Source organism: Helianthus annuus, chromosome 5 (assembly GCF_002127325.2).
Source record: "Helianthus annuus cultivar XRQ/B chromosome 5, HanXRQr2.0-SUNRISE, whole genome shotgun sequence".
Classification (NCBI taxonomy): Eukaryota; Viridiplantae; Streptophyta; class Magnoliopsida; order Asterales; family Asteraceae; genus Helianthus; species Helianthus annuus.
Window position 1 is genome coordinate 7,992,321 of NC_035437.2, and position 72,089 is coordinate 8,064,409.

Consider the following 72,089-nt stretch of genomic DNA (forward strand, 5'->3'; position numbering starts at 1 on the left):
GTTTAATAAAGAGATCTATAACCTACTAATTATATATATAGGGAAAGGGTAAAATTTGATTTGTGAGAACCATCAGAACTAAGCTTTCCAAAAGGTATTTTGACAAAAAAAAAATTTCTCAAAAATCTTAAAAAAAATCACTTGTTCCAACAAAAAAATTGTCGCAAGCGAAAATTTACATTATGCGCAAATAAATTTTAACGCCGTAGCAAAATTTACATTAGGCATAAACAAAATTTACATCAGACGTAACTACTGACTCGACAAATTTTTTTTTGCTTTACAGATGTGTATTTAATATTTTCATATACGTTTGTGCAAAAAAAATTGTGACCCAATTCACACGGGAAGTAAGAATTCTTATGATTCTCACAACTCGTAGTAGTTCTTAATTAAACCGAAGCCGCACAGGCCCCTTTAAGGGCCATCGAATTCTTAGGAATGAGTCTATATAAAAAAGAAATTGGGATACCCCTGAATATTTCTTCTAGTTCCGCCACTGCATGCAGATGATTTTATTATGGAAAATGATGTATATAAGTATATTTATTAATTCACCGAAGGAAGGTTACATGCACGTGGACATTGGATGGCTGGTTGCTGCCTTTTTATAGTATTTTCCTAAGTACAACAAAAAATAACAAGTAGGATCACAAATGGAATTTTTCTAGCATTATCTAAATATTATTAATTGTTTAGGTATTAACAGTGCTTTAAATGATTCAAAACTCTTACTGGTTCAACATTTAATATAATAGTTCATACTGTTTGTTTTGCGAGCAGATATCTGAATGTTTAAACATTATACTGAGTTTGAATGCTTAAGCATTATAATGAGTCTGAATGATTAAGGCCTATAATCTGAATTAATCAGACATTTAATTTTAAACGGTTAAGGATTATACTAGTTTTTAATGGTTCAAACCTCTTAATGGTTCAACACTTAACCATTAAGAAGTTACCAAATAGTACCTAAATAAATGATAGATAAATGGGTGTTGCTAAATGCACCTCTTTTTTATTAAACGTACCTCCTCCCTAAACTTTTACATTAATACTATTCAACCCTTTTTTGTTTTTATAATATCTTTTACGGGCTTTTTGTTATCTTATTTTTGTTATTACTATTAGTTGTATTCTGAAATATTTTTTAACTTAAAACGAAAAGTGGTTTCTTATTAAAAAACAAATATATTTTAAATTGAAGTAAGTCAATATAATTTAATTTGTTTTGCTTGATGTGTCCGTTTTAGTTTCAATTCCAAGACACTAACTGAACTCTTAGTTTAAAAAAATTATTATACTACCTACTTATTTATTTATTCATTAACACGCATGGTTTAATAAATAGATATAAGCTAGTGATGTAAATATTTTCTTTTGAAGAAAGGAAAAATATTTTCAATTTTTAATAAATAGAACTGTTAATCATTTTATAAAGGAAAATTGGTATTTAATAAACCAACCTTTGGCCAGTTGGTAAATAATAATCTAACCTACAGAATTGGTATATAATAATCCTACCTATCAATATGTTGGTACTCAATGAACCTCCGTTAGTTTTTTTTAACTGAAGTTAGTTTTTAAGTTTTATTTATTACACAAACAGTCCCTGTAGTTGTAATTTACTACTTTTAACTATGAGTTAATAGCCAAAATGGTCCCTGAGGTTAATAGCCACCGCCACCACCACCGCCGCCACCACCGCCGCCACCACCACCGCCACCACCACCGCCACCACCACCGCCGCCACCACCACCGCCACCACCACCGCCACCACCACCACCACCACCGCCACCACCACCACCGCCACAGCACCGCCACCACCACCACCGCCGCCACCGCCACCACCACCACCACCATCGCCACCACCACCACCACCATCGCCACAGCACCGCCACCATAGTTAGATACAGAAACAAGAACTTTGACTTTTAGAGTTGCAGGTCAAAAGTCAAACCAACTACATTCGAATACAAATGTTGATACAAGTTCCTTAACAAAACTTAATTCTCCATCATCTTTCTAGATGTAGCATTCTTTATAAAGTTTGAATTAATCTCCAATTGACCGAACATGTATCAAATGTAGATTGGTATTTCAGTTTGTCTGACTTCAAAGTCAAACAACACTGTATCAATGCAAATATTAAATTTCATTTATAAAAGTAACATAATCATAAGCACCTTTTCATAGTGTTTGCACTGCTGGTTAAAGCTGAGGTTAGAGGCAGTAGCCTTTGTGCTTGATTTTGCTGCTTTTCCTACCACAACCCAATTCTTGATGAAGCTACTGTAAAACAAGTAGATTTATGAGAATAAGTATCTAATACGCGTTGATAGGAAACTAGGACACCAATAACACTGGAGAACTTGGAAAAAAAAACCGTATATATTTGTAAGCCAAACCTTGAATTTTCTTCATCCTCCATGCTCAGGGATGGTGGTGGTGGTGGTGGTGGCGGTAGTGGTGGTGGTGGTGGTGCTGTGGCTATTAACCTCAGGGACCATTTTGGCTATTAACTCATAGTTAAAACTAGTAAATTACAACTACAGGGACTGTTTGTGTAATAAATAAAACTTAAAAACTAACTTCAGTTAAAAAAAACTAACGGAGGTTCATTGAGAACCAACATATTGATAGGTAGGATTATTATATACCAATTCTGTAGGTTGGATTATTATTTACCAACTGGGCAAATGTTGGTTTATTAAATACCAATTTTCCTTTTATAAAAAAATTTTAAATATAATAATAGTATTATTAAAATAAAAGAGGTAAGGCAACTAAACTATGAAATAAAAGAATAAAAGTGAGGCTTTGGTGTTATATACATAAAAATTAATGGTTTTTTTTTTCAAAAAATATGTTTATCTTTTTTTTTCAAAAAAAAACGTTAATTTTCAATTCGTAAAGGCTGTTTATGAATGAAAATATAATAAAATACTAGTCAGAAAGTGTCTTTAAAACGAAAATTCGTTTTATTTAGAGAAAAAGGTTATAATTTTAATATTTAAAAATAATTGTTATGCAAAAAGAAAGATTAATAAAAAAACCTTATTACTTTTTTAGTACAAAAGATGTTTTTTTAACCTTTTGGGAAAAAACATTTTAAATATAATGGTTTGTATAGGGGTGAAACATGACAAGTTTTTAAAATGATATTTAAAAATTATAAAGGTTATAATTTTAATATTTAAAAATAATTGTTATGCAAAAAGAAAGATTAATAAAAAAAACCTTATTACTTTTTTAGTACAAAAGATGTTTTTTTAACCTTTTGGGAAAAAAACATTTTAAATATAATGGTTTGTATAGGGGTGAAACATGACAAGTTTTTAAAATGATATTTTTAGAAAGGAGGTATGAAAAGTAAAAATGGGGGTGTATTTAGCCAACCCCTAGATAAATACTATGCTTCGAAAGTCAATCATGATCCACAAACCGTCGTTGCCTTTCCTATTTTATAACTCCACTACTTATTCTCCAACTACCCACAAGTTGTCTCGTATCCACGGGCGTAGCTTTGAAGGGGCCGGGAGGGGCGCCCGACCCCCCGAACTTTTCGCTCAGTAATGTTATGTATGTACGTTTCATATAGAATTTTTTAGATATATACGTTTTCGACCCTCCGGTTTTATAATTTTTAAGGTATAATTTTAGGGCCGGTGACTTCCGACCCCCCGGTCGAAAATCTCAAGCTTCGCCACTCGTATCATTAATTTTTTATTTACCTCAACAACTCACAAGTTGTTTTATACAAAGCCCATACTTTGAAATGCAACCCGATGATTAAACATTAGTTTTCTAGCATAGTAATCAAAGAAAAAAATATATTCGTGTTTTGTCGTTTCAACCGACGCTATCGGAGACCACAACCTTCTTGCCATGGAATATGGTTGCTAATTATAGTCTTCAAATTTCTGAAATATAAGAAATATGTTAAGAAAATATAAGAAAATGGGATAGGGTTATTGTAAAAAGGGTGTGTTTTGTGAGAATTATAAAAACGAATCTACACCATTTGATCTTTGATTTATAATCTAATGGTTGAGATTATAATGGTAAAATTGTAAATAGTGTTTACCATTAAAATAATTAATTTTATAGATTAAAGATATAAAGGTAAATTTAACATTTTTAAATTTAAAAACCCACATGCAATGCACATGTAAGTTCTTCCATTTTTTTTAAACGTCAATAACTTTTTATACGTAACTCTTTTTTTTTTTAAATTACACCATAATAACGAGTGTTTTTAACTTTAATATGAGTATCATATTGTTATACTTATATAGAGAAAAAAATTGTTTCAATCGGATGTTTTAGAAAAATTGTTTCAATCGGATGTTTTAGTCCATGGTGTTTTGTCTATTTTCATACAATGGAGTTTTAATTGTATTGTGATTCAATGCGTTGTGTTTTACAGTAAAACACCATGAACGTATATAAGAAACCATAACATTGCAAATAATGAATTATTATTCAAGTCATGGTGTTTTAACATCTAGAGTCTGTAACATTGTATTGTGATTACAGTCATGGTGTTTTAACATCTGGAATAGCAATAGAATCATTCTATATGTTAAAACACCACGACTGTATTATGATTCAATTTATGGTGTTTTTGGAATTTGTATGGTGTTTTATATATACCTGCAAAAATAACAAAAATCATTCCAGATGTTAGAACACCATGTTTGTATTACGATTTAAGTTGTGGTGTTTTATACAAACTGACGATCCAAAAAAATAAAAACTGATGATTCAAAAAAATACGAACCATAATTTCTTTTGATCTCTATGAATCAGACGATAATGATTTATAAAATCTCTAAGTTGGTATATAAAACTGAATTCTTAAATATTTGTAAAAAATGAAATTATATTACTAACATAAAATAACTCACTGGAGGTTACAAAGATTATTTTATCAATTAATTACACTTTGAAGTAAATTACATTATTGCCCTTTTTAATTAATTAAATTGAAGGACACATGTCAACACAATATTATTTCCTACACTTCTTACACTATTAACCCTTTTTACAGGATCCTTCATCTAAGAAAATGTATGTATATATCTTTTTTTCAGTTGTGTGACACAAAAGTATAAACTTAAACCCTAAAACAATTATTTTCCGACTTAGTTAACCGAAATTGGATACCAGTTTATCACTTTCAAGTTGTTAGTGTGCACAACTAGACATCAATAATCACCGGTGGACGATATTAGCCCGTAATTACCAATTGTAATGTTGATCGATATGATCATGACTAATATCATTAGATACGATGGTTATATATAAACACCCATTAGTAATGTTGATTGACTTATTTTCTGCCAAATGAATCGTCTTTCAAGACGATGACAGTTGTAGTCTATGACTCCCTATCCAAAGGTGATGAACCACGTTCAAGCCTTGAAGCCCTAATCTAAAAAGATTGCGGCTAATAAATTAAGGACCTTGGTGGTAAACCATCGAGTTAGGTTTTAAAGTCATTCATGACAAGGCCGTTGTGCCATAGCTAAATGACCTTTACGACAAGGCCTTCGTGCCGTATAATCATTTATGTCCTTCATGATTGGGCTTTATGCCATATCTTTCTACGTCCATCGACACAGGCTTCTATGCCATATGTATATATATATATATATATATATATAACCAAAGTCATGTAAGGCTAGCCTTTGAGCTATTTATAATCGTCCTTGTGACAAAGACAGTTGTGACATTATGGTCCCCTGTCAAGTAGGTATTGGACTAACTCCAAACCTCAAATACCATTGATGGTCCTTTTGTGACCTAAGCTAAATGTAATGGATATACATTCAGATAGCATTCATTAAGAATGTTCAGAACAGAATAGCCCATACGGTTCATGAACGCCGTGACTAACCTAAGGCAGGTCATCAGAATGATGGCTAAAAATGATAAACCTTGGTGATTGGTACCAAGTTTCGGGTATGGAAAACTCGGATGAGGTAGACGACAGTCGCAATACTATTAATGTGACGAAAGTTGATAAAACTACAAACGTAAACCTCAATACTAATGGAGTTAATCTCCAGGCTGTGGTTGACGCAGCAGCTGGAAGGACCATAGAAAGTTCATAAAACAATCCGAGGGCCGAATGCTCCTCGCTCTGAATTTCATTCAAAGCCATGTTCAATTGCTCATGAGAAGAGTTCGGTTCACACTTCGTATATGAAGGATGAACCAAAGGAGGAAGATAACTCCCATAAATCTAAGAAAGAGAGCAAGTACAGGCTTAATAAAAAGCAACGAAAGTTCAGAAAGAGCCTGTATGAAAGAATTACTACAAAAGACACTAGGAACAGTGTCGATTTGAACAAAGACCAAAGCAGTGTGACATCTGCTAAGGAAACTGATCATCATTTCCCATGAATGTAGGGACATAAAGACTGCAGTCTATTCCGGCTGTGGTGAGCAAGGCCGCATCAGAACTAAATTCCATAAAGCTGCCAAAGAAGGTACAGCTAAGCCTGGAAAGGCTAAAGGAAGAAACGCCCGAACTCACCTGATGAATGACAGAGGCAGTTCATGATGTCATCAAGTACATCCCTTATCATTTACCAATGATAATTTCCGCTAAGTGTCCTGATTTAATTCAGGAAATAATAAATCCTCATAAACCATAAGCTTAGCAAACTTTTATATAATCCGCAAGGTATAATTTACCAAGGAAACCATAGTAACCAATTCTTCTAGTATCGGCAAGGAATCCTTCCGAAAAATCTAAAAGTACTCTTCCTTCGAATAGAGTACAACAACATATGTTATTTTAATTATTTTCTTCTTTCATTGTTTTTCTATTGCCTGCGAATGCCAAACTATGTTTGATAAAAGTGCCATATGAGGATTGAAGTATTCTGGTGTGTCCCATAGATTACTTCCATGCCTGATCAGTATGGAGGTTTAATACATGGAACCCATGAGATATCCCAATGGTCATATTGTACTAAAGTCGACTAGTAGTATGCAAAGAAGATATCCAGAATGGAATTGTCCAAGTAAGTGTTCCCGATTAAGGAATTCATGGATTTATATGTGTCACTTAATTGGCACAAACAATAATGAATGAACTGGAGCCTGAGATATGGAAAATCTCTGTAGTCCCCCTGTATCTTGCTTATCTTCTCATAAGTTTTCCCTGCTTACCTCCTGGAAGGCAGGTAGAATTAATATTAACATCCCGCTGTGGGCTGGAGTATTGTGAAAACTCCATATTGCTTATAGAACAATCGAAACCTTGATTAAGTAGGTTTTAAGATATAGGCTCATATAGCCTGACTCAATATTCTGAAGGTTTTACGTTATTAAATAAGAAAGACGGTTCATATTGCTTATATATTAATTGCCGCAACCCTAATTAAGCAACGATTAAGAATTGCCATCAGATACCCAGGATCTAAAGGCAAATTATTGGTGGATAGGCTTGAAAAAGTCTATAGCCACCTATGTAGCTAAATGCTTGACATATGCGCAAGTCAAAGCCGAGCATCAAAAGCCGTCAGGCTTGCTACAACAGCCTGAACTTCCTACGTGGAAGTGGGAAATGGTAACCATGGAGTTTATTACCAAGTTACCTAAGACAAGGAAAGGAAATGATACGATATGGGTTATAGTTGATAGACTGACTAAGTCAGCACATTCCCTTGTATCTCAGAGGTTGCGTAGCCAACGACACGTGCCTTTGGGGGCTTGCTAGAAACCAGTCCTTGTCAGCTAGCCCAGTTGTACGTTGATAAGATTGTAGCCTTGCATGGCATACCTGTGTCTATTATCTCTGACCGAAATACTAGATACACGTCTCATTTCTAGAAAAAATTCCAGCAATCTTTGGGCACACATTTGAATTTCAGTACGGCTCATCATCCTCAGACTGACGGTCAGAGTGAGCGTACTATTCAAACGTTGGAAGACATGCTACGTGCATGTGCGATCGATTTGGGTGGTAGTTGGGATAAGAACCTACCATTAATCGAATTCTCCTACAACAATAGCTACCACACCAGCATTAAGGCTGCGCCCTTCGAGGCATTATACGGTAGAAAGTGTAGGTCGCCCGTTTGATGGGCGGAAGTTGGAGATGTCAAATTATCAGGACCAGAAATAGTCTTTGAAACGACGGACAAGATTGTCCAGATTCGAGGCCGTCTCAAGACTGCCCGAGATAGGCAGAAAAGTTACGCAGATTCAAGGCATAAGGCTTTTCACTTCGAAGTAGGTGATAAAGTGTTGCTTAAAGCATCACCCTCGAAAGGAGTGAATGCATTTTGGTAAGAAAGGCAAGCTAAGCCCGAGATACATAGGACCTCTCGAGGTTATCGAACGTGTCGGGTCAGTTGCCTATAAGTCAAACTTACCGGAAAAGCTCAGTGGAATTCACAATATGTTCCACATCTGCAATCTGAAAAATTGCTTCGCTGATGAATCACTGGTAATATCGCATACAGATGTGCATACAGATGAGAGCTTGAAATTCATGGAAAAACCTTTGTCGATGGAAGATCGACAGGTAAAGAAGATTCAAAGGAAGCATGTACCTATTGTAAAGGTCAAATGGGATGCCCGTAAAGGTCCCGATTACACGTAGGAAGTCAAATCCGCGATGAAAGAAAAGTACCCTTACTTATTTCAGTAAATCTTGGGTCGAAATTTATTTTAAGGGGGTGAGGATGTAACACCCCGGAAATTCACGTCTTATAATGTGTTGACACGTGTCATATGTTTAAAACGTGTGAAAGAATATTATAGAAGGACTAAAGTTGACAAACATGGAAAGTATGTGAAAATACGTACTCTAAGTGTCAACTGTGAATAAATATAATGTACATTAACCCTACATAATGCTTATGCCATCAAACGAATAAATCATTGATCATACGAAGCTAAAAGTGAGAGATTACAAACTACATGGGTTAAATGTGTCAACATGTTTAAAGTTATACCTCTGAGTGACCTTTCAACAAACCCGAAGCTTTGTAAAAGTAAATTATGCTCACTACAATGCACGATTCAAATTTCATAAAGTTTCGTTATCGTATGAGAAAGTTATGATCAAATTCGTATGCGAGGGGTTAAAAGCGTCAACGTCGAAAGTTATGACTTTTCGGGCAACAATAAAGTTAACCGAGGTCTTAACAAAGTGGGTATATATCTTGAAGCCCTTATGTGTTAAATTTGAGGGTTCATATTGCAAGAAATAAGTTGGTTGACCTTTCGGAAAGACCAGGAGCCAAGCTTACAATTAATGCAAATATGGAATCAGATCAGAAGAACCCACGCGGCCCGCTTTAGGCCTTACGCGGGCCGCCTGGCCCGCCCAGATGCAGAAAAATGTGACAGTTGCCTTTTCAGCCTTCTAAACGTCAATTGATACCCTCAAACACTTCCAAGAGGCCCCTAAACAACCCCTAAACACTAGGGACACATGTTGGAAGGTTGTGGTCAGTTGGTAGACTTGTGTGTCAAAGGTTTGTGGTGAAATTTTCACTATAAAAGGACCATGAACTTGCAACAAGTCTTCACACCTTCATCTGCATTTGTGGAGCACTTCTGGAGCTCAAGCTTCCTCCCAAGTGATCCCTGGTCGTTCATAGGACCCTTGTAAGTTTGCCTAACCCTTCCTAATTGAGCTTTAGCTTAGTTTTAGCTTAAAAGTCAAACCGTCGTAATTAACGGTCGACTTTACGATTAATCACAAATGGTCCAGTGATTAGTCGAATCGAAAGTAGTTATGAGTTGGTATTCATGTGAGTAATAAACCCGTAAGAGGGTTCCCCCTGATCACCACTCTAACTAGGTCGAATGTCGGGTCAAAGTTGTTCGTAAAAAGTCAACAGAAGCTAGATTTTCTATTTAACGCATAAGTGACAATGTAGAAGGCGTATAACCTATTTTGCCACTCATAAAACATGATGATAAGTATATAAACTAGTCTAAGCTTGTTTGATCCGACCACTTTCTGTTTAGACCCGGTTCGGAGCCGAAAGTCGCAAAAGTTTGACTTTTGCATTGACTTCAGTTCTGACCCGTTAAAGTTTGATTTAGATATGCCTTAAGACTCTCTTAGGACCAGGTTACATGATGGTATTAACCTCTGTGACCGGTTCGTTGTTTGTCCGAGTCTTTTACACATTTCCGTTAAATGCTTAAAAGTTGACCGTAACGCCCTTTTTAATTTAAAACGAGAATTTCGGACATGTGAACGAATCATGACCTTGGTTACTAATTTCTAGGCATGTCCCTAAAATTTCATATCAATCCGAGGTCCAGAATAGGAGTTATGCTAAATAGCGCAAATTGCGAAACTTTATTAATTAAATAGCGCAATTAGCATAACGCCTATCTAAACCCGGATTTCGATGCCAAAAGTTTTACTCACTGATGTAATATAATATTTTGGGATTTTTAAAGATTTTTAATTATTTTTAACCTGCTCATAACCTGCGGTTATGGCAACGGTTCGGTAAATACCGAATATACCCTTTTCGGCCATAACTCGAGTTCTACAAGGTCTTTTGACCCGATTCCAGTTGCTACTGATTTTAAATAATAAATAAAGTATTTTATACTTTATAAACTGTTCGGGAAACTCAGATTTCCTGTAGAACTCTAAAACCCCTTTTATAATCTTTAAAAAGACCAAAATACCCCTACGGGGCATATTATGAACTTAAACTCGTTACGGGCATTATGGAAGGTATCCTACTGATACCACAACCTCTTTAAGGCATATTGACTTAGGAAAACAGTGTAGGACTCCTGCGGATTACCCGTTGCGCCTTTTGCGCGCACGGTTCGGCTTATGTAACTAGTTTACATAAATTAGCCGATACGGGTCAAACCATATTGTTTTGACCCCAAAATCCAGAGTATGATTATTATACCCATATAAAACAAGTCTTCAAACTTGTTGGTTCAAAATCACACTCCATTCACGGTTTTCGCCTTTCACGCGATTAAACCGTAACTATCCTTTGAAACCGATCGGTCTAAGCTACGGCAACTATAAAGACCCGTTAGGATTCTAATAGGTTATTTTAAACCTTCATTCCAGAATAGGAGACCAGTAAAAGCTATCTGTGATTTATTCAATTAAGGATTATACTTGCAAAGGTAAATACTTTTAACTTATTTTCCGTTATACGGGCTTGGGTTACGGTATCTAAAATACCGCTTGGTCGGGCAATTGACCCCAACTCATTTGTAGTTGGGTATTATCAATGTGACCCGTTTAAAAACTTGTTTTGTTGGCTTAACGCCTTTGGGGGCTTAATGATCATGTCCCGGATATCCTTGGCAGCATTTATGAATGGCCACGACCTTGACATCCCGGTGTAGGCGTACACCCGACATTATGTCTATAACTATAAAAGTGTAGCCGTTGGTTACCCGCCACGGTTTTACACTATGTGGTGTGTCTATTAAACTTTAACCCGATACGACTCGGGCGACCGAACGCATAGTAAACATGTAATTCTTTACAAGATTATATATTTAAATAATTCTCCCAAGTTATAAAAGAATTTGTGCCTTGTGCATTCAAATCAATTTTACTTAAACATTTTACAAAAGTGTCAGTTGAATGTATTTACCAGTGTAAACTGACGTATTTTCCCAAAAAGACTAAATGCAGGTACTATGTGTAATTGGCTGGGATTTCTCCTTAGCATCATTAGAAGTCTCGCAAGCTTAAGATGCCTGAAGTCTGTTGAACAATACTTTTGTTATTATTATTTGATCCCCTGTGGATTTTATTTCAACGATGGTGATACTTTGATATTACACTTAAAGTTGAAATATATTTATCTTTATTGCTTCCGCTGTGCATTCATTTATATTGTGTGGTTTGACTATATTGTAGCCAACTACGTCACGGTAATCCCCCACCGGGCCCACCGGTGAGACACGTGGAAATCGGGGTGTGACACTGATATATCCCAATAGAACGATGCAGGTGCCTCATAATCCTAATGATTGAATCAAGCTTAGAATGATCACCTAAGTGAGTAAGTTTAGATCGTATGAAGTTATTTTTCAGATAAACTTAGGGTTGAGCAAAAGGTAAAACCCGACCCTACCTGACCCGAGAACCGATCAAACATAAAATACAGAAACGATTCACTACCCTAAATATAGGGTCGGTTCTGGGTTTTTATGTAATTGGGTTGTCGGGTACTAAGTATAAGAACCGACCCGACATATTTCACTTTTGAGCATGTTTTGTTATAAACTTAGGAACGGGAAGGCTATTGTACATTCACAAACCATCTGATGATGAAGGAACACAACATTCTCCTTGATTTCGGCCTTATTTACATTTCAATCCATTAACGGTGGTGAGTTATTTCTTTGTTACTTTTCATTCAAATGTTATTGATAGTCATGCCTAACTTGAACTAATTTGACCATGCAAGTATAATATGTTTGTTGTATATTTATTAGTTTTCTAATAGTGGATATGAATTTGCAAGTATTTCATGGTTAATGGGGTGTTTATGCTTCAATCTAACATTTATTATCCATGATTAATCTCTTTGCACACCAAGTGGTCGATAAAGTGTCCGACTGAAAATTTTGACGAAACATATTATCAAAGGTTGTTGTTTTTGATGAATTGCACTACCAAACGTAGATAAAACCTTCTAACCAAAAATTCATAACTTAAACATCCAAGAATTCAAAAGGTATTGAGTAATTCACATTAACTGCCAAGAAATTGACTGCAAATTCAATGCAAATGGTTTCTTTCTTTATATGAATGTATCTGTGGGAGCATCATGTAGCTGTTGTATGTTATCTATTTTAGGGATTCAAGCCCCAATCGCTACTGGGCTATGGCCTAGTCTTTTTTAAGTAGCACTTTAGTTCGGTCCATAGGTCCAAATTGGGTTTCACCATGAAAAGAACCGAGAACCGACCCGACCGATTTTAGATGAAAAATTGGAACCGATCTAAATACCTAGGTACTTGGGTTCGGGTTGGGTTGGGTATATTTTCGGTTCGGTTCTCGGTTATTTTTTGTCCGAACCTAAACTTGCTCACCCCTAGATAAACTTACAGTTTATTGTTTTTGTAATGTTCTGTATATCTTAGTATTGCATGATTTTAGAGCCATAGATTCACTAGGATGTCACATCGATATGAAGGGCCTCATCCTTGGGCTCATTTGAAAGAAGTTGACGAGGTTGAGCCCCGACGTTTGTACTAATGCTTTAATGTATGTACATAACTAAATGATTTAAATTAAATTATTACATATTTAGTTTCTAAAGGGGTAGCGGCGCAACTTGTTGCCCATTTACCATCAAACTCGATGTAAATTCATAAATATAGATATTAATAAGATTAACAGATCTAAGCATTTTATAAAGGTTTCTAAAATTACTGACGGACTGTTCTACGAGTAGAAACATGAAAGAGTTTAGATTTCGTGAATAATCGTGTGGTAGATCTTCTCATTGATACAGATTGGTCTAATTGCGAGTGGAGGAAAACGAAGGAGTTTGGTTTTTGGATGTAAAATTGAAGGAGTTCAATATTAGGAATTCATGAAGTAAAATTACTAAAAGAGATCACTTTTGGGACTTTGGTGTCAATGGATCTACCCACTTGTTCGTTGAACCAAGGTGTTATAACTTGGTTAGTTGTTAACTTGGGAAGTACAATTTGCTACAATCAATTATGGTATGTGTTTCAGAGACACACTGTGGTTGGTTTTTGTTTCTATTTGGTTTGCAACAGGACTCCTGGTGGGTGATCTAAAGTTTCGGCATGGTTTGGTTCGTACACACGTTTTCACCGCATTAAAACTTAACATACGTGTATGAAATGTCACACCCCAACCGATGGCGGAAACATCGGAGTGAGACGAAAATGAGATTGCAAGAGACTTCATAACACTAATGTGACAAGTATTTAATGATAAATTTCATTTCATTGCTAAAAGAATCAAAATTCATTGTTTGAAATAGAAATACAACAAGTTAGAACAATTGAATTACAAAACAACAAGTATTAAAGTTTAAAATGCGTTTCTAGGCATCCTACTAAGTTCCATGCATCGTCACCATCATAATCCTGCAACATGTTTAAAAGTATAGTTCAATACAAAAATTATTGGCGAGTATACAAGTTTGAGTACTAGCATATAAGTATAAAAATGAACAATCCACGTGGCAAATCTAGTTATCAAGATTAACGTATAAACTGGCATGCAATTTACAAGTCAACCTCTTATTACCGCAAGTATAAAGAATAAATAAACTTAACATGACCTCACATTCACGGGCGGTGTGTTACTCCTATAGCGATATACATGTTAAGTGGAGGCTCGTACGAAGTTAATGACAAGTTCATCACATAAGAATCACCCAGAAAACATGAATCAAGCATAACATATTGGTAAGCATGTATTGGATTGTTTGTATAATTGCATAAAACTATGTATGTTGAGTGTGTTTTGTATATGTAAACATGATGCACCCAAAAAGTGTAAAAACGGTAAAAAAGGCGCCGAGTATACTCACAATATTGCAAAGCCTTCCGATTATCCGTGAGTGACGAGTTGTTGATGAATAAGGAATAAATGGTATGGTTATATGACGTTTATGAAGTGGCTAGATTCGGGATTTAGAATATAATGTACAAAAAGTATGTATTCATAAAAGTATTATATAATTCTAAGCACTCGTTTATGACACTATGTTATGTGTGGTCTCATGGGTCCCAAATTGCCCATTAGAATCAATTAAAGTGGTCTAAAATCGTAGATAAGTTAGCCTAAGTCCATGATGAATAACCATTAACCGATTATTATCGCAAACTTGGCCAAATATGTATATATATATATATGTATGTATGTTTATATAGTTATAATAATATCCTAAAACTAAGTCCATCATAGATATCATGTATTATCATGTAAGTCAAGCATGGAGGATTTAACCTCATTATATGATTCACCACTACACGAAATCATCATAAGGATGATTCGGAGGGTCATGAATAACAAGAAACAATAGAAACTAACTAGTACTTATCAAGTAGCCTAGTAATCTATAACCCGGGTGAACCACCACGACATGGAAATAGTTAACTAAGTGTCGGAGGCTAGACGAGGTTATGTCACTTTGATACTAGAAAGCTACTTGGATTATCAATCAAAACATCAAGTGAGGTGTGGAATCAAGTTAGGAATGCCAAAGCATCCAATGTTCACACTTGCATCTAACATAAGTCTCACCGTATGAACGATGGCAAACTTATATGATTTAAACACTTGTGGGTTGTATTGAACCCTAACAAATCAGAAAGTTTATAGGTTATTTGTACCTATAAACTTGTAAGAATCAACAAGTTCCACAACCATTGATGGGTTTAGGAGGTTGCTAGGTATAAGATTCAAGCATAAAGTTAAGTTTTGTAAAAGTTATTCAAGTTTCTTCCAAAACAGAGAGTTTGGACCTCAAAATGGTGTTGTTCCACCTTGGTTTACCATGGTAAACCTATGGAAACATTCCTAGAGGTGTTCCAAGCCTTGTGGAAGAGCAAGGATCAAGCAAAGTTGAAGAAAATAAAGTTACAACAAGTTTGTATAAATCAGAAAACAAATCTGACTTTGGAGCCTTATATAAGTTATGTATCTCGTGATTACACCTTTGCGAATCTTGGATAACATCCTTGAAGGTTATCCAAGTAGATTGAAGCAAGAAACATGAAGAAAAGTAAAGAAAAGGTGCTCAAAACTTCACTTTTTTGTGCAGGGATTAAATCTGCCAAACTTAAGAATTTTGATGAATTGAAAGGATTTGGGAGTATTTTAAGAGAGTTTAAAGTGTTGGGAGAGTGTGGGGGACATGTATTTTTAGTGGGGGATTAGGTTGTGTGTTTAAAGTGTAATAAAGAAGGTTAGTTGGGTGTTAGAGGTGAAAAAAGAGCCAATAAACGAGCAGATTCAAAGTTGTCACTGATCGACTGCCCAGGAGTGTCGTGGAAGCAAACCGGGGTGTTTGGCGAGTGTCGCCTGGCTGACCCTCCAGGCCAAGTTTCAGTTTTGACAATATAGGCTCCTGTAGTTTGGTTTAGGATGTATATATGGTGTTTTGCGAATATGTAATACTTTTTTGGTACTAAATATGTATATTATATAGTTTAAGTATTGTAAACATAAAATCAAGTATTTGTGTGATTAAAGTGTATAAAAACACATATTTATGATTGTTTGTTCAAAAGATAAATACGTTTTTACAAGAAACACGAATGTGTATAATTAAAATACGTTTAAGTGTTTAACAAGTATAGAAGTATGGATTGAGTATTGAAATGTATAACGAAGTATTTGTATAATAAAATGTATAAAATACGTAATAACGATGTTCGTGTGTAAATTAAGCATGCGTTTACGAGAAGGAGGACGAGTATCAAGGACGTATATGATTTGAATGTAAGATGAGTACGAGTAAACGAAGCATAATTTAAATAAAATGATTGAGTTTATCATGATCAAAGTTGCGAATTACGAAACCGGAAGTGTAATACGAATATGTTACGAATATAAGTTTCTAAAAATAGGAGTGTAAAAAATCTTTCTAATTAAGGTAAGTTTCAAAACGAGAGGATTTACATGAAACCCAATAAAAAGTATCTACAGTCACAACTGGAGGTTTAAAAAAATCATATCGCAGGCCTCAAGGCGCAAATCGAGAATAAAAGAAAACCTGTTGCAGATCTAGAGGCGCACCTGGCTATGTTAGCTATGAACCTGGTTAAGCAGTATTACTCTGATCACCAAAGGATGTGTATGTTGTTGACACCCTTTGTTTTTGTTTTGTAGTGGTGTTTAGATATAAGGTGTAATGAGTTAAAGATTATGTAGGACAACCGTTCAAGAAATAAAATAAAAATGACAATTTTATTAATCTATATTCGGATTACAATACATAAATAAGAACTGAACCAAAATACAATTCAAATGTAAATGAAGACTATGAACATATTACAATGAAATAACGAAAATGCATAAAGTAAAGGCGACTGAGGCACGTGAAGTTCACGCTTCCCTTAAAACAGATTTCGGGCCACCCAGGTGAACCCGTCTGTTTCACGGGGTACAACAGCCAGAGCAGATTGTACTGCCGGGATAGCTAAGCACCTGAAAAACTACCTGAAACAAGAGCGCGAAACGAAGAGAATTAGGGAATTTATTAGTATTTTTGGGTGATGTCTGAACCATACGAGAGTTCTAGTTTTCTCTGTGTATTCTGAACAAAGAACAAAGCTTTGTGTATAATGATTCCAAAATGAAATGTCAGAACTGAATACAGAATTCAATAAAAATTAAGTCTCAAATTCAATGAGAACTTAATTCAACTTGACCAGTAGGAATCTAAACAGTCACCAGACCACTTGCTCAAGTAACACGAACCAAGGCGCATCTAAAAAATAGTAAAAGGGGCTCCAAGGGGCGATGCGAGTGTGTGAAGTGCCAAGTGTGCCATCAAAGCGCCACATTACGCCAATCGCCCTCGTCCCTGTCCCGTGCCCGTGCCCAGGCCCCGGCCCGGGCGCGTGTTGGGTGCTTCGCACCCTCTTGGATACCACTGGGTTTGAGGTGTCACATAAGAATACATTCGTGTAGAGATTTCTAATTATAAATCCATAAAAGATTTATCTCTCCACCTATGTGGGACAAGCTCAATTTCCCACATATTTATGGTTCCAACACACAAACTTAATGCTCAATATCTCTCATTCATCTTAGCTTAATTATTAAATAATCATTATATTAACTCATAATATAATATTATTTATAAAATTTCAACAATCCCCCACATGAATGGAGATCGTCCCATACACTCAAGTGTCACGATAAGATTTCAGCGGTTAAGTAATGCAGGATAGGTAAGTTTCCCTTTGAACCCTCCTTTTTGATAAATACTTAGTCTCCTAGCGGTTAGTAGACGCGACGTCCTTGAACCAACCCCTTTTACGTAGACATTATTACACATCACACATTACTCTTCCTGGTCTGGCTACCCCCTCGTAGTTGTGCCCGTTTTAGTCATGGAACACCATCCTGATTCTACGAGAGCTCTAGGAATTGTGCCCCCAATTCCATTCGAAGCGACCCCACTTCTCACCAACATAGGTGATAATTTACAAATCATTAAAAGCCATATGCTTAACCTCTCTTGATATCACTAATTTTAAGTAGGAATGGACTAGGAAGTTTGTAACTCCCTTTGTACGTTAAGGTACTCCCCCACAGTGACCTCAATTCGTATAGTTAGGTGGTCCTATTGAACCTAGATCATAGGATCTCCATTCTTCTAGGATAGGTTTTCCGTTGTACAAACTTACTCCAAGGGCTTTAGTCCCATTCCATCGACGACTTATGTACTATCTCTCTGCTTAAGCGTTTTCTAAGCGGATCCGCAATGTTATCCTTTGACCTCACATAGTCAATCGTGATAACTCTAGTTGATAGTAGTTGTCGTATCGTGTTATGTCGACATCGTATGTGCCTTGATCTGCCATTATACATTGCATTTTGAGCTCTACCAATAGCTGATTGGCAATCACAATATATACAAATAGCAATCACAGGCTTAGGCCATCTTGGAACATATTCTAAGAATTGACTCAACCATTCTGCCTCTTCCCAGCTTTATCTAACACGATAAACTCAGATTCCATCATGGATCTAGCTATAAGATTTTGTTTGGACGACTTCCAAGATTTAGTTGCTCCTCAAAGGGTAAACACATAACCACTTGTAGATCTAGAATCTTCCATATTAGATATCTAGTTGGCATCACTGAATCCCTCCACAACAGCTGGATTTTGGCCATAATGCAGTCCATAATTTCTCGTGTATCTCAAATACCTTAATAATCTTGTTATACCCTTCCAGTGCTCTGAACTAGGATTACTAGTATATCTACTTAGCCTACTCACATCATATGCTAAGTCTGGTCGAGTATATGACATGAGATACATAAGACTGCCAACGATCCTTGAGTATCCTCTATTATTTGACAAATGTTGAGAGGTATCAATTGAAGTTTGAGCTACACTCGTGTCATCAGAATTGAACTTCTTAAGGATCTTATCCACATAATGAGATTGACTAGCACCAAACCAATTTGGGTTCTAATGATCTTTACTCCAAGAATCACATCAGCTAGACCCATATCTTTCATGTCAAATCTCGCTTTCAACATTTCTTTAGTAGATCTGATCATCTTAACATCACTCCCAATGATAAGCATATCATCTACTTAAAGGCATAAGATCCATAACCTTTAGAAGTGTCTTTGACATAGACACATTTGTCGCATTCATTTATTTTGAAACCACTGTAAGCATAAACTGGTTAAACTTTTGATGCCATTGTTTTGGAGTTTGCTTCAAGCCATATATAGTAAAGGTGGCTCCAAGCGGCTCGTGGCGATGCGAGCGTGAGAAGTGCAAAGTGTGCCATTAAAGCGCCACATTGTGCCCTATAGGGTTCTTTCAGAACTCGAAATATTACAGAACTTTCAGAACTGTTAGTAAATAATTATTTTATTTATATATTTTATTATTTAACATTATTGAAGGATATGTTATATGGATTTTTATGATTACATATATGAAAAACCTAATTATTTATGTGTAATAACTAATTTATATATGTCTAAAGGAACTAGTTTACATATGTGTAAATGAACCAATTTACGTATAGGTAATTATAAAATTACATATAAAAAATGATAGAACTACTCTTAACACACATGGAGTCATAATAAATGATAAAAAATACCCTTTAAATAATGTTAAATATAAAAAATATATTAGTAGAATGGTTGTTTATTAGGAGTTCTGTAAGTTCTGTAATTATTTCTGAAATGATCCTTACCCTATATATATATATAGGGGAAGGTTCAAATGAAAACCACTAGTTATTGTGAAAACTCGAAAACTAATTAAAAAAAGCCAAAAAAACATACAAAAATTTTTTTTTTAATTTTTTTTTGCAATCAAAATTTTGCAGGTTTTTTAATATAAAAAAAATTCAAAAAAAAAAAAAAAAATTTTGTGTAGTGCACATGTGTAATACTGCACATATGTATGTGTACTACACATGTGTATTATTACACATGTGCACTACACAATTTTTTTTTTTTGAAAAAAAGTTTTTTTTTATATATAAAAACTAGCGATTTTTATAAAAAAAAATTGAAAAAAAAAAAATTTGTGTGTTTTTTAGGCTTTTTTTAGTTAGTTTTCAAGTTTTCACAATAAAAGTGGTTTTCATTTGAACCATCCCCTATATATATATAGTGTAAGTATCTATGAAAAACCCATTTAATCAAGAAAACTTGGCAAACCTTAATTGTGTGGCCAAGATTGATCCACATCATCTTTTTAAAACACATGTTAAAAGGGCATATTGGTCATTTGATCAAGATATCATTTCACTCTCTTCACCATCACATCAACTCATTTATTACCCATCATTTCTTCCCTTTTTAAACAAAAAAATACATACAGAATCTATCTCTTTCTTTCTTCTTCATACCCCATTCCTTTCTCTTCAAAACCCTAACTCCATTGCTTTCACCCCATTCCTTCCAACCTTTGAAATATGAAGATCGAAGCCACCATCAATGCTCTGCCACCATCAAAGCTCTCAAAGATCGAAGATCAAAGCCACCATCCCTTCCAACCTTGAAATCTGAAGATCGAAGCCACCATTGAAGATCGAAGCCACCATCAAAGCTCTCAAAGAAAAGGAAGCTCGGTGTCATTTTAATCACATCTTTGTTTCTGTTTTTTAGAGAGAGAAAGCTAATGTTTTGGAAGGAGAGATAACAATTTTCATGTTGTTCACCTAGACACCAAGAACACACGCACAAGTGTGTGAGAGAGAAACAGGTTTAAAGATCTTACTTTTGTTAATTTATGTAATTTGTTTAGATTTATACTTTGTATAACGTTTGGTAGATTTAAAATCAGAGCTAGTTTGTTTATTTTATTTTTTAAATCAAGATCTATAAGAAATTTTTGTATGTTGTATTTCTCTCTTCAAAGTGTATTGATTTTTTTATGAAGATTAAAGTTAAATTTCTAAATTGTTTGTCCAGCGATTTTGAGTTAATGATTGCTTTTAGTTGGATTTGTGTGTGTGTGTGGGGGGGGGGATGTGGGTGAGCTGGGTTTTTTTTAGGGTTTATGAATTGGATTTGGTTTGATTTGTGTTCTAGTTTTGTTTAAATTCAGCATCACCATTGATGGTAGATAATTAGTTTGAAAATCCATAATTTTTACGATGTATGTTTCAAATTTCTTTGTTTTTTAGTTGTTTTTTTGAATAAATTCACTCCGATATTACATTTTCATTACCTTTAGAAAGTTCATAATTTAATCGGATATCGGTTTTGTTTTACAAATAGAAATTCGTGTTTTTTACTGGCATAATTTGTTACATATGTTACATTTCTATCAGCTACATTTATGCGAAGAGTATATTGATATTTTTTACGAAGATTAATGTTGACTTTCTAAATTGTTTGTACAGAGTATATTGTTATTTTTACGAAGATTAATGCTAAAATTTCTAAACTGTTTGTCATATATGTTGTAACACGTGTTACACTGCGGGTTACATATGTTGTATATAGGGTGTTACATGTGTTACACCCAGTATATGAGACCAGCTTATTGTTTTTTTTAGATTGGCTGTTAAATGTTAAAACGTACAAACTTCATAATTTATTCGGAATATCTCGTTTATTTTACAAATAAAAAGTCGTGTTTTTTTTGTGGGATAATTAGCTACATATGTAGTAACAACATTATGCAAGTTACTTATAGATACCCCAACCCTTTTTTGGACACAAAGGGGGGGTGCACATATGTAACACATGTTTGTAACATGTGTTACACTAGAGAGGTAACACATGTATAGCCACGTTACACATGTTACATAGAAGATTAATAAGTTTTAACTATAGAATATTTAATATTGATGTACTTGTTTTGTTCATAGGTGGAAAGATGTTTTGTGTTCAAGATGAAGATGGTTATCAAGAAGCGAAACCCGCGGAAGGATTACAACGCATCATCAGGTTTTCGTGGTGACGATGGTGTTGTTGTGAAGGCAATTTTTAGAAGACCATTTTAGAAGCATTACAACTATTGATATAAAATTTATTTTTATTTTCATTGTTAGTATGCCAATATTTGGATGAATACGGATGTTGTTGTGAAGGCAATTTTTTTTTTGGATGCAACAACTATATGTAACATGTGTAACCTTGACGTTGTAACACATGTAACACCTATATGTAATATGTGTAAGATTGCTATACATGTGTTACATATATACCCATATTGTAACATATGTTATAAACATGTGTTACATATGTCAGCCCCTTTGGTGTCAATTTAAACTTAGCAAATTACATATGTAACAACATTACATCATCCAAAATGTCATATCAATGAACAAACAAGTAATATATGTAACTATAAGTATATGAGACTAGTGTAACAAATTAAAGGGACAAACGATACACTTCATGTTACATAAGTACCTAGACTTGTTATTAACAATGTTATTAGTAGATAAAAAAACTGCATTAACGTATATTTTTTACATTGAACCCAGCTACTTGGTTATAAGCCTTACACATGGGAAGAAGTTCTTCCAGTGTGACGTATGATTTAACAATAATAGGATGATATTGCTCGTTGACATTCGGTGTCCACAATTTAGTGCCATTAGAATACTAGTAAATATGGTAACGTGGAGTATGTTCTATATCATCTGTGGACATAGGGACGGATGTTAGTATAAGTTTACGTGTGTTATGAACGTTGTAATACGTTTAGCACCCTAGGGTAACAAAAAAAGATCACACATGACACTTGTCGTGATGTTACACATCTTAATTGTGTGTGCACATGTAACATCTTCTCTACAATGTATGTAACATCCTTAAAAGTTGTGTTCCTACTCTGCTTTATATTTTGTAAGTACTTATAGGTAAACATGTTTTAAAGATACAACCTGTAAAATGTGTTACACCAAAATGTTACACAAGTGTTTCCAGTTTTACACATGTTACATCTTCTGTAACTCTGCTTTATACATTGCAAGTGTTTCCTGTTTCTAGTTTAAACATGTTTTAAAGATACAACCTGTAACATGTAAGTACTTATAGGTAAACATGTTTTAAAGATACAGTCGTATCACCTTACAAGTTATATGTTTTACTGACAAACGCCATTTCACACATGTTACACACTATAGAGTGAAACAACAGTATTGAACGTTGCTACACATTTCCCATTCTATCGTAACATGTGTAACCTTTTTGGGGGTATCAATGTTGTAGGTTTATACAGACTTAAATATATACAAATGATCCAAAAATGATCATACATGTGTTACCCTCTAGTGTAACATAAGTTACAAACATGTCTTACATATGTGCAGCCCCGATTTTTGGTAACAAAAGGGGTTGAACATATGTAACACATGTTTGTAACATGTGTTACACTGGAGGGTAACTTCTGTACAACGTCAAAGGTACCCACCACCTGCCCTTCATCGACTTCTTGTTCCCATTCTTCATCGGTTTCTCCATCTACCTTCTTTCGTTATCGTTCTGTTTCTTTATCGTTCTGCTTTCGCTTATTAGCCAGCCTACCCGTCACAGACCTGGTCATTCTCCTCACTCCTGCAAATACAACCGCCATAGTAAATACATAATAGCACAAGTAATATTTCCGTAGTTATTTGTAAAATAAACGAGATATTCCGAATAAATTATGAAGTTTATATATTTTAACATTTAACAGCCAATCTTAAAAAAACATTTTAACATTTAAACTTACTATTACATTAAGTAAAAACCTTTTGTAACACGTAACAAACCTAACACGTGTTGCATTGGATGTATCTTCAAGCTGAAGATGAGATAATAAAAAGGAAAATGCACAACACTAAAAAAGTTGTAACACGTGTTACAACGGTTGTTTTAAGAACTTTCAAATAAACAAGTGTTGCAAAGTGGATGTTTTTAAATAACTGTTTAAATCAACGTAATAGAGATGTGTAAGTAGGTAATTTCCTTTTGTAACACGTGTTACATTGGATGTATCTTTACATTGAAGATGGGATTATAACACGTGTTACAACGGTTGTTTTAAGAACTTTCAAATAAACAAGTGTTACACCGTGGATGTTTTAAAAAAACTGTTTTTCATCCATTTGTAATAGAGACGTGCAAGTAGGTAAAAACCTGTTGTAACACGTGTTACATATGTGCAGCCCCGATTTTTGGTAACAAAGAGGTTGAACATATGTAACACATGTTTGTAACATGTGTTACACTGGAGGGTAACTTCTGTACAACATCAAAGGTACCCTCCAGTGTAACACACGTTACAAACATGTGTTACATATGTGTAGCTCCTTTTTATGTCCAAGAAAGGGCTGGTTTTAACATAAGTAACACGTGTAACCTTATTACAACATATGTAGCTAATTATGCCAGCAAGACATTTCAACTAACAACCCTTTAAAAATAACATTTCAACCCATTTAAAAAGATATAGATTTGTAAACACATAATGTTTTGTTAGGTTTCTTCCCAGTCCCAGTCCTGCCCAAGAAATGAAAAACACAAATATTAGTAGTCAGCAAAAGAGTACTTGCTAAGATGAGGATACAACAATTACCATTCACCATTTCAATATCCACTCATATCAAAACAAAATGTGTAACACAATGTATGCACCATATATTGTCCGAAAGTGTAACATATGTTACAACATACAGGACAAACAGTTTAGAATCTAGCTGGCAGAAATGTAACATACGTAACTAGTTATGCCTGCAAAAATTTGAAACATTTAACACTAATTATAAAAAAAGAACAACTTAACCAACAACATTTTGAAACCTTTACTGTAACAATTATGGATTTTCAAACTAATTATCTACCAATAATTGGGATGCCCAATTTAAACAAAAAACAGAAAACAAAATAAAGCAAATCCAATTTATAAAACCTAACACAAACCCAACCCATAAATTATTGGTCAACAAACTGAAAATATCAAAAAACTAAAAATCATTTTAACATAAAAACAAAAACCTGCAAAATACATGAACATTAACCCATTACTAGAACACTTTGAGCACACAAAAAGTTATTGACAACCTTTTTAACAAAAAAATCAAGTGTGTTCTTGCAATTAGTAGAACACTAACCGGATCTAGACCCGTCTGATGAACACGATGAAGATCTTCAAAAATGATTCTCTCACACACACTTGTGTGTGTGTGTTCTTGGCGTTCTAACAACTTTCTCTCTCTAAAACCCATGAACCAAATGATTTCTGACCTGCTTCTCTCTCACACACTTGTGTGTGTTCTTGGTCTTGGTGTTCTAATAACTTTCTCTCTCTAGAAACACATGCAACCGAATGATTCAGGCCTGCTTCTTTCTCACACACTTGTGTGTGTGTTCTTGGTGTTCTTCATGAACACGAAGGGGTTTTAACAATAACGATTCTCTCACACACACTTGTGTGTGTTCTTGGTGATTGAAACATGAAGAAAGAGAGAGGATGAGAGAAGGGATGATGATGATGGTGAATGCACAGAAGTTTTTTTGAATTCTCAAAGAAAAGAAGAAAGAGAAACAATGATGATGGTGATGGTGACAATAATAAAGAAGAGAGAGAATGAAGGTCTGAGAGAGAAAGAGAGAAATGGGAATCTTGGTTATAGGTAATTGTGTTTCTCTCTCCTTTTCATATCATGAATGTCTAATCAATATGAATATAATATATAAAATTTCATAATATCATAGGTAATTTTACCCATATGCCCTTGAAGTACCTTTTTGACTTTACCACTCTATTTAATTTAATTCAAAAATGCTTCAAATTTTATGAGCCATTGGATGATCATGATCAATGGTCTAGATTGGGTTTCCTAGGTTTTCTTAGTAGAAATAAGTTTTCTGTAGATCCATGCCCTATATATATATATATATATATATATATATATATATATATAGGGTTAGGATAAAATGAGAATCACCTTGAGTTGTGAGAACCATGAGAACTAGGCCTTCCAAAAAAGAATTTCTCAAAAATCTTAAAAAGGTCACTTGTTTCAGCAATATTTTTTAAATGCCACATGCACAAATTTACATGAGGTGTAAAAAAATTTTTATTGCGTAATAAAATTTACATTAGCGCGTAAACAAAACTTACATTAGGCAAAACTATCAACTCGACATTTTTTTTTGTTTTTTTACAGATGTGTTTATAATTTTTTTCATCTACGTTTGTGCAAAAAATTGTGGCCTAACTCGCGCGGAAAGTAGGGGTTCTCGTGGTTCTCACAACTCGAGGTGGTTCTTAATTGAACCGAACCCTATATATATATATAGGAGAAGGATCCGTTAGAGCATTCACATCCAAAGAACTAAATTGTGAGTGTGAGATTTTTAAAATATAAAGAGTATAAAAAATGGTTGTGAGTGGAGGAGAGAGAAAATGTTACTGTTCATCTGTATATTTAGGGGGACACTGTTCACCCACTATAATTTTTTAATATATATTGAAAGTGGTTGTGAGTGAAGGAGAGAGAAAAATGTAATGATAAAGGTATAAAAATATTATTTAATTGAAAAGGAGAGAGAAAAAGTATTTGTTTTTAGTGGAAATATATTGATATAGGAGTTGTTTTTTAGTGGAATGTATGTATAATTATAGGGGGCTGGATGTGAATGCTCTTAGGAACCACCCTTTATTGCGAGAACCGCGAGAACCAAGTGTGAACACAACCAAAAAATGCTTTCAAAATCAAAAAAACACTCAATTTTTTTAATATTCTTTAAAAAAATCGCTATATTTCGTCAAAAAAAAAACCAAAAAAAATCGAGTAACAATTATCCATGCACATGTGCGTATGTATCATTTCTTTGACAAATTCCGTAATACATTACTAATATCAGACAATTGCACTTTTAGTTACACTACCATTCATAATGTACTACTTTTTACATTAACAATATTAGAAATGCACATGTGAATCTATATGTGTGAACTTGTTATAACATTAACAACACTAGAAATGCACATGTACATCTGTATGTATGAACATCTTATAATGTGTTTTGGTACACCACTTTGAATACATTTTCCCTTTCATCTATCATATCATCCATAATACACTACCATTACCTCCTATCATCCGTAATACAATACCATTGCCTCCTACCATCCATAATACAATACCATTACCAATATTTCACTTAACTACATGTACATCAACACCCTTTATACCATCCAAACAACATATTACATCATAAAGTGACAAATATAATCAAGCCATCAAACCAAAACACATGTATATGGGCCTACTTCATCATTTAAAATCACAATTTTTTTGTACCAGAACACGTTATATCATGGTTATACATAATGATGCACATGTGCATTCTTAATATTGGTAATGTAAAAGGCAGTGTATTGCGGATGGTAATGTAAATGAAATTAGTTCATTTTTCTACTACTGGTAATATGTTACGGAATTTGTCCAATAAATGATACATATGCACATTTGCATCCATAACTGTTACTCGAAAAATAAGTTTTTTTTTTTTTTTTTTTTTTTGTAACGAAATATAGCGCTTTTTTAGAAAAATATTTAAAAAAAAATTTGTGTGTTTTTTGGATTTTTAAGGTATTTTTTTTGTGTTCACATTGGTTCTCGCGGTTCTCGCAATAAAGGTGGTTCTCGCATGAACCCTACCCTATATATATATAGGATTAAATAAGAAATTAAATATAAAATAAATATATTTTTAGTTTTGTACCTATATTTCCTACATCTACATTTACCATGGCAGGGAATAGTGTTTCCCTGCCATTGGTCGAAATAGACGGCTGACAATACACCATTGTACCAACCACTTTATTATTTTTTTCCATTTTAAATTTACGTTTTTGACCCCAGTTTAAAATTACGTTTTCGCCCCAAGTTCAAAATGTAATTACCCTGTTGCTCCCAGCTAAAAATTACGAATATGCCCTCGGTTCAATTATTACGACTTTACCCTCCGCCAAAATTATAGACGGCTGACAATACACCATTGTACCAACCACTTTATTATTTTTTTCCATTTTAAATTTACGTTTTTGACCCCAGTTTAAAATTACGTTTTCGCCCCAAGTTCAAAATGTAATTACCCTGTTGCTCCCAGCTAAAAATTACGAATATGCCCTCGGTTCAATTATTACGACTTTACCCTCCGCCAAAATTACGTTTTTGCCCCAGCTCAAAATAAAATTATGTTTTCCCCCTATCTCAAAATTACGCTTTCACACCAGTTTATTATTTTACACCCACTATAAAATTATGTTTTTGTCCCCAGTTTATATTTACGTTTTTGCCCGTAGTTCAAACTAAAAGTATGCTTTTGCCCCCAGCTAAAAAATACGATTTTCCCCTCGGTTCAAAATTACGCTTGCACCCTCAATTCAAACTTACGTTTTTCTCCCAGTTCCAAATAAAATTATGGTTTTCTCCTAGCTAAAAATTACCCCCGCTAAAAATTACGATCTTATCATCGTTTTAGTTTTCCTTTTAACATAACTATATTATTGTTTTTTTAATTTGGTATAAAGACGTGGATTCTTCTATATATAAATATAGTAGAACAAAATTATTATTGCATTAATTAATAGATTTAAAAGCTTAATACATATCCTTGTGATCATGAAATGAGATTACAATATCTTCACATCTTATTGTTGAACCAATAGACACCACTGTTGTTGTCACCTTCATCAGCCTCAACAAAAAAGCACTCGGTAGCTTCTCTCCACATAGCTTTGATTATTGGGGTGTCATCAAACTGATAGTACTCACCCAAGATTGGTTTGATTGCTTTTGTGGCCTCCATTGCATTATAATGAGGAATAGTGAAGAACAAATGGTGAGCAACATGTGTATCGGTGATGTGATGAAGAACCGTGTTCAAAACACCGTAATCTCTATCGATTGTCGACAATGCTCCTCTCAGCCAGTTCCACTCGGTGGAATCATAGTGCGGTAGTGACCGGTGAGTGTGGTGTAACCAAGTGATGACCACCAAAAACCCGTAAACAATAACCAAAGGTGCAAAGTAGACCAACACTAGCCATGTGAACCCTTGTGCCATAGCCACTTTGTACAGCCCATAGCTTGTAACAACAAGACCAACATCAGTTAGAAGTATTTGGAGCCGCTCACGATCGCTATAAATAGGACTCTTTGGATCAAAATGGTTAGCGAATTTCTCATATTTTCGCCCAGAAACATTGAAACAAACATACAAGAGCCAGCCTATGGTGCATAATATCACAAGCCGAATGAGACGGCCTGGAGGAGTGTTGAGTAGTTTGGCGAAAGAATTTACGTTAGATTTCTTTTTTGGGACGAAAGACTCGTCGTTCTCTAGTGAAGCAGTGTTGGAATGATGGCGACGGTGACTGTATTTCCAAGAGAAATAAGGAGCAAGCATACCGGTATGTAGACAGTAACCGATGGTGTCATTTAACCATGGGTAGTCACTAAAAGCTTGGTGGCCACACTCATGGCCAATAACCCACAACCCCATCTGGACACTACCTTGCAGGATCCAATAGACCGGCCATGCGACATATGATAAGGGGGTCTGAAGGGGGATGATGTATGTGGCAGCAATGTAATAAAACAAGAAGGAAAAAAAGAGATCGACGAAAAGGTAGGATGAAGATCGGAGCAGGGATCGATTGAAACAGTGTGGTGGTATGGCTTTTTTTATGTCACCAAGAGTGAATGGTGGTTTGGAGGACGGGGCGCGCTTAACAGCTTCATCGCTGGAGTTGTTTCGCTCCGTCGCACGGCCACCTGAACCCATCTTTAGGTTCAACTTATCTGCTCACTTAATATATCTGCAAGCCTTAGAAGAATAATTCTTTAGAATTAAACTGGACAAGTGTGGTCAGATCAAGTGCAAGGCCACTGATGATCTACAATGGTGAGATGGGTTTGGTACTTATAGATATTAATAATCTAATTTAATAGTGAGTGTTTTAGTGGCGGAACCAGAACATTAACTCGGGGGTATCCCAAAAAATTTTTTTCACCGTGCAATCATACAATACTAAAAAAACGACAATAAATAAATAAAGTAAAACAAATACCTAATAGATTTGTCCTCTTTTTTTTCATAGCTTGAAATCGTTACATCAGATCGTTGCCTTTTACTTTATGTAAAAAATCATTCTCGACCGCACAAACCATAGAAAACAAACTCGAGTTTTACGTTCAACTTACAAAATTAGAAAAGTACAAAATCATTAAACAATTATGTAATAAGATTTAGAAATTATAATACGAAATTTTGAGATAAGATCTGTGAAACTATTTTGAAAGGAAAATTGTTAATCAACATTTCTTAATACATACCTTTTAATATAGTGTTACTCTCAAATAAAGTAGGAAAATAAAAGTAATTTAATTAAAAGATTCAAATATAATTTTATTTACTACTTTTTAAAACATATGTTACTTATATTTTTTTATTAATGGGTGTACAACGTATCAAAATGTTATCATATAGTTATCTATAAAACTTTAAATGTTATTTAATAAAGGGTTAATGGATTTAAACACCCTCAACTATTGCCATTTGGCCGATAGCACTCCCAACTTTGACTTTTGCTCACACCACTCCCAACTTAACACATGGGTTGCTGTGTCACCACGTCGTTAAATAAACACTAACTGGGTTAATTATTTTTGCTGACGTGGCCATTTTGTCCAACGTGGCATGCTGACATGGCCTGTTTTTATGAGATAACATGCTGATGTGTATTGTTATTTTTTTTAATCTGATCAAAAAATTGAACCCCAAATCAGGCTCCACCTTTAAATCTGATCCAAAAATTGAACCCCAACCACCACCTCCCTTTCTCCCTTTCTCAAGTTGCAACCCACTGTCACCACCATAGCTCCACCTTCAACAGGTTAGTGATTATTTAACGCCTCCACCTTCATCACCTTCACCACCACAACCGTTGCACCCACCGTCACCACCACAGCTCCACCTTCACCACCACACCGCCCACCACCGTTGCACCTCTACATCACCACCACACCCACCCACCTATAAAACCTAAGTCAATCCCCAAATCATTAAATTGAACCCCAAATCAGGCAAAACACTCCTGTTGCACCGCTGCACCTCTGCACCTCGTTTTCCCTCTCTACTCCGACTAACCAGCCGGCCATACCCCCTTCCGACACCCTCCTGTTGCGGAACATTTAAACGGTGAAGACACAAGCGACGTATGGCGGTGGTGGAGGTGGAGCCGTGGCGGTGGTGGTGGTGGCCAAGGGAGATGTCTCGATTCAAACAACGACGATGGTCTCAATTGGCACAAAATGGCTGAACTCGTTGTCTCTGTAAAAATGGGAGATCCGGTGGTCCTGGTCCCGATCTAACGACCAACAGCGGCGCGTGAGGCATTGCGACGGTGGCAGTGGTAAAAATGGGAGAAGAATGTGGTCACTGTGTTGATGGTGGTGGTGGTCAGAAAGGGGGAAGGGGGTGGTGGTGGGGGTGGTGGAGTTGATGGCGCGGTGGTTGGAAGGGGGAAGGAGGTTGTGGTAAAATTGATGGTGGCGGTGGTGTTAAAAGGAGAGGGGGGAGTGGGTTTAAATCATCTGTTTATCTTTTTATTCATTGAAACCTATATATTTATTTAATTTAAATCAGATTTAAAAAAAGCAATAACAATATACATGTGAAAAGAAATTAAAAAATACACATCAGCATGCTACCTCATCAAAAACATCAAAAACACGCCACGTCAGCATGCCACGTCGGATAAAATAGTCACGTAGACTAATTTTCCTAACCAGGTTAGTGCTTATTTAACGAGGGGGTGCCATGACAAACAATGTGTTAAGTTGGGAGTGGTGTGAGCTAAAGTCAAAGTTGAGAGTGCCAGCGGCCAAATGACAATAGTTGGGGGTGTTTAAATCCATTAACCCTTTAATAAAATGTCCTTTGCTGTTAAAAAACAAAGTAAAACAAAAAAAAAAGCTTTACAAGAAATTAAATAAAATAAAACATTAAATAAAGTTTGACTATTGAGAAAGTTACTTTTTACTTTTGCAGACCCTTTTTCTTTTTCATTTAAGTATTCGATGCTTACATTATATTATAATTAATTAATACATAGCTTCATCTTCTTCAGTTCTTTAACTACACCACTGCAACTTCCGGTTAACCGGCGATTTTTGTTTTTGTCGAGCTGAAAATTTCATTTCATCTTATCTTCATGGCGTGGTGATAACACAGTCTTAGGGGTATCCTTTTATTATTTTAAGGGTATCCTTCGTATAAGAACGAAAAAACATATATAAAAAATACACTACCAATATCGACTTGAGCCGTAGCCCGTGCTATGGCTAACAAAGCACTGGTTCCGCCCCTGGAGTGTTTGTCATCGCATGAACATAGTTTATATGTTAATAAAAATTTGTGCCGATTTTGTTTATTTTAAGCTACACGATTTTTTAATTTATTTGGAACGTGTTATTTTGATATATATATATATATATATATAGAAAATCGTCAATAATTTAGTTTAAATTTATTTTTTTCTATTAAAGTTAACTATCATTGTCTGAATATACTATCATTGTCTGAATATACCATTGATGATCAGTAATTTCCGTTGTTGATTCTTTTTTGAAGTCTTACTCATGAAAATATTTTACTTATCATATACAAATCGTTAATTTAAATCATAACTTTATTGATAAATAATTATTGATTAAATCAGCATAACAATTAATAATAAGAATAATAACTATAATTTATGTCATACCAATAAAATTATTTTCATTTACTTTAAATAAAAGTTATATTTAAAAGATATAAATATAAAAATATTTATATGCGTAATTTCAATCATATGAAGAACATACATATTTGTGTATTACATATTTTCAGTTGTTAACATGTGTAATACACGGCTATATAGTATTTCAGTGTTGCTAATTAACATAGGTCGATTTTTATGATAAATTCAATTTAATTGTGTAACTATTATAAGGTAATAAAAATTTGTCATTTAAAGTTTTTTACAGATTATATATTTATATCCTTTCTATTCAACCAATGAAAACATTTAATTGTTCAAAATGAACTTTTGGAAAATTTTGGTCTAAGAACTAAAGACTAGGGAAGTGATCACTTGAGTGCTTCGTTCAGTGTATTTATTATACTTTTCCATGAAAACATTTAATTGTTCAAAATGAACTAGATTGTTTTTGCAAGATTAAAGTTTTATTTTATCCCGCATTTTGTTTCTGTATTAGGAAAGTTTTAAGGTTTTGATAAATGGAAATACGTGCGAGGTTTTAGATAACTATGTTGTCGCTATACCTTTTATCTCATATATAAAACCTTAATTTTCTATTTACAACAATACTTTTAACTGATTTGAAATTATCAATGATTGTTATAAGTTATTTAAGTTTCCTTATTTATGTGAGTTTTTTTTTTAACCCAGCGTATATACTTTTCATCTCTTAGGCTGGAGAGTGTGATATAAAACCTCTAGGGGGGCTTTATCACGTCACCTCACCGCCATGTCACACAGAGGGTTTTAAAGCTCATTCCTTTAACTTGCAGGGTGTGGTATAAAGCTCTTCTTTACACTATAGCGCCCCTCTTTGACCAACACCTTCATCGTTCAAATCAATTTCCCCTCGTTAACGTGCTGACGAGCATAGGATGGAGCCCCCCCTTTCATTGCCGCGGTCTGGCCGATGGTGCTCCCGGGACGCTATGGACGATGAGGTGATGGGGTGGCGTTAAGCCACACCCACCGGCCTTACCACGTTTATAATGTGAATAAGTTAAAGAACAAAACTTCTTGGTAAATAAAGAATACATGAAGTCGATCAAGTTTTACATAAAAATGATAAAAAGGAAAAATAACGGATCATGCATGGATTCTGAAAAAAACTACGACAGCATTGGCGAAGCTAGTCCAAAAATTCAGGGTATCCTAGTTTTTTTTTCCCCTGAGGGACTAGGGATATTTTTGTATAAAATGATTTTTACACTAAAATATAGAGTTGAGGGGTAACATTGCCTCTGCCACTATCAGGAGTCAACTATTGTGAGCCCTATAAATGAAAAAAAATAATGGATAATGCATGGATTCTGAAAGAAACTACGGTAGTCAAGTAGTCAACTATTGTGAGCCCTAACAAGAAAGATTTTGTTTTATACAACCCAGCAATGTTTCGTCCTTACTGCTCAAATGATTTTAAAAATAAATTCAACACTCACGTTTTCCTTCATCTAATTTACCAATAAAAAAATACCCAAACTTTCCAGCATCAACAACATAAAAAGGAAAAAAATAATAAATAATTAAAGGTAGTTTAAATTCTCCTATTTAATTATTCCCTGGCATATCCCTTGAACTTAAAGCAAAATGGGGGCAGGGGTGTTGAGTTTTGACATAAATCACAGAATACAAATTGATCTTTGATGATTGAAGGTAATCCGTAGTCATAAAGTCCTTTTGTAGGCGTTATGCGATACGTGTCGTGCCACGTCACACATGGGCTTTATGGGACGTTATATTACTAGAGCCCGTAGTTATAAAGCCCCTACCCATCATTACCTGATTATTAATTTTCATTTTTATTAATTAATTAAAAAAACACTAACTATTTTTTGATTGGTCAAAGTTTTGAAAATCCTCTCCATCACGCCGCTATCACCATACCGCCCCCACCATTTTCTTCCCCACAGCGCCGCCCGTCGTGGTGTTCGGGGCACTATGGGACGCGACCTGCCAAAAATTCCCATACATAGCGCCCCACTACAGGTGGACTAACTATGGTATGCGAATAAGTGAAATGGATGGGGGAAAACTGAGATGTAAATAACCTGAAAATACGATGCATTGGTTATGATACGACCACTCATATTTATATATGGTTAAAAGGTGTGATAACTAACAAACCGATTCCTATGAGGCATAACTGCCTACTGACAAGGTATGACCCGGACCGGCTGACCCGATCCAGTCATCACCTATTATTTTATTATAAATAATCAACTAAACTCACGTTTATTCTAGAATATTCTATTCTGCATGGATAAACTAAGCAACTAAATCTCCGATATTCTGGGAAGATTATGAAAATCCCTAACTCACCAGATGAACTCCTAACATACAGGAAACCCTAATCATAATCAGAAACTATAAATAGAGGTAAACGTCAAAGGTATGGACATTCTGCTCTCACGAACTTTCTCCCTCTCTATACTTTCTTACTCCCAAATTACCGAGACTTATTCTCACACCGGAGGGTGGTTACAGGAATAATCCCATTCCTGTAACGAGTCCTAACGGTGTTTTGTTTTGCAGCCAGTTGTTCGGATCGCTAAGCATTGAAGTATTTACCGGAGCCTAACCGTTCAGGTCAGTGTTTCTTCATTGGCGTCATCCGTGGGACCTACGGTAGCACCAGACAACTTGTACCCAACGGCAAGCGGTCAAAACACGGCAACAACAACGCCAAATTCGGCGGTGACGTCCAGCCACCCGCCATCCATGACAATCTCTACAGCTACTACAACTCCTGCATCACCAGCAGTAACCAGGTCTCTTGACCTAGAATTTGAAGCAGAGATCCCACCTGGTTTTCAGGAAATCCCGGCCATCACCTATGGGTCGGTGTCGGAGCACTCTCTTTCATACACTGCATGGCAACAGAGACAGGCGGTGTCAACTGCGGTGACATCCGCCACTTCTGCCCCAGTATCATCCACACCTGTACAGACAACACGTCACAGCACCAGACCAGTGATCACGTCCGTGGCCCAAGGAAACGCCACCCAGCAGACGAGTACGGCACAGTACTATCAGCCGTCTCTCACTGACTCGATGCCACCATTATATTCGCCAGCCCTGCGAGCACTCTTTGTCTACAATCCATGCGAGCACTCTTTGTCTACAGAAGAAAAAGTGTATTGCAGACAATGGAATTGTCACACAATGTATGACATCAGTGTACGTCAACGATCAATATCCAACTAGCTAGTATTCCTCTTTCAAAGGATGAAGATCAAAATCAATATATAATTTTTGTTTTTTTCTTTATGTAATTTTTAACTAATATTTTGTTTCCTTGTTTATTCAATTAGGGTTAGGATAAGTCTTGGATTATTATTCTTGTTTGTTGGTTTTTGATTTATTTTGATAAACATTGCAAAAACCGGGTTAGTAGTTAGTATCACCAAGTTAGTATTAAAATCTCCCTAGCCTGGATTTGAATTCAGGACCTCTAAGAGAAGCAAAGCTTCCCACCCCCGACCACTAGGCCAAGAGATCATTGGTACTTTAAAGTTTAAACTACATCTATCAACGCTGTGATACACTTCTTGATCCATGAATGGATGAAACCTAGCCGTGACCCTCTCCCACAATTGCATACCTTTTTTTGCACCGCATAATCTGGTCTTGCGATACGTCGACCTAAGCGCGAGCCAACGGCCTAATCCTCTTTGATGATCCACTGAAGAGGAGCATTTGACCCAATGTCTTACCTCACGTGCTTGCAGTTGGCTTTAGATGGTTCAGATTGTGTCCCGAGTTTGGTTTCGGGTTCGAGTTTGCACTATCTTACCTCACCTCTAGCCAATGATCTCCAATCCAATTGGTTTGAGGGAAGTGGTAAGGTTTACCCACTTTAGTGGGGCTCCTGACTGGGTGGTCACGAGTTCGACTCCAAGGCCGACCCACAACCTCTGGCACGTAGTTGTGCGGTTCGTGGTGTTTTGATGCCTAGCGCCTGCCACGGATCGAACGTGACTTGTGTGTGTGGCAGTTTGATCGTTGTACCAGCTGCGCTAGCCGGTAAAAAAAAAAAAGATATAATCACCTCTAATCAGCAGTTCAGCACCTGGCACCGCTTTACTTTAATTATTGTTTCCACAATTTCTATTGTATGTATTGAATCCTGACAAAACCATATATTATAAATTCACTCATAATGTGTCACAATATAAATTTCATATATAAACTCCCACATTATAAATTCACTCATAATATGTCACATAACTTTGATGCGAACTTAAACCAACGATTGTTTGTTTTCTAGTAGAATGTATAATAAATTGCTTACGTTTTTTATTCTAGTTATCATCAATGACAGTCAAAGTGTTCTTAGAAACTACCAGGATTTTGTTTCTTTAGAACCACCAGTATTTTGTTTTTTAGTAGACTGGTTATTATTTACAGTGATCAAGGACGGTGACGTCAAGGTTGTTATCATGACATAATATTAGACCTGTTTACTGTAAAAGTACACAACAACGTGATTTTTTTTACTTTTTAAAAATAAATATAATTACGAGGTTAGGATCCATCATTTCTTTTTCTTGGTACATAAAACGTAAAACTGTGGTATAAACATGATATATAAAGTAGTTAAGCGAGTTGTATTCATGTTTAATACTTATCTTACATGCGTCGTTAGAGACCTATTAAACCCAATAAGACACGATTTACCAGCCCAATCTGAATTGGCGACTATATATAATACTTAAAGAGTGTAATATACGGTTTTGAGTTTTGTATAAACCAACTTAGATGTTGATAAATAGCCAATCTAAAAAAAACAACTTTAGCCACTAATGTTTACCTAAAGAATCCATAATAGAAAATGAAAATAAGGGCAAAAACTAATGAGTATACCTCTTAGTTTTTTAAGTGGAAATTAGTTGGTCTATCCTAAACACTCTTAATTTGTAGCGAAGTTGAATGATGGTCAGTGGCGGATCTAGAAATTTTTTTCATCGGGTTCCTTTTGATAGATTCTCACTATTTTTTTCCAAATCATACAAGATTTCTACTAATTTTTTTTTTATTTTTTGCCAAATCGAGGGGATTCCTGGGAACCACCAAAACACCTCTAGCCGCCCCTGATGATGGTAGTTGGCGATTAAAATAGTCACCAATTTCATGCGAAGTGATGCAAACTTTTTGGCAACTTTTGATTATAAATATGAAGCATGAAGAACCTCAATGAGCATCACCAAACAGAAGAGAACTAGCACATAACATCTCTCTGTTCAGGTCTTTCTTCCTTAAAACTTTGAATTTCAGTTCGTACGTTTTTTACGTTAACTTTATTTGTATTTGATCTTTTTGTCCATATATCTAATATTACTACTTTTGGAATATTTGCAGCCTAGCTATCTGATATCCAACAACATGGGTGCGGGTGGTCGGATGTCGGATCCCTCGGAAGGCAAAAATATTCTGGAACGAGTCCCGGTTGATCCACCATTCTCGCTAAGCGATCTAAAGAAAGCAATCCCTGCTCATTGCTTCGAGCGATCTGTCATCCGTTCATCATACTATGTTGTTCATGATCTCATTGTAGCCTATGTCTTCTACTTCCTAGCCAACACATATATTCCTCTTCTCCCTACCCCTCTAGCTTACTTAGCATGGCCAGTTTACTGGTTTTGTCAAGCCAGCATCCTGACTGGCTTGTGGGTCATTGGTCACGAATGCGGTCACCACGCCTTTAGCGAGTACCAGTGGATCGATGATACCGTCGGTTTCATCCTCCACTCTGCTCTCCTCACCCCTTATTTCTCTTGGAAATACAGCCATCGAAATCACCACGCCAACACAAACTCGCTTGATAACGATGAAGTTTACATCCCTAAACGCAAGTCGAAAATCGCCATTTACTCAAAGATGCTTAACAACCCACCAGGTAGAGTGTTCACTTTGGTTTTCAGGTTGACACTAGGGTTTCCATTATACCTCTTTACAAATATTTCTGGAAAGAAATACGGGCGGTTCGCGAACCACTTTGATCCACTAAGCCCTATTTTCACTGAGCGCGAACGGGTTCAGGTTCTTCTATCGGATGTTGGTCTTCTCGCTATGTGTTACGCACTCAAGCTTCTTGTAGCATCAAAAGGGGTTGCTTGGGTAACATGCATGTATGGAGTTCCCGTGTTAGGCGTAAGTGTGTTCTTTGTTTTGATCACATATTTGCACCACACCCATCTCTCGTTACCGCATTATGATTCAACCGAGTGGAACTGGATCAAAGGGGCCTTATCGACAATCGATAGAGACTTCGGGTTCCTAAACAGGGTTTTACATGACGTTACACATACGCACGTCTTGCATCATTTGATCTCGTACATTCCACATTATCATGCAAAGGAGGCAAGAGACGCAATCAAGCCAGTGTTGGGTGAGTATTATAAGATCGATAGGACCCCGATTTTCAAGGCGATGTGGAGAGAGGCGAAGGAATGTATCTACATTGAGCCGGATGAGGATAGTGAACACAAAGGTGTATATTGGTACCATAAACTTTAATCAGTGATAGTCCAACTTTGTATACCATATAATAATAAATGATCGTGAAATGTTTACGAGTTGTGCATGGCTCAACCGTACATATTGTTATGTTGTAGCATTTAAGTGAAGTTCTTCCCTGTAATCTTCTCGGAATGTACCTATAAGTTCTAATGTTATGACAGTGTTATCATTTAAAACTATTGTTGTCCGTTTTGGTTAATCGAATAATGAAAAGAAATGTCAGTTTTGGTTGAAGTTTTTCAAATGATTCAAATTGAATAAAGAATAATAATAATATACAAGTAAGCGAAGCACAAACATACAAATTATTAAAGCTATCTTACATTTTGGTTTTTTCTTACGTTGTTTTCTCTTTTCGTTATTTGGATAATACGATATATTGTTTTATTAAATTCCAAATATATCTACTTAATTTTATGAGTAAATTACAAGTTTTATCCTTTATGTTTACACCAAATTACAGACGGTGTCTTTTGCCTTTAAAATTGGCGGGATTGTACTTAATGTTACAAAATCTTACACGTTATGTCCTTTGAGCCTAACCCAGTTTATTTTTTTGGTTAAATAAGATCATGTGCATGTCACATGAGGGTAAATCTGTCTTTTCCACTACCCTCTCCAATTTTTTCCCGAATTAAAGAACCCAAACCCTAAATCATTTCCTCCTCTCTGTACCAGTTGTCACCACCTACCATCACCACCACCTGCCCCATGACACTGTTTAATCCCATCATTCTTGATGTTACAAATACGGTTTCCCGGTGAGATACGCAGCCGCAATGTATCCAGATTGCTTAAACAGATTCGGTGGAATCGTCCCACTTAACTGATTGGTATTCAAATCCAACCATACCAAGCTCTTACAATCACCAAGCTCCGGTGGAATCCGGCCGGAAAACGACTTTTTCCCAAGTTTAAGAATGGCAAGATTCGATAAACCACCGAGGGCTGCCGGAATTTCTCCGCCCAATTTATTGTTCGAAAGCGAAATCCAGTTCAAATTGGTACAGTTGCTTAAGTTAGCTGGAATCAAACCGCTTAAATAATTGAAATCAAGAACCAGATTCTCAAGAGTCTTAACATACATAAGCTACTCCGGTATTTCATCAGTTAACAAATTCATCCATATAATCAAATCTTGAAGCTTAGACAAGTACCGGAAACTTTCAGGTATTTTTCCGGTGGGTAAATTAAAACTCAGATCAAGCGAAACCAGTTGAGAACAATTGCTAACACTTGCGGGGATAGAACCAGTAAGCCTATTGTTCCGAAGGTACAACACATGTAACCTGCTTATACCACTACCTTGACAAATTCCAGCAGGAATTCGACCGAAAATCCGGTTAGAACTCACATCAAACGTCTCCAAATTCAACATCTCCGACAATGAATCCGACAACTCACCAACAAATTTTAAACCCTAGGTTCACCGTCTTCAAACTGCTCAAATTCAAAAACACATTCATCGGTAACTCAGCGGAGAAATTATTCCGGGAGAAATCAACCATTTCGAGTAACTTACACGACTTCAATCCAACCGAAACCGTGCCGGAGATATTGTTGCCGGTGAGAACTGGTACAGAGAGGGGGAAATGATTTAGGGTTTGAGTTCTTTACTTTGGGGAAAATTGGAGAGGGTAGTGGAAAAGACAGATTTGCCCTCATGTGACATGCACATGATCTTATTTAACCAAAAAAATAAACTGGGTTAGGCTCAAAGGACATAGCGTGCAAGATTTTGAAACATTAAATACAAAACCTGTCGATTTTAAGAGCAAATGATACCGCCTGCAATTTGGTATAAACATAAAGGACAAAACTTGTAATTTACTCTAACTTTTTTTACATTTAGATAAAAGTTTTATTTAAAACCGAGCCAAATATATAATTGATTCTTTTATTTTTCATTAGCTTTAAATCTAGTTTAGATCCATGAACAATTAAACCATATTAAATTGAACCCATTCACCTAACTATACTCATTAACCCAACCTTTTTTAAATTACACTTTTTAATACAATTATATAAGACATTTTTTAAATTACACTTTTTAACACAATTAAATAAAACAGGCGAGTGGGCGGTATTAAGGGCATGTTTGGCTAAGCTTTTTGAAACATCTTATTGACTTATTAGGTTTTTGGAAAAGTCAGTACAAAATGACTTATTGGTTTTTTCCACACACATACACCCTCATTGTCAAACATCATTTTAGAGCTTATGACTTTTCAAAAAGTCAATAAATCAATAAGTTGTTTCAAAAAGCTTAGCCAAACATGCCTTAAATAAAACAGAGTGACGGTAAAAATTAAATAAAGAGCAGATGGATCAACAAAGGAGCGAAAGGCTAGGGATAATCCAACTATCGTTTGAAAAAAAGAAGGGGTGCGAACAAAGGGAGAGGCTCGTGTATTTACTCGTCTGAATTCTCGTTAAATATAAAAATAAAAAAGCCAGCTGCTAGTGATGTAAGCTCTGTATTCCCATTCAATAACACGAAAAATAATTGACATCCAGATCTATGGACGCAGTTTTTAAAAGACTTAATTTTACTATTAAAAAAGGGGTAGTGATGCACCTTGTTACCTGTTTACTAATTATCTCGATGTAAATTCATAACACGAAAAATAATTGATATACGGACATTTCTTAAAACATGAAGCAGCAGGGTCTCCCCAAACAAATTCATCATGCAAAACACGTTACAACAAAGATTCTACATATCATATTGGTCCCAAACCAATTATTAATCCATCCACCAAGCAAACCATGTACCATAATTCATAACCTAGCTGGGTTGTACCGACACCGCAACCGATGATTTATTCGCACCCTTAACCTCAGAACCGGGTTTATGAAAGGGGTTCTTTTCAGGGTGAACATGACCAGCTGCAGTGAAGGTGGGACTACCAGGACCACCACTGGCGGCAGCAGCGTTCTGGTTATAGGCCTCTTGTTTTCGGAGCTCGGCCAGCCTGATCCGGTCTTCTTTTTTCAAGGTGGCCATGTCTTTTTGTATTGGATCGCTTGTACTTATTTTCTCAACCTTTTCTTCTACCACAGCTTTTGTTTTCTCCATTCCGGATAGTGCCGATGCGGCGATGTTTGCCGCCGTTTCTTTCACCGCTTGCATTGTATTGTATTGTTTGAAATGAAAAGCTTTTGTTTTGTTTTGTTGATTAGAGAGAAGAAGTTTGATTTATTTTGGGATGGATGTATGAGAAGGGATATTGGAGGGTGGAGAGAGGTCGTGAACTGACGTTTGACACGTGGAGATATGGAATGACACGTGTTTGAAGGGTTTGACGTGTGGGAATATGTACGAGGTTGGTTCATTGGACGGTTCGATGTAATCTACAAATGTAACGGTGCTCAAGGGTGCATATGTTGGTGTACATCGTAAAATAAGGGTGTCCGGGGTGTTTGCGGAGAGGGGTGCAGTGTGGCTAGTCTCCGAGCGGGAATACTGCCGCCGACCCCTCAGGGAGTGTAAGCGGGTAGTAGGGAGCGATGGGTGTTCACCGCACACATTTTCAAATTTGAAACGTTGCCCAACGGTAACTTAATGAAAAATAAAAAAAAAAATATTTTTAACCTATAAATAACTAACTAAATCTAATTTTTTTACCACACAAATTCTCAATCTTCTTTAAAATTCTTTCAAATACAACACAAAGTCAAACCGAGCAATGGAGAACCAACCTCGCGAAGCCAAGAAAAAGTTCGTCGGCTCTAACACTAAGGGACGCGGCTCGCAACCGTCTCGTGGTGGTTCGAGCGGTGCAAGTGCACAACCACAACCACCTTTCGGATATACTACACAACCCCCGTTTTTTTTTACCAACAACCTTCACACCCATCCTTTTACAACACCCAACCACAACCCCCTTTCGGCTATTTCCAAAATTTGTTATCAATGGATCCTCAAGTCCCCGCCTTCGACCCGTTTGGTTTTCGTTCCCCACAAGTTCCATCTCCACGAGAAAATGTTGAACGTCCTCTACCTATTTACGAGGACGAGGATGTGACAACTGGCACCAAACCGGTAATTTTCGTACACTTTAATTATTATTTAATGACTGCAATTATGTGCTTAAATGTCAACATTGTCTGATTACATACTATACTTCTGAATTCATAAACGTTTTATACTACAAGAATTACATTATGCAATAATGAACTGCGTTGCGTCAGAAATACTAGTAAACTCACCGGTAAGACACAATGTGTCAACAGAACTGCAGAAAGCAGTCAGACATTAGAATTAGGGCCTAGGTGTAGGTCCAACTACAATAATACATTAAAACCCTATAGTACATACAAGGGTTAACATTTAGACTACCCGGAGACTAAAATACGCACTAAAAAGCACCCAAAACACACTTTAAGTGCAGAATTTCATTAAATTCAGCTCAAATCAGCTTTTAACACATGAATATCATGTAGAATTTACATTTTAATTATCCAGAATATTTCCCTCAGTGTCGGGAATTGAAGGTGTCACAAAAGAATACTTAAAAGACACTAAAAGGTGTAATTTAGCACTTTAACGAACCGGTATAAAACCGAACAACCGGACATTACCCGAAACATCAAAATATTATTAGAGGCATTATTCTAACATTACCAAGCTAGTTATGGGCCTTAAACATCATATTATATCCTAAAACACCTAAACACACTTAACACTAAAATTAACACTTGAAATGTAACTAGAAGATGTAACTTGGAATTGAAACCTAACTAGCTACCCCCCCCCCCCATAACCGGTTCTAGACAAGGGTCCTACACCCTTGATTTTACTTCATTATTTTATAAGATTATGTTGGAAGGATTAAGAACATAATACCCATGGTGTAAAGAAATGTTGGAAAATTATTATAAATAACCAAGAGTTCTCCATTCTCTTACTTCACAACCACCATCACCTCCTTCCTTCTCTTCTCCTCCCTTCAAGCTACGGCCCAAGCACCCCCTCTCCACACATTCATTTTCAATCCACATCCATCCATTCTAAGGTGATATTAAGGTGTAAGGAGGTCACTAACGAAGCTCGGTGCAAGCGGATCTTGAAGGACCTTCTTCATTTGCTTTTATCCACTTCATTTACCCTCTTGATCATCCCTAGCCTTATGCTAGTGGTAAGAACTTTGATCTTGCTATTTTACATCTATTCTAAGTGGTTAATGATGAATCATGTTCAAAAACATCAAAAACACTAAGAAACATGAAGGTGAAACTTGAACATAAGCTTTAAATATGAAGAGAACTAGATGTACATGAGTTGTTATGATTGTTGGTTATTGCTTGTTGGTAGAAATGATGTAGACCATCATACAATCTTGCTAGATCATGATTAAAAACATAATCTAGCAAGGTAAGAGGGATGAACATATTAAAGATTATGAATCATCCACAAAAAGATCATGAACTTGAAAGAGCACTATATTTTCCTAAAAATAAAGATCAAAGTAAGATGATAAGCATGTAGATCTAAATATCCATGAGTGGTTTTTCAAAAGAACCAAGTTAAAAATACAAGTTTTACTTAATCTTGGTTCTTAAACAAATAAACCTTATTTTTTGTGGTTAATAAAGTAAAGATACACATGTGTAACAAGAAAAATACAAGAAGTAGTATTTTTAGAAAACATGAATATAAGTTGTAAAGAATCATATTCTTTAAAAATGAAGTTTTTAAAGAAACAATCACACTTTAAGGAGTAACAAGACTTACTAAATACCCTAGTAAGTTACTACACACTTTTATAAATTTTCAACTTCATGAAATAGAGAAATTGGTGTATGTTGTTGATGATTGTTGTTGAAATTGATTAATGATGATTTTTAAAAGAAAATAAACACATGTTTTGAAAACATGGGAAACCTCCATTTTTAGGGGAAACTGTGTCAAAATTTTTATAAATTTTGACACTTAGAAAAATATATAAGTTTTTGAGAAACTTATTCCCTAAAAATGTATCTAGAAACATTTATCAAGGTTTCCCTAATTTTTGTATTAAGAAATGATGATTTCTTCAAGACTAAAAATTTATATTAAGTGTGTATATTTTTGAGAAAAATATATATATATATATTATTTGACCACCAAAATTTTGTGCTAAGTGTATGTAGTATGTATTATACATGATAGTGTATTAGGACTTGAAAATACACTAAATACTTCTAAGGAGTGAAAATACAAAAAAAAAAAATACACATACAACATGCTTAGACAAATCCAAGAAAATATATTTATGAAAATATATTACTTGATAGAATAAATAACTTGGAACAAGTTATGATCATGAAATAAAGTTTTGAACAAAGATACATAATTCGGGTGCAAAGTGTAAAATACAAGATACTTATATTAATTTTTGAGAAAATAATATAAGTAAGATACATAGTTAAAAATATAAAATATTTTTAACACAATAATACAAATACAAAAGATAGTGACTTGTGCTTGTACGATACAAGTCTAGAGACTGACGATAATAAAACACGTTTAGGTCACGACGCATTATAAGCAAATCCGGTGAAGTTTACGACGCAAGGAACGCAAAGTTGTGAGTTCATGCTCCCCCTTTTCTTTTAACTGTTTTCAGTTTTATAACTTCGGGGGTGAAATACATGTTACAATGTTTATAAATGGTATGATGATACGAGAAATGATACATGATACGAGAAATCGTGTCACGAATAGGGTACCATAAGCACCATTAGTTGTCACACCCCAACCGATGGCGGAATCATCGGGGCGCGGCACTGAGCGAAACAGATTGTCCAGAAGTTTCCACAACAACTATTATTACAAATTCAGTTAAGTGATACGTCCCATACCGTATCCCAAATAAATAAACAAGTTATCATAGAATACAACCAAACAAATAGTACTGTTTCGACAACTCAGATTTAATTTATTACAAACCAAATGTCTAAAATTACTGCCCAGAGTCATTAAGACTCATCCGGACAAGATCTACAGACAACTAATGCCATAGATGCTTGATCGAACAACTCCAACGGCTCCATGGCTATAGTTTATTCGCTTCTAGAGACCCCTAGGTAGGCTACGACCTACAACTGCTAGATGGGCTCTAAAGCTTTATTATTGCCTCGCTTTCCTAGCAAGCTAACACCTTAAACACCTGTCACATACGTTAAAATAAAGTCAATACATAAAATGTAAAGGTGAGCACACAAGTTTGATAATAGCATATAGAGTTCGAATAGTTTACGCATAACCAGGCACGTACACAGAGGAAAACGATGCATGTTAATTATCGACATGGGACCATCGATACCAACGACTGCGGGTTGACCGTCCGAGACGGTTCGCAATACATGATTACCACCGTAATCCATGCAAGTATTTGTCCATAACAACCCCCGTGTGAACGGGTGCTGAGTCCAAACTATAGTACTATGTTGCTAAGGCAGGTAGATAGCATTCCACGTGTAAAGATAATAAACAGCATTCATTTAATCAAGTAGCACATGCAAATGGTCAGCGTTCAAATAGTTGTGTTTGATTGTGATTTGATAGGTAACGTATGTAACACCCAAAAGTGCTAAAAGCAAAAAGGGATCGAGTATACTCACAGTGATTGATTGTGGATTGAAGGGAGCGCTGAGAGTAAGATTAGCCTGAATAGTTCGATAGCATAACGATAAGTAACGCGGAAAAGTAAACAAGTATGGATAGATCGAATGGGCTGGTCGATCGGACGGCAGGTTCGATCGGACGGCAGGTTCGATCGGACGGCCTGTTCGATCGGCTGGCATATCCGATTGGACAGTCCTGTTCGATCGGCCGGTTGGCTCGATCGGCTGGACCATTCGAGTGGATTGTTTCTTCCTCTGGTGTGTTTGTGTTTGAGGATTTGAACTTTTGAAGTTTTCGTTGCAGTATTTGAGAACACTGAAGTGTTCCTACCTTTCAAGTCGGTCGATCGAGCGGTTCGCTCGATCGGCTAGCTCACTCGATCGGCTAGCTTACTCGATCGGCTAGGAATTTCAGAAGTGGTCCTCGCTGAATGTCACTCGATCGAACAGTCTGTTCGATCGGATGACATTCTCTACTACGAACGAGTTGTGAAAACGATTAAGTGTTGAAGCATGGTATCTCATGATCCGAACAGTAATGTTTACCAATCGAGTGACCCATTCGATTGAACATTACTTCGTCAATACTATACTTCAAAAGTTTGGATGTGTGGGACCATGTGCTAGCCGATCGGCTGGCCCGGTCGATCGGCTGGCATGTCCGGTCGGCTGGGCTGTTCGAACAGCCTAGCCGTTCGGCCAGCAATTCTGACCTGGTCGGCCTTTCGTCTAACACTTGGCTGTTTGTTTATTTGTCATTCTTTCAAGGTATCTTGACAACGTGTTGAACTGTGATAACCTTCATTCCTACTTGTTCCCTTAGCTCGAACAGGAATCACCCAAGTCCGGCCGGTGAACGGTTCGGAATGTCGGTTTAGAGTTTAACCCAAAATCGGTGAACCTTGTTTATAGAATCTGAGTCTTGAACCTTTTAACTATTTGAATGATTAGTTAGCCGGTGCAAGCTCCGTTTCTATCGGTTTGAAAGCATTGAGTGTAAAAGAGTTGAAAGAAAGTAGGAAATCCTTCTTTCAATCCTTCACATCATGAAGATGTTTAGATCTATGATGGATCTTAACTTGTTTATGTGGAAATCGGTTAGATCTAAGCTAATCATAGTGGAATGAGGCCAAAACATGGTGTTCTTCAAGAACACCATGATGACATCACCCAAGAACACTTAGATCTTGGTGATTTCACGGTTAAAATCCAAGTTTTGAAAGATAGAAAGGTGTAGAATCAAGTAATGATCAAGAACGTATAAGAATTAGAGTGAAAACTTACCAGGATTGAGAGAAATCTGAGAAAAGGTGAAGGAGATAGCTGGTTCGGTCAGAGCTTTCCAAAAATGGAAAGTATGACAATGACAGCCCTATTTATAGGCTTCCAAAAGAGGAAAGTGGCAGCCGATCGGCTGGGAGATCCGATCGAGTGGGCTGCTCGATCGGCTGGCAAGATGCTAGCCGATCGGCTGGCCTGTTCGATCAGGATGCTTCCTGTTCGATCCGCCACGCACTTCGAGTATTTTGCGACGGTTTTCGACGTTTCGATTTCGATGGACGATGATACGGATACGATAGAGTTTCTAGTCAAATTACTTTTAATCCCAACCACTATATCTAACATACAATCTTCTATAAGTCATGTTTCGATGTCGGTTTCGATTGAGTTCGATTGCTTTTCGAGTTTCGATTCGATTTTCGATTGATTTGCTTGAATACCACACCAAACATAAAGTAAGCACGCACAAGTAACACATAAGGCACACACACACGTATAATAATACCACAATTTGCGTAATTCGAGTCTCCAGTTCGATTGATTGTTAGATCGGTTTGATTGCTGATTGGTTATCTTTATCGCATTGTTACTTCCTATCATTCACAGTCGTAGATCGGTTCGCGTTAAAACACATTCGATTACTTCGGTTCTTGCTGATTACAACACTTACTCCACATAATACAACTAAAACACAAAATCGACTGTCTTCAGACAAAGAAAGTCAAAGTTGACTTGGACTTTGACTTTGACTTTGACATTCGAAAACACGGGGTGTTACAGCCTCCCCTTGTTTAGGGAATTTCGTCCTGGAATTAGGCTCGAAGGCTACACGACACCGTGATTTACCAATTTGATGCTTCAGATCTATTTATTTAAACAACTGCGGGTACTTGGCCTTCATGTCGCTTTCGAGTTCCCAAGTGAACTCCGCGCCTCGTTTGCCTTCCCATCGAACCTTCACGATCGGGATGCGAGAGCGCCTGAGCTGCTTGGTTTGGCGATCCATGATTTCGACAGGCTTTTCCACGAAGTGTAACGTTTCGTTGACCTGAAGATCGTCGAGCGGTACGATTAGATCATGATCAGCAAGGCATTTTCGGAGGTTAGAGACGTGGAAAGTCGGGTGGACGTTACTGAGTTCCTCCGGTAATTCAAGTCTGTAGGCGACTTTTCCGATTCTTTCCAGAATCTTAAAAGGTCCAACGTATCGAGGCGCGAGTTTCCCTTTCTTGCCGAATCGGACTACACCCTTCCAAGGTGATACCTTTAGGAGTACGTAGTCACCAACTTCAAATTCAAGGGGCTTGCGTCTTTTATCGGCGTAACTTTTCTGTCTGTTCCGAGCTTTTACCAAGTTGTCTCTTATCTGGTGGATTTTGTCAGTCGTTTCTTGTAGAATCTCGGGACCGGTTAGTTGCGAGTGACCGATCTCGTGCCACACAATAGGCGATCGACATCTTCTACCATACAAGGCCTCGAAAGGTGCCATTTGGATGCTAGCATGATAGCTGTTATTGTACGAGAATTCCACCAATGGCAGGTGTTTGTTCCAACTACCACCAAAATCTATAACACACGCTCGGAGCATGTCTTCAAGAGTACGGATCGTTCTTTCAGTCTGTCTGTCGGTTTAAGGGTGGAATGCAGTACTCAGATTAAGCGACGTACCAAGGGCCGCTTGAAATGTTTCCCACAATCGCGAAGTGAACCGAGCGTCACGATCTGAAATGATGTCACGAGGCGTACCATGATTACGAATGATCTCGTCGGTGTAGATTTGGGCTAGTCGCTCCACCTTGTAGTCTTCTCGTATAGGCAAAAAGTGGGCTGACTTCGTTAGACGATCAGCTATGACCCAAATACTGTCATGACCTGATGGCGTGGGCGGGAGCTTTGTTATGAAATCCATAGCTATACTCTCCCACTTCCATATAGGTATCGGCGGTTGTTCGAGTAAGCCAGAAGGTCTTTGATGTTCAGCCTTGACTCTTGCACAAGTTAAACAGCTTCCAACGTACAGAGCGATATCCCTTTTCATACCCGGCCACCAGTACTTATAACGCAGGTCCTGGTACATCTTGTCTGCACCGGGATGAATAGAATATCGGGACTTGTGGGCTTCGTTCATGATAATCTTTCGCAAATCGGTCCGCTTAGGGATCCAAATTCGGTCCAGATAATAGAATATCCCATCTGATTTGCTTACTAACTGAGCTCCATCGTGATAGATCCTTTCTTTCTTCAATGTACGCTCGTTAAAGCAAGCATGTTGAGCTTCTCGGATGAGGGTTTCGAGGTTGTGCTGGGCTTGGATGTTTCGGGTACTGAGCACGTAACTCTTTCTGCTGAGCGCGTCAGCAACCACATTCGCCTTGCCTGGGTTATAATGAATCTCACAGTCGTAATCATTGAGAAGTTCTACCCATCGGCGTTGACGCATATTAAGTTCTCTCTGATTAAAGATGTGTTGTAAACTCCTATGATCAGTGTAGATTGTACACTTAGTGCCATACAGGTAGTGTCGTCAAATCTTCAATGCAAAGACAACCGCGCCTAGCTCGAGGTCATGGGTTGTATAGTTTTTCTCGTGGATCTTGAGCTGACGAGATGCGTAGGCTATAACCTTGTCTCGCTGCATGAGAACACAGCCGAGACCAAGGTTAGAAGCATCACAGTAGACAATGAAGTTGTTGTTTCCGTCGGGCAGAGTAAGGATCGGTGCGTTGCACAGCATATGCCTGGGGGTTTGAAAGGCAGTCTCTTGTGCGTTTCCTGTTGATGCACAATGTCTAAAGCCTGCGTCTTTGTAATGCTAGTTTAATGTATAGGGTCCAGATAGGTTATTTTGTGTAAGTTCAGGGGGTTAAAGTGTAAATTTATGATGTTTATGTTGTAGGTCCGCTTTTGTGGCATGTGTCCACAAAAGCGAACCAGCTTTGTTGTCTGGACCGCTCTTGTGGACATGTCACATGAGCGGACCGCGTGGCCTATAAATACCCCCGTTGTGTTCTTCATTTGTAACGTTGTCTGGAACTCCACGTCGAACTGCTGTCCGTACGGCAAGCGTTATCAAGTGAAGAAAAAGTGTTTTAAGTGTGAATTCTCTGTTTCTACTCCATTCTGTTACGTTTTTCTTTGTATCATGCTGAAAATGTGTTTCCGCCACATTTTCAGTAAGCACTAGCTCTGATTGACTCACTCGAGAGGTCAAAACTGATCCTACAATTGGTATCAGAGCCAGTTGCGAGTTAGTTTGCTAGATACGAAGCTTTTTACACGGACTTTTGTAGATTTGGACTGTTTGAATGGTGGAAATGGACTGAGATTTGGACAACAGGTGTGAAATACACTAATAACAAACCCTTGAAAGATTCGGATCAAAATACGGCCTAAAAGTGACATAAAAACCCTCGTGAAATAGGTTCGCGCTTACGTCATGTTCTTGGTTCGCTTTTCTGGACCGCTCCAACGTACAGTTTAACCTGGTTCGCTCCTGATTTTAGTTCTGGTCCGCTCGAAATGTCTATTTTCGTTGCTGGTTCGCTCGTCTGGTCCGCTTGAACGACAGTTTCTGGTCCGCTCCAGTGTTCATCTGTGGTTCGCTCAAAAGACAGTTGTCTGGTTCGCTCTTAGTACACTTTCTGGTTCGCTCCAGAGTTCAGTGGTGGGTTCGCTTATTCAAACAAATTTTTGATCCGCTTATTTAGCATTATTGTGGTTCGCTGCAAGGTCACTGTGGTTCGCTTATTCAATCAGTGTGGTTCGCTTATTCAGAACTGTTTGAAAAATTTCTTTGTTACGACTGAAAATGGAAAGCCAAGATTTTTACAACATGTTTGCGGGTAGTGGTGGAGTTACTCAGAGTCCTGCTAGCATCATGCAGAATGTAAATCTGGAAAACGAGCTTGGAACGATGCAGAAACCTCCTAAATTGATGAGTTTGGATGAATATTCAGGATGGTCCGGGAGATTCAAAAATTGGGTGCAGGCCAACCATTTAGAGTGTTGGATAAAAATCGAAAGGAAGTATGTTCCTCCGGTAGACGGGTTGAATATGTTAAAGACCATCGCAAGTCTTACAGAGGCGGAACGGGTTGAGTTCAAAGCAGAAAAGAAGATGGTTAGCATTCTGCAGCAAGCGATAAAAGAGGATATTCTAGTTCTGCTACAGCACGATGATAGTGCACAGTCGATATGGCAAGCTTTGGAACAGAAATTCAAAGGCAGTGCGTCGATGATCAAGAGTAAGAAAGCACTGATAAAGAAAGAATTTGATATATTCACGGGAATTAAAGGTGAATCGACAAAGCAGCTTATCGAGAGGTATTGTCACTTGGTGGTAGAGATGAGAAGGTTGAATATTGAAAAGACGAATGAGGAGTGGATAGACAAGTTATGTGATGCGCTTCCCTATGAGGAATGGGGAACGTATTTGATGATGTTGAAAAACAGTTCAGATTTTGTGAATTACAGTTTGAGCGTGTTTATAGAGAAAATTGAAGCTCATGAGTTGGAGTTGGTGAAAATTAAGAAGATGAATTCAGCGAATATGCCACAGGATGTGTCTTTGTATTACAAGAATAGTCCGGCAGCTACTAATGTTCAGAGTCCGAAGATTCAAACCGGGTTCAGTGCAGACAACACTTCATCTGCTGCTCCAAATGCTTATCAGTCAAGTCAGTCGACTCCATTTGCCAACTACGAGCCAAATGTCAAAGTTTCAGAGCAGAATTCTCCTCAAAGTTCTACAGGGTCAAATCAACAGACGTTTGTGTCCGGTGTGCAGTGTAACATTGCAGTTAACATCAAGAATGGGAATGAAATCACCGAGAATGCAGCCAAGCAGCACATCGCGTTACTGGCATCAGTTCTGGAAGCTTATGAAGGTTTGGTCGCTGGTAGGATCGGTAATCCTGATATGACTAAAGAGGATTACGATCAGATCGATCCGGAAGAACTGGAACTGATAGATATAAAGTGGTGCATGGCGAGTCTGGTTAGAAGAGCTCAACGCTTTATGGAGATCACGGGTAGAAGCAGTCTGTCAGGTCCTGATCAGAAATTAGGGTTCGATAAGACAAAAGTTACCTGTTTTAAGTGCAAAGAACGAGGTCATTTCAAGCGTGAGTGTCCGAATCGTGAAGTGCAGAATCATCAGAATCCGTTTACAAACGATTATTACAGACAAGCTATATATCATCGACCAAATCAACAATCTGCTGTTCAGAGACCTCATATTGAGAACAAACCAGAGAAGGCACTTATCGTAAATCAAGATGATGAAAAAGTTGCGTCTGGGTTTAGTTGGGACAAGTATGTTCCAGGAAAGGATGATCGAGCAATGATGGCTGAGGTAGTTGAAATTACCGAGACAGTTGCAGAGTCAAAGGTTAGCGATGAGGTGATTACTGAGAATGTCGGTGAAGTAGTTTCTGAGAGTGTTGTTGAGTCTGATTCTGAGGTGGTTGAGGAAGTAGTTACTAAGATGGTTGATTCTGTTACTGAAATTGTGATCGAAGAGGTTATGGAAGTTGCTGATCAGGTGGTTCCGGAGGTTGTTAAAGAGGTTTCTACAGATAGTTCTGCAAAAGCTGAGGAATCAGTGACTGAAGTTCTCAACTTTCAATCACGGCAGGAAGAATTTTTTTATACAATGAAATCTATTTTGCCTCCTAACGTCTTTGATTCTTTTGCAGATTATTTTGAAGAGTCAAGAACTGGAACATGTCCGAGATTTGAAGCAGAGAAAGAAGCAGTCGAAGAGGTGATCGACGTTCCAAAGGAAATGACTGAAGAAGTTCTAAAGGAGATTGCAGATAAAGCGCTGATGAGAAAGTTAAAAGAGGTAGATTCAGACGTCCAGGAGTCAGTTGATAAAGTGTCAGGTCTAGGAGAGGAAACTGGAGTCATAGAGGTCAACGTGGTCAAGTCGTCTGAGTCGGAGTCAGATCTTGTTGGTAAAATTGTTTGTGAGGATGAGATTAAAGTTGAAAAAGTTTCAATCCCCGATACACCGTGTCTAAGTTGTTCACAACCATGCACGGGGTGTCTTGAAAAAGACACCAAGTATCAGGAATTGAAACAACATGCAGATTTGGTGAAGTTTGACTTAGAGCAAGTAAAAGAGGCATACGACACATTGTCTAGGTCAATAAAAATGATCCAAAAAGAGAGTCTTGAAAATGATAAAGCAACAAAGTTGGCTCAATCCACAATGTATGATAAACAAAGAGAAGTTAATTTCATCTTGACACAATCGCATCTTTAAGAAAAGAACTTGAATTGGTTAAAATTGAAAATGACCGAATTGATCAGAAATTAATGAGTTATGTGGCGTCATCGTATGTGTTAGAGCAAATAGTACCACAACAACCACATGCTTCACCTGCCTTTAACAGTGTTCCACCCCCAATGTGGAATCATTATACACAGAAATATCCAGATGGGGTGGAAGCTGCATTAAAGCTTAAATTGAAAACTATTGAAAGTGATTTGCCTGATAATATTGATATCACTTTCACTACGTCTGACACTGATAACGAATCCCAGGTTATCAAAAATGTTATTGATCAGGTGTTGGACGATGAGAGTGAGAAATCTGAGAAGGCAAAATCAGTGGAGTTCGGTAGTGATTCTGAGGAGGACGGAAATTTTTTAGATCGTTATTTGTCAAAAACGGATAAAAGTGCGGATGATGATTCGATTATGGTGGCTTACACTATGGTTGGGTCTGACAAACTTTACTCCAACACCGAGTTTCCGCTTCAGAACGTCAAATTCGAGAATGTTGAGAAAGTTTTTAAGTTGGTTGAACTGAGTGTTAACGAAATCAAGAAAAATGATTTCTTTTCGAAACTGAAAAAATCAGTTGGTTCTTCACGTCCCACTAGTTCATAAAAGATAGAGGGGGTGGGTAAAAGCCAAAACAAGAAAAATCAGTTAAAGAAAAAAGGTATTGGTTTTGAGAAGAAAATGGCTAAGCAGGTGGTCAAGCCAAAAGACAGGATTGATGATGTGTTTGTCGCTGGTCCTAGCACTGATGTTGAAAAAGACTATATCTTTAGTCAAAAGGCTGTGGACGACTTCAATGCAGCGCAAAAGCTAAAAGTGGAAACTGTTACAACCACTTTTGTAGAATATGATAAGCGTGTGTGTTATCGCTGCAATGAAGTCGGCCACATGGCGAAGCAGTGTAAGAAAGTGATTGAAAAACCGGTTGTGGTAAAAGCTAGTAAAAAACAAATGGTTGAGAAACCGAAGGTTGAAAAACCTAAGGTTGAAAACAAAAATGTTTCAAAACAAATCATTCAAAAACCTCGACCAAAATCACTGGTCGTTGCAAAAGATAAACAAGTGTTGGTTTCGCCAATCCGAATTCTTAAACGGGGTGAGAAATTGAAGTCGGAGGATAAGCCAAAATCGACTTTCGAGATTGGCGAGTCTTCTAAGTCTCCCAAGACTTCGAAATTTTACCCTAAAGCAAAAACTTTTGAAAATCAGTCATGGGTCGCGAAATTTAAACCATCTGGTGAGATCAAAAAGATGGAAAGTGTGTTGAAAAATGAGTCACAGTTTGTGAAAGATGATGTTGCTGTGTTTGAGTCTGAAATTGATCAGTTTTTGTCGGAATTTCCCAAACTTCATAACAAAGTGAAACATGATAAAAAGGAAATTGAGTCAAATGTCACATTTAACTTTCCTAAAACGACTGAGAAATGCAATGTAGTTTTTGGGTCAGTGTCGGAAGTTAAAAAGTCGTGGGCATCATTGTTTAACTGATGTGTTTGTGTGCTGATTGCAGGAGCTGCCCAAGTCTGTGCTATCCAGGTGGATAATGGACAGCGGAGCGTCGAGACATATGACGGGATCCTTAGCACTATTGTATGATGTTAAAGCAATTAATGGAAGCTACGTTGGATTTGCTGGTAACCAAGGTGGCAGGATTGTTGGTCAGGGAAAGCTCACAAACGGCATCATATCTTTTGACAAAGTGAATTATATTGTTGAATTGACGAACAACTTGTTGAGTATATCACAAATCTGTGATAAAGACTTTAGCGTACATTTTACAAAAACAGAGTGTTTGGTTTTAAAGCCAGGGTTTAAAGTCCCTGATGAGTTGGTGCTGTTGCGTGCTCCTAGGGTTAATGATCTTTACATTTTAGACATGAGCACTGCAACACCAACAACTCCTCAAAAACAATGTTTTGTAACAAAGTCTAAAGCAACTGAGAAAGAGTCGATTATGTGGCACAGAAAAATGGGTCATATACACGTTCGTAAAATGAATTTTCTTGTGCACAACGATTTGGTAGAAGGTGTGAATGTTAAGAATTTTCATTTACCTGACGATTGTGTTGCATGTAAGAAAGGTAAATAGGTACGGAAGTCTCATCCGCTAAAGATGCTCAACACCATCCGGTTACCTCTTGAGAGATTGCATATGGATCTCTTCGGGCCGGTCAACGTCAAAAGCATCAGTGGAGATTCTTACTGTTTGGTGGTTACGGATGATTATACAAGGTTTTCATGGGTTGTTTGTCTGGAGAAGAAGGACGAAACATTCGATGCTTTGATGGTTTTATTCAAAAAGATGGAAACGGTGTACAAGCTGCCGATTAGAAGAATTCGGAGTGATAACGGAACGGAGTTCAAGAATAACAAAATGTATGAGTTCTGCAACGAGAAGGGGATACTACATGAATTCAGTGCGCCGTACACACCACAACAGAACGGCGTGGCTGAACGAAAGAATAGAACCCTGATCGAGACCGCACGTACTATGTTGGCCGATTCAAAGCTTCCGATTTTCTTCTGGAGTGAAGCAGTGTCAGCGGCTTGCTATACATTGAATAGAGTTCTGACAGTGAAGAAATATAAAAAGACTTGTTTCGAGTTGCTGCATCGCTATAAGCCAAATCTTGAGTTCCTAGAACCTTTTGGCTCTCCGTGTACTTTCATTGTAACACCTCGAAAAATTTCGTCCAATAATGTCTTGACACGTGTCATAAGGTTCCGGTATGTGAAAACATACTTTAGAGGGACTAAAAGTGACAAACAGTGAAAACTATGGAACGTAAGGGTCCAAAGTGTCAATAATGGATAACTAGACTCTATGATAACCCTACATAATGTTTATAACCTTAAACGGATGGTTCATGGATCATACGACGCGGAAATTGCACAAAAGTGAGGAATTGCTAACTATAGGGGCCAAAAGTGTCAACATGTTGAATTTATACCTCTGAGTGAACTTTTGGCAGACCCGAAGCTTTATAATGCTAAAATATACTCACTAGAATATGTGGTTAAAATTTCATGAAGTTTCGTCAATGTATGAGAAAGTTATGGCCAAAACCGTACTTGAGGGGCTAAAAGCGTCAACGTCGAATTTCATGGCTTTTCGGTTGAGCGCAAAGTTATCCGAGGACATTACCATGTAGGTAAATGTCCCAAGGTTCTTAAAAACCAAGTTTGGGGGTTTACGGGTCAAGAAAAGTAGCCGAAACATCGCGTGCAAGTTCAGGGACCAAATCTGCCATGTTTGAAACTTGTTTGGCTGATCAGAGGGTCAGGCGACCCGCCTGGACATGCCCAGGCGGGCTTCGTGGGACTACCAGTAACAGAAATCGCGAAAATGACCATTTTGGGTCTGAATTTGAAGTTGTAAACAGCTGTTATCACCTCTCTTTTGATCCAATGAAAGTCCTTGCATGCCTAGGCTACTGTGAACATGCTACTACCTCTGATTTCATCCATAAAACAGATCAAAAGCTCATTTCTTTGAGCTCATACATTGTGATCAAGAACATCCAACTTGTAAAACTCTCAAGACAACTTCCTGGAGCATTTCTGAACGTCAAGGCAACATCCTAGTGATAACTAAGCATCAATAGGACCTTTGTAAGCTCCTAATTCAGTCTCTAATTCGTTCTTGCATCGATTAATTGCTAAAAGTCAAACTATTGTTCTTATGCTTTGACTTTCTGATTAAGCGAGTTTTACTCAGTCATTTCTCAAATTGAAACCACACTTATGTTGGTAATTATGTGGGAAACAAACCCTCAAAAGGGTGTTCTCTGATTCCCACTATATGCATGTTAATTGTCGAGTCAAACTTGTTCTAAAAAGTCAACAGAAGTTGTTTTTGGCAAAATAAGCTTAAATGGTAATGTAGATGACATGCAATCTGTTTGATCATTGAAAATAACCTATAATGGATACAAGAATGTGTTTTATATTCATCAACTCGACAATCTTTGATATAAATACGAATCGGAACCGAAAGTCTTGTAAAACGACTATTTCGTAGACTATCGATTCGGATTCGTACATGCATGTTTGAGATCTGTACTGGAGAGTGCTTTTGACCATTTTTATTTTAGTATAACTTTCTGGAATTTTTGTTGTTTGAGTCTATGCTTAGCCGATTCATTTGCATGTTTCCGATTTATGCTTAAAGTTGACTAATTTGCCCTTTTTAATATAAAACGTGATTTTTGGAAAAGTGAAAGAGTAGAAATCTTTATTTCTAATATATAAACTTGCACCGAAAATTTCGGATCAGTTGGTGGTCCAGATTTTGAGTTATGACCATTAGCGTAAAACTATGTCCTTAAGTTACATAAACGGCCCTTTTCGCGTATAACCTATTTCTGGCCACGTTTTGATACAAAACTTTTTACCCACTGATGTTATATAATATTTTGGGATTTTTGATGATTTTTATTTAATTTTTGGCTGATCGTATCTTAGATCGCTAAGTTATTTCGGTATATGTCGGTTTTGACCGTTTAAGCCATAAAATGAGTTTTACACATCCTTTTGACCCGAAACCTTTTTCTACTGATTTTATATGTTAAATAAATTATTTTAAGTATTCTGGAAATATAAAATCTCAGCTCTCCTTTGAAAACCCGGAAACGCCTTTAAATCGCATTTTTAGCGTTTTTAACGCATAGTAAGCGTTATGCTTATTTTTAACATATAAGACTTTTACCTACTGATGTAATTAGTATATTTTCATATAAAAACAGTAAGTATAAGTATATGAACTCAGATTTCCAGTTTTGGCATTTTCAGCCCTTGTGAAATTACTAAATTACCCCTACGGTGCATAGTTTGATTTTAAATGTTAAGTTTGGTATATGGGTCATACCCTACTGTTATAATATATTAAATGAAGTATATTTTCTGTATGAACCAGACCCGCAACTCAGATTTCTAATTTGACTCTTTTACAATCTTTTAAATGACCAAAATGCCCTCCTAAGGCATAAATTGAGTTTAAAATTATTCCGGGCAGTATAGAACATAACTTACTGATATTATATCATATTAAAGCATATTATCTCAGGGAACTTGCATTTGACTCGTTTGGCTACCCGTAACCCCCTTTTTGCGTTCGGTTCGGTTTACGTAACTAGTTTGCGTAAATTGACCGAAACGGGTCAAACGTTATCATTTTTGTCTCAAAATCCAGAATGTATTTAGTATACCCATATTATACAAGTATTCAAGCTTGTCGGGTCTAAATCACGTTCTATCCGGTCTTCGCTTAATCGTGCGCTTGAACCGTATAATTCCTTAAAACTAACCGGTCTAAGCTTAAACTTAATTAAAGACCCGTTAGTATTCTAATTGGTTATTTATACCATCGTTCCAGACTAGAGCCTTCCAGTAAATTGTACCTACGCTTACTTAAGTGAATACGGCTGAGTTATTATAATTCTTGCTATTTAAGACAGGAGCTAGCTCAGGTAAATACTCTTAACTTATTTTCCCTATTACGGGCTTGGGATACGGTAATATAAATACCGCATGGTCAGGTATGGGATTCGAAGACCAATGTGTCGGGAAATCCAAATAATCTGTTTTTAATTCGTATTGCTTGACTGAAACATTGGGGGTTAATGCGACCGTGTCCTGGATATCCTTGACTCATTAAATGCAATGGCCACGACTCAAGCACGGGGTGTAGGCATACACCTGACAGATGCTTTATGCTTATTAATTGATTATACCCAATATGGGATTCCCAATAGGGGAATAGTGGTGTGTCGGTTAATCTTGAACCGGCATAGGACCGGGCCCCGTATGTAGAGCAAGTTATGTAAAACTGATAACATGAGATATAGTTTGTCCCAAGTATAAAAGATTAATCTTGCCTTGTGCATTTTAATCAAGTGTCAAAATAGTTTTGTACCTTGTGCGCCTAAACCAATTTTCATAAACTCTTTTCAAATGAGTCAGTTGAGTGTATTTACCAGTGAAAACTGACGTATTTTCCAAAGTCTAAGTGACAGGTACAAGTACGTAATAGGCTGGAAGCTGCTCAGGGCGTTAATAAGGAATCTTGCAAGTTCTAGGCGTCTAAAGTCTGTTGAACAATAATTAAGTTTTAAGATCCGCCTGTGGATCCTCTACTTTCCGTTGTAATACTTGATATTACTTTATATTCGGATTGTAATATATTATCTTTTGCTTCCGCTGTGCATTTATATATTGTGTTGTTTGTCTATGATGACGCCAACTACGTCACGATACCCCACACCGGGCCCACCGGGGACACGTGGAGATCGGGGTGTGACAGGTTGGTATCAGAGCCAACGCTGAGTGAATTAAACATTATCCTAATGTGTTTAATCTCAGTGACACAATTGCACATACTTGAGTCTAGACTTAACATAGGAATACCCTCATCTCTATTCGGAGAATTTTTGTTTTCAATTCTATATATTCTTGATATCTCGTCAAGCAAAGAAGCTATGATGGAAATTCTCCCCATTAGAAGCCTAGAGAAGGCTGAGCTTCGTACCGCGACCAGGATTAACGTACGACCAAGGAGAGGACATGCAGGACAAAAATGAAGAGGAGACTCCTTTTACTGAAGATCGTTTCCTTAAAGTCTTTATAGCGATATTTATCTTTTGGTCCCTTTGAGGACAACATCATTTCTTTTAAGTCCCTTTTTTTTGGCAATTCTATACCTCTTTTAAAATCATTGGGATGTTTTACTTAGATTTCATTTATATCATTATGTATGAATATAATATATGAAGTAAATTAAAATAACAATTCTGTTATAAGATCTACCAATATATTAAGATGGCAAAATCTAAAAAGGGACAAGACCTAGCTCAGGTGTCATTTAGGACAGAGCCAAGATGGTATCCCCATAATTAGATTCAGATCCATAATTAACGTCTCAACTTAGGATTGATCTGCGTTATGTTAAAAAGAGAATCTTAGGGGTGAAACCTAGCCACGTGTCGTCGCAGACATGGCCAAGATGGTAGAACCTGTCAAAAAGATTCCAAATTCATGTAACAGCTGAAAGTATGTTAACATACTGGGAAAATTGTGATGCAGTATAAATCACACAGGCCAAATTTGAAAATTGGGATTTATTTAAAATTCCCTGCAAGTAAAATAGCCATCCATTATGGATGAAGTGCCTACGGGTAATAAATTTGAAAATTGGGATTTATTTAAAATTCCTTGTAAGTAAAATAATCATCCCTTAAGGATGAAGTGCCACGAGCTATAATACACTGTCCGATTGCGACATCGACAGTTGTGAATCTTTTGAGATTCCCTGTCCTAAGGGGGTGAGCTATGCTCAAAAAGCCCTCTAGACAATAATCTGGTCGTCATGTCATTATTATGACCGCTGAATGACATTTGATTTAAATTAAGTACTAATCCTGCCGTCATGTCATCATTATGACCCCTGAACGACAGTTGATTAAATTAATGACACTGATCATGGCGTCATGTTATTACTGTGACCGCTGAACGTATCATCAGTGCAATGACTATATGTCTTAACATCTTACGAAATGTTAATTGATAGGCCCACGGGCCAGAAATTTTAATAAAGACAGTCGTAACCTATGACTCCCTGTCAGAAAAAGGTAATGAACTAGGTTCAAACCTCAAGGCTTTGATTCTCTGAAATCCTAGCTTATAATTTATAAATGTCCTTGTGACTAGGCCTTGGTGCCACCCCAATATCCGTAATGTTTTATAACTAGGATAAATTGTAATGCCTCGATTCTCAGAAATCATGGGTTATAAATTAAACTTGTCTACGTGACTAGGCTTTTATGCCAAAGTTATATTTTCAATAAATTTGGGATAATTATAATCCTGAATAAAATAAATATCATTCCTTTCCTGCCTGCAATTATATTAAAAAGAGTCTCAAAAGGTATAACCTAGCTTGAATGTCGTTAGGGACCTGGCTACGATGGTAAGACCTGCTTAAAGAGACTCAGGTCCTTGTTAAACACCTGAAAACGTGATTAACACTCCTGACAATGGGTGATGCGATGAAATCACACTTGTCATCCTTATATTAGAAATCTTTCTAACCTTAATTAGCATATATGATCGATAGGAATCATGGCTAATAAACGTCAAACATGATGTACACATCTAAACATCCACCTGGGATGTATACCTACGGGCAAAGGTGCATGCATGAAAACGATAGTTATATTCCATAACTTCTTGTCAAGACAATGAATTATGAAATTTTCCGATCCAAAGGAATCACTGATTATGTTTTAAAATTTCCCTAGTGACAAGGCATCTGTGCCATCGAAAAGTCCTATGGAACAAGCCGTTGTGCTATATAAGATGTCGCTATGACATTGACAGTCGTGACTTATGTCCCCTGTCTAGTAAGTATAAAGGATTTATTCCATTTAAACGCCAAAGATGGTTTATTTAAAAATCTAGGCAAAACATGATCAAATAAACTTAATACTATCTATTGGCCTATATGGTTTGTTTGCACCATGGCTATTTAAATTATCAGGTTCGACAATTCCCTGTAATTAAATACGCTATTACTTCATGGTTAGTTAGCCTTCAAAGCTTTACCACGGCCGACTCCTCTGGGGCTCCCAATCATCTAGTTAGTCAGGATGATGTACATTGACTAGCCTTTGTGGCAAAATAAATTATCTTCCACAAGATGACGGTCGTAGTCTTTGACTCTCTGTCCAAAGGTGAAGAACTATGTTCGAACCTTAAGATCTCTGATCCAATAAGATTGCAGCTTATATATTAATTCCTTAAGTGCCATATTTTGTATGTCCTTTGTGACAAGGCCTTCGGGCCTATGATTATTAATGTCCTTCATGGCAAGGCTTCCAACTATCTAAAGATTGTCGTTATGACAAGGACAGTTGTGACATTGTGACCCCCAGTCAAAAGGTGATGGACTCGGTCCAAACCATAAACTCAATTGATGGTCCTTTTGACCTAGGCTAAATATAATTGACATACTTTCTAGTAGCATACTATAAGGAAGTTATAAACCAAACAGCCATTATGGTTTAGTAATACCATGACTTTATAAATCATCCATTACGATGATCTCATAATAACTTGCATCTAAGCATACGTTATTTTTGGTGTTAGTACCAAAGCTCCAGAATGGAGGTTTCCGACGAAGCGCACAGCAGTGCAGCGGCTAAAAACAAGAATGCAAGTATAAATATAAATATTAATGGCACTACTCTTCAGGCCTTGATTAGCGCAGCAATTAGTGAAGTTGTGGATAAGGTGCTTGAGAACAAAAAGGAACCGAGTGTCACTCACTCAAAGATCCATACGGAAACGCATACATCAGCTCGAAAGGAGAGCTTCGTTCACTCTTCAGATGAAAAGAGCGAACCTCAGGAGTTAGTACTCTATGATAAGCCCCGTTCAACTGAGGGCGGGTGCACCTACAAATATTTCGTCTCATGCAAACCCAGAGATTTCAATGGCGAAAAAGGAGCAATTGATGCTATGGAATGGCTTGAGGAAATGGAAACGGTTGTGGACATCAGCGATTGTGCTGATAAGGACGTAGTAAAATTTGTTTCACAATCTTTTAAAGGAGAGGCTCTTGTATGGTGGAAGGCCATGATGCAGTCCACGGGGAAAATTCCCCTATACCTTATGGGATGGACCAAGTTTGCGGACCTTATCAAAGAGAACTACTGTCCACAACACGAAGTGGAAAAGGTGGAGACAGATTTTCTGAACCTCTCAATGAAAAACCTAAATTGCCAGCAATATGTTACTGACTTCAACTCCCTATCTAGACTAGTACCCTATTTAATCACCCCGGAACCAAAACGCATTGCGCGTTTCATCGGTGGTTTGGCACCAGAAATAAAAGGGGATGTTAAGGCTTCAAGGCCAACCAACTACAGATCAGCTGTAGATCTATCCTTGTCTCTCACTCTAGATGTAGTGAGACAAAAGTCGTTCATGAATGAAACTAATGACAAAAGACAAAGGGAGGAGGATAACTCTCAGAATCCTAAGAAGAGCAAATCCAAGCTCAACAATAACCAACAGGATTCCAACAAAAAGCCTACATGCAAAACCTGCAAAAGAAGACATTGGGGGCAGTGTCGATTAAGCCAAAAGATAAAGCAATGTGGCATCTGTAAAAGAACTGGCCACCAGTCCCACGAATGTAGGGACATGAAGGATGCAAACTGTTTCAGCTGTGGTGAAAAGGGGCACATCAGTACTAATTGCCCTAAGGCTGCCAAGAAAGGAGCAGCTAGGTCTGGAAATGATAAGAAAGGAACCGCCTAGACTACCGGTTGAATACCTGAGACAGTGCACCTCGATAATAGCAATAGGTACGTCCTATACCATTTAGCATTGATAATGACTGCCAAGTATTTTTGCATTGATGCAAGGGATAATAAATCTTTAGCAAACCATAAGCTTAGCAAACTCTGGATTACATTCATAAGGACTCCATATATTAAATATGAGGTATAAGTTACCAATGGAATCTTTAATGACCTCTCTCCCATCCTCGAAGAAAATCCTTTCATAAGAATCTGGAGTAACTCTTCCCCAGAAAGAGTACGACAATATATATTAATTATTTTATTTTATTATTTTTTCTCATTGTTTTCTATCGTCTGCGAATGCCAAACTATGTTTGATAAGAGTACCATATGAGGATTTGCGTATCCTAGTGTGTCCCATAGATTGCTTCCATGCCTGATCAGTATGGAGGTTTAATGCATGGGATCCCCGAAGATATCCCAATTGTCATATTGTACTAAAGTCGACTGGTAGTATTCAAAGGAGATATCCAATATAAAAATGTCCTTATAAGTATCTTTGATTAGGGCATCTTTGCAATGGTAAAGGGAATATGTCATTTATCAGACACCGAAAGCGATAAATAAGCTAAAGCCTGAGAATGCGTAAATCTCTGACATCTCTATGTATCATAATTAGCTTCCTTATAAGAATTACCATGGTTACCTTCTGAGAGGCAAGAGGATGTTAGGACAAACATCCCGCTTAGGGCTGCAGTTATTGTAAGAATCTTATATCTGTTATTACCAACGAAATAGGAAGAACTAAGAGCCAAATAAATAAGTTTTGGATAAGGTTTCGTAAAGCCAAAATTCAAAGTTCTAAGAACTCCGATTTTTAGTAAATAAGGAAGACGGTTCATTTTGCTTATGCATTGATTATCGCAACCCTAATTAGGCAACAAGTAAGAATTTCCATCAGCCGCCCAGGATCGTCGATTTATTCGACTGTCTGAAGGGATTAGCTATCCCTTAAGATTAGTTCTAAGCAGTGATTGGAATAACCATCACGCCTTAAGATAAGCTTTTCGATAATAGTTGTTATATAAGTATCAATGCTGCTCCTTTGGGAAACCTTGGATAGACAAGATGTTAAACATCTATTGCTAGACAGAAAATTGGTAAGTCCAATTATCAGGATCTAAAAGTTGCCTTGGAAACAACGAATAAGATCGAGCAAATCCATAACCATCTATAAGTTGCCAGTATTCGGCAGAGAATCAAGGATTCATGGAAATAGCAAACCTCCTAAGTTCTTGTTAAGAAATAAGGTTCAACAAAAGATATCACCCTGGAAAGGTGTGCCAATCTGTTAATTGTCAGGCTAGTAAGCTCTGAATATATGAAATCATTCGATGTAATCGAATATATCAAGATCAAATAACTTATGAGCTAAAACCTATTTAAGGAGCTTGGTGGAGCTCGCGATGTATTGCACCCTAAGGATTTAAGGATATGTTCCGCCAATAAGTCAAGGAACACTATCACATAACGGTTGGCAGACGGACAGACAGAGTGAGCGTACCATCCAAACATTGGAAGACATGCTTCGAGCATGTGTGATTAATTTAGGTGGCAGTTGGGATAACCACCTACCCTTGATAGAGTTCTCCTATAAAAATATCTACCATACTAGTATTAGGGCCGCGCCTTTTGAGGCCTTATACGGCAGGAAGTGTAGATCGCCTATATGTTGGGCAGAAGTTAGAGATGTCCAACTATCAGGACCAGAAATCGTTTTCAAGACGACAGACAAGATCGTTCAGATTCGCGATCGTTTGAAAGCTGCCAGGGATAGGCAGAAAAGTTATGCGGATCCTAAGCGCAAAGATTTTCACTTCGATGTAGGTGATAAGGTATTGCTTAAAGTATCGCCCTGGAAGGGTGTGATGCGATTTGGAAAGAAAGGCAATCTAAGCCCGAGATATATAGGACCTTTCGAGGTCATCGAACGTGTCGGGTCAGTCGCTTACAAGTTAAACTTGCCTGAAGAGCTTAGCGCTATTCATAATGTGTTCCACATCTGTAATCTGAAGAAGTGTTTCGCTGACGAATCACTGGTTATACCGCATACAGATATACACATAGATGAAAGTTTGAAGTCCGTGGAAAAACCTTTGTCGATTAAGGATCGACAGGTAAAGAAGCTTCGAAGGAAGCACGTGCCTATTGTTAAGGTCAAATGGGATGCCCGTAGAGGTCCCGAATATACGTGGGAAGTGGAATCCACGATGCAAGAGAAATACCCTCATTTGTTTCAATAAATCTCGAGGGCGAGATTTCTTTTAAGGGGGTGAGGATGTAACACCTCGAAAAATTTCGTCCAATAATGTCTTGACACGTGTCATAAGGTTCCGGTATGTGAAAACATACTTTAGAGGGACTAAAAGTGACAAACAGTGAAAACTATGGAACGTAAGGGTCCAAAGTGTCAATAATGGATAACTAGACTCTATGATAACCCTACATAATGTTTATAACCTTAAACGGATGGTTCATGGATCATACGACGCGGAAATTGCACAAAAGTGAGGAATTGCTAACTATAGGGGCCAAAAGTGTCAACATGTTGAATTTATACCTCTGAGTGAACTTTTGGCAGACCCGAAGCTTTATAATGCTAAAATATACTCACTAGAATATGTGGTTAAAATTTCATGAAGTTTCGTCAACGTATGAGAAAGTTATGGCCAAAACCGTACTTGAGGGGCTAAAAGCGTCAACGTCGAATTTCATGGCTTTTCGGTTGAGCGCAAAGTTATCCGAGGACATTACCATGTAGGTAAATGTCCCAAGGTTCTTAAAAACCAAGTTTGGGGGTTTACGGGTCAAGAAAAGTAGCCGAAACATCGCGTGCAAGTTCAGGGACCAAATCTGCCATGTTTGAAACTTGTTTGGCTGATCAGAGGGTCAGGCGACCCGCCTGGACATGCCCAGGCGGGCCGCGTGGGACTACCAGTAATAGAAATCGCGAAAATGACCATTTTGGGTCTGAATTTGAAGTTGTAAACAGCTGTTATCACCTCTCTTTTGATCCAATGAAAGTCCTTGCATGCCTAGGCTACTGAGAACATGCTACTACCTCTGATTTCATCCATAAAACAGATCAAAAGCTCATTTCTTTGAGCTCATACATTGTGATCAAGAACATCCAACTTGTAAAACTCTCAAGACAACTTCCTGGAGCATTTCTGAACGTCAAGGCAACATCCTAGTGATAACTAAGCATCAATAGGACCTTTGTAAGCTCCTAATTCAGTCTCTAATTCGTTCTTGCATCGATTAATTGCTAAAAGTCAAACTATTGTTCTTATGCTTTGACTTTCTGATTAAGCGAGTTTTACTCAGTCATTTCTCAAATTGAAACCACACTTATGTTGGTAATTATGTGGGAAACAAACCCTCAAAAGGGTGTTCTCTGATTCCCACTATATGCATGTTAATTGTCGAGTCAAACTTGTTCTAAAAAGTCAACAGAAGTTGTTTTTGGCAAAATAAGCTTAAATGGTAATGTAGATGACATGCAATCTGTTTGATCATTGAAAATAACCTATAATGGATACAAGAATGTGTTTTATATTCATCAACTCGACAATCTTTGATATAAATACGAATCGGAACCGAAAGTCTTGTAAAACGACTATTTCGTAGACTATCGATTCGGATTCGTACATGCATGTTTGAGATCTGTACTGGAGAGTGCTTTTGACCATTTTTATTTTAGTATAACTTTCTGGAATTTTTGTTGTTTGAGTCTATGCTTAGCCGATTCATTTGCATGTTTCCGATTTATGCTTAAAGTTGACTAATTTGCCCTTTTTAATATAAAACGTGATTTTTGGAAAAGTGAAAGAGTAGAAATCTTTATTTCTAATATATAAACTTGCACCGAAAATTTCGGATCAGTTGGTGGTCCAGATTTTGAGTTATGACCATTAGCGTAAAACTATGTCCTTAAGTATAAACGGCCCTTTTCGCGTATAACCTATTTCTAGCCACGTTTTGATACAAAACTTTTTACCCACTGATGTTATATAATATTTTGGGATTTTTGATGATTTTTATTTAATTTTTGGCTGATCGTATCTTAGATCGCTAAGTTATTTCGGTATATGTCGGTTTTGACCGTTTAAGCCATAAAATGAGTTTTACACATCCTTTTGACCCGAAACCTTTTTCTACTGATTTTATATGTTAAATAAATTATTTTAAGTATTCTGGAAATATAAAATCTCAGCTCTCCTTTGAAAACCCGGAAACGCCTTTAAATCGCATTTTTAGCGTTTTTAACGCATAGTAAGCGTTATGCTTATTTTTAACATATAAGACTTTTACCTACTGATGTAATTAGTATATTTTCATATAAAAACAGTAAGTATAAGTATATGAACTCAGATTTCCAGTTTTGGCATTTTCAGCCCTTGTGAAATTACTAAATTACCCCTACGGTGCATAGTTTGATTTTAAATGTTAAGTTTGGTATATGGGTCATACCCTACTGTTATAATATATTAAATGAAGTATATTTTCTGTATGAACCAGACCCGCAACTCAGATTTCTAATTTGACTCTTTTACAATCTTTTAAATGACCAAAATGCCCTCCTAAGGCATAAATTGAGTTTAAAATTATTCCGGGCAGTATAGAACATAACTTACTGATATTATATCATATTAAAGCATATTATCTCAGGGAACTTGCATTTGACTCGTTTGGCTACCCGTAACGCCCTTTTTGCGTTCGGTTCGGTTTACGTAACTAGTTTGCGTAAATTGACCGAAACGGGTCAAACGTTATCATTTTTGTCTCAAAATCCAGAATGTATTTAGTATACCCATATTATACAAGTATTCAAGCTTGTCGGGTCTAAATCACGTTCTATCCGGTCTTCGCTTAATCGTGCGCTTGAACCGTATAATTCCTTAAAACTAACCGGTCTAAGCTTAAACTTAATTAAAGACCCGTTAGTATTCTAATTGGTTATTTATACCATCGTTCCAGACTAGAGCCTTCCAGTAAATTGTACCTACGCTTACTTAAGTGAATACGGCTGAGTTATTATAATTCTTGCTATTTAAGACAGGAGCTAGCTCAGGTAAATACTCTTAACTTATTTTCCCTATTACGGGCTTGGGATACGGTAATATAAATACCGCATGGTCAGGTATGGGATTCGAAGACCAATGTGTCGGGAAATCCAAATAACCTGTTTTTAATTCGTATTGCTTGACTGAAACATTGGGGGTTAATGCGACCGTGTCCTGGATATCCTTGACTCATTAAATGCAATGGCCACGACTCAAGCACGGGGTGTAGGCATACACCTGACAGATGCTTTATGCTTATTAATTGATTATACCCAATATGGGATTCCCAATAGGGGAATAGTGGTGTGTCGGTTAATCTTGAACCGGCATAGGACCGGGCCCCGTATGTAGAGCAAGTTATGTAAAACTGATAACATGAGATATAGTTTGTCCCAAGTATAAAAGATTAATCTTGCCTTGTGCATTTTAATCAAGTGTCAAAATAGTTTTGTGCCTTGTGCGCCTAAACCAATTTTCATAAACTCTTTTCAAATGAGTCAGTTGAGTGTATTTACCAGTGAAAACTGACGTATTTTCCAAAGTCTAAGTGACAGGTACAAGTACGTAATAGGCTGGAAGCTGCTCAGGGCGTTAATAAGGAATCTTGCAAGTTCTAGGCGTCTAAAGTCTGTTGAACAATAATTAAGTTTTAAGATCCGCCTGTGGATCCTCTACTTTCCGTTGTAATACTTGATATTACTTTATATTCGGATTGTAATATATTATCTTTTGCTTCCGCTGTGCATTTATATATTGTGTTGTTTGTCTATGATGACGCCAACTACGTCACGATACCCCACACCGGGCCCACCGGGGACACGTGGAGATCGGGGTGTGACAGGTTGGTATCAGAGCCAACGCTGAGTGAATTAAACATTATCCTAATGTGTTTAATCTCAGTGACACAATTGCACATACTTGAGTCTAGACTTAACATAGGAATACCCTCATCTCTATTCGGAGAATTTTTGTTTTCAATTCTATATATTCTTGATATCTCATCAAGCAAAGAAGCTATGATGGAAATTCTCCCCATTAGAAGCCTAGAGAAGGCTGAGCTTCGTACCGCGACCAGGATTAACGTACGACCAAGGAGAGGACATGCAGGACAAAAATGAAGAGGAGACTCCTTTTACTGAAGATCGTTTCCTTAAAGTCTTTATAGCGATATTTATCTTTTGGTCCCTTTGAGGACAACATCATTTCTTTTAAGTCCCTTTTTTTTGGCAATTCTATACCTCTTTTAAAATCATTGAGATGTTTTATTTAGATTTCATTTATATCATTATGTATGAATATAATATATGAAGTAAATTAAAATAACAATTCTGTTATAAGATCTACCAATATATTAAGATGGCAAAATCTAAAAAGGGACAAGACCTAGCTCAGGTGTCATTTAGGACAGAGCCAAGATGGTATCCCCATAATTAGATTCAGATCCATAATTAACGTCTCAACTTAGGATTGATCTGCGTTATGTTAAAAAGAGAATCTTAGGGGTGAAACCTAGCCACGTGTCGTCGCAGACATGGCCAAGATGGTAGAACCTGTCAAAAAGATTCCAAATTCATGTAACAGCTGAAAGTATGTTAACATACTGGGAAAATTGTGATGCAGTATAAATCACACAGGCCAAATTTGAAAATTGGGATTTATTTAAAATTCCCTGCAAGTAAAATAGCCATCCATTATGGATGAAGTGCCTACGGGTAATAAATTTGAAAATTGGGATTTATTTAAAATTCCTTGTAAGTAAAATAATCATCCCTTAAGGATGAAGTGCCACGAGCTATAATACACTGTCCGATTGCGACATCGACAGTTGTGAATCTTTTGAGATTCCCTGTCCTAAGGGGGTGAGCTATGCTCAAAAAGCCCTCTAGACAATAATCTGGTCGTCATGTCATTATTATGACCGCTGAATGACATTTGATTTAAATTAAGTACT

The 72,089-nt window shown here is 37.0% G+C and overlaps 3 protein-coding genes and 2 long non-coding RNA genes across 6 annotated transcripts; 2 read left to right on the plus strand and 3 right to left on the minus strand.

Moving 5' to 3' along the window:
- The first annotated feature begins 20,581 nt into the window (after positions 1–20,581).
- Positions 20,582–22,292, plus strand: LOC110939885. Its single transcript, XR_002592572.2, has 2 exons — positions 20,582–20,952; positions 22,067–22,292. It is a non-coding gene; the product is annotated as an uncharacterized LOC110939885 (long non-coding RNA).
- A 913-nt stretch (positions 22,293–23,205) lies between these two features.
- On the minus strand, positions 23,206–25,739 carry LOC110938518. Its single transcript, XR_002591452.2, has 2 exons — positions 25,301–25,739; positions 23,206–23,762 (listed from the first exon to the last, which is right to left on the minus strand). It is a non-coding gene; the product is annotated as an uncharacterized LOC110938518 (long non-coding RNA).
- A 3,018-nt stretch (positions 25,740–28,757) lies between these two features.
- LOC110939886 (delta(12)-fatty-acid desaturase FAD2) lies at positions 28,758–30,116 on the minus strand. Its single transcript, XM_022181467.2, has one exon. It carries the CDS (start codon positions 29,988–29,990, stop codon positions 28,848–28,850), a length of 1,143 nt encoding a protein of 380 aa, XP_022037159.1. The 5' UTR covers positions 29,991–30,116; the 3' UTR covers positions 28,758–28,847.
- An 8,037-nt stretch (positions 30,117–38,153) lies between these two features.
- Positions 38,154–39,727, plus strand: LOC110939887 (delta(12) fatty acid desaturase DES8.11). Of its 2 annotated transcripts, none has more exons than XM_022181468.2 (2): positions 38,154–38,253; positions 38,368–39,727. In XM_022181468.2, the coding sequence occupies exon 2, from the start codon at positions 38,392–38,394 to the stop codon at positions 39,523–39,525; it is 1,134 nt and encodes a 377-aa protein (XP_022037160.1). In that variant the 5' UTR covers positions 38,154–38,253; positions 38,368–38,391; the 3' UTR covers positions 39,526–39,727. The 2 variants fall into 2 exon arrangements, with proteins under 2 accessions (XP_022037160.1, XP_022037161.1); XM_022181469.2 differs by having other exon boundaries at positions 38,206–38,286.
- Positions 39,728–42,202: 2,475 nt separating this feature from the next.
- LOC110938520 (late embryogenesis abundant protein 46-like) lies at positions 42,203–42,734 on the minus strand. Its single transcript, XM_022180801.2, has one exon. It carries the CDS (start codon positions 42,659–42,661, stop codon positions 42,317–42,319), a length of 345 nt encoding a protein of 114 aa, XP_022036493.1. The 5' UTR covers positions 42,662–42,734; the 3' UTR covers positions 42,203–42,316.
- Between the last annotated feature and the right edge of the window lie 29,355 nt (positions 42,735–72,089).

What these genes read in the sequence shown, in the direction of transcription:
- LOC110939886 (XM_022181467.2), bottom strand. Translation starts at nt 29,990, where the DNA reads ATGGGTTCAGGTGGCCGTGCGACGGAGCGAAACAACTCCAGCGATGAA.
- LOC110939887 (XM_022181468.2), top strand. Translation starts at nt 38,392, where the DNA reads ATGGGTGCGGGTGGTCGGATGTCGGATCCCTCGGAAGGCAAAAATATT.
- LOC110938520 (XM_022180801.2), bottom strand. Translation starts at nt 42,661, where the DNA reads ATGCAAGCGGTGAAAGAAACGGCGGCAAACATCGCCGCATCGGCACTA.